The sequence below is a fragment of the Cryptomeria japonica genome, chromosome 3 (assembly GCF_030272615.1).
Source record: "Cryptomeria japonica chromosome 3, Sugi_1.0, whole genome shotgun sequence".
NCBI classification, from domain to species: domain Eukaryota; kingdom Viridiplantae; phylum Streptophyta; class Pinopsida; order Cupressales; family Cupressaceae; genus Cryptomeria; species Cryptomeria japonica.
Genome location: NC_081407.1, coordinates 332,215,311 through 332,287,399, shown reverse-complemented (window position 1 = coordinate 332,287,399; position 72,089 = coordinate 332,215,311).

The window sequence follows — 72,089 nt, the reverse complement described above, 5'->3', positions numbered from 1 at the left end:
CCCGTGTAATACAGAGAATCCAAATAGAGAGGTACATTATATTATATATCTCATCAAGATGAGTATTATTCATTCTTGTTTAGGTATGGAAATCTTTTGCGAGAGGAAATATTGTGGATGTGATTGACAAAGCTGTAGCATCCTAAAATTGCGACACTTGCAATTTCGACTGCATTTCGGTCTTCACGATGGCGACGCAACATGCAACCTGAATGGAGACCCTGAAACTTGCTCACGACACTGGAAACTGCATTTTTCAAGTACCTTGGCCTGAACCTCCTTGCACCCTGCTATCCCGGGAGGTGGGACCAGAGCGCCCAGCGCCCTGGTCCCTCAGGACCAGGGCGCCCAGCGCCCTGGTCCCCAGGACCATGGCGCCCAGCGCCCTGGTCCCCAGGACCATGGCGCCCAGCGCCTTGGTCCCTGGGTCCTATTTTGGGCCCGGTCTCCTAAGGGGTCTCAGGTCTTTTTGTTTGCAAATTGGAAATTAACTTTCCTGGTCAGCCTAAGGTTGGGAAAATCAGTCTATCAGCCCTAAATGACAAGTATATAAACTACATTTTTCTCTCTCATTTGGGATGAAGAGGATATGTGTACAAAGCGTGGAAATTATACTCAAGCATTCAAGCATTCAAGCATTCCTTCTAAGTCTCCATTCAAGACAAGGATTCAACCATTGAAGAGGAGATCACATACTACATGCTACAACATACAACATACAACATCTAAACCTTCGCACATAAGGATACAAACATCCTTAGAACAAGGTATTAGTACTTGTTTTACATACATTTACATTTACAGCTCTTGCTCATTTCTTGGTTAATTCCAAAACCGGGGTTTGACCTAAAGGCAAACCCCTAATCCCTAACCCCCCAATCGTCTTCGCTTTTCTGTGTGTAGGTTGCAGGTACGCGGCTGAAATTGAAGATCTGGAATCCTTGTGCAGAGACGAACAGATCCCCCTTCGTTTCGCGGATTTTTCGGAGGACCGTGGCACCGGGCGCCATCGTCCCGACAACTTTTGCTCAAATTTGCAGGACAGCGCCGTATCGACATTTTACTACTAATTCCAGGTCCGCAGCTTCATCCTATAACCCGAACTCAGTTTATAAGCGAATCTTTATGACTTTCTATGCATTCCTAGCTTAATTTCCTTAACAACATTCTTTACAAAAGAGGGTAGCCTTGCTTTCCTAACCCTTGAAATTCATTTAGCATCCAATCTTACATTGTGTGGGATTGGATCTTATGAGTTTCAACCCCTCTTTTGAATGTAAAGTCTCTCCCCTAAGTGAAAAACCATCGAATCCTAGCGAACCTCCCTTCTCTGTCCTCGGAGTCGGAAGAGGGGAGAGCAACTAGGGTTCGATCGTGATTTTTCCGCTTTACATTTTGGTGAACCTGACGTGAACATCCTTTCTGATTTTTCATGCTTAGATCTAAAAAAAAAAAATTGATTACATTTCCATGTTTGATCTTTTGCGAAATTTTAGAGGTGATTGCATAAAAACCCTAAATTTTCTTTTTAGTAATTAAACTTGTGAAATGTTCAATTGTTGATGCTTGTTTCAGATCTGCCCTTCTATTACAAATTATCAATTCATATCTATGCTTTAATTTTGAAAATTAAGTGGTTAAGTGTCAAAACCCTAATTTTTGAAACCCTCTTGATTCAACCTTTGTCCGACAATTTCACTGATCAAAACATCTCCAAATCAGCTATAACTTTGGATTCTGCAATAAAATCGCAATATCTTTCATCCCTGAAAATTTGGAAAAAAGTTGCGAGGACCGTAGCGCCGAGCGCCATCGTCCCCGACATTTTTTCCGAAATTTTGGGAGCGAGATCTTACTGTATTTTCCTGCTAAAATCCAGAATTTTGGCTGATTTTATCAATTTTAACACCTTCAAAATAACAGTCAAAGTTGGTCTTGTGATTGCTTGGATTAAGGCTTCTAAACATTTAAAAATCATTGAAATTGAAATTTTGTGTCAAAATTGTGTTCTTACTGTCCTAAATCTGAAAAGTGTGTTATTATTCATTAAAAATTTCAGTGCTTTATTCAAATTCTTGCATTTTGTGACTTTTAAAATTAAGTGCTTAATTACAACAACTTTGATTTCCGCTTTCAAAATTGAATTTTGCGTGAAATTGAGTCAATTTTCAAATTTCAAAATTTGCATTGCTCTTGACATTCCCTCTAAAATCATAAAATTCAAAATTTCAGTTTCCCTCTCTTTTTCAAAATTCAAAATTTTGCATTTTTCGACAATCTTGATAGGGTTCAATTTCGAGATTACAACTTTAATTTGGCCTATCTACAGATCGTAAAATCACTCAATTTTTTCAGATTAGCTCTAAAATCATCATACCTTTCATCCCTGCAAATTTCGAAAAAAGTTGCAAGGACCGTGTTGCACTCCGGGCGCCACGGTCCCGGGCATTTTTTCCGAAATTTCGAGAGACTGTTGTGATTGCATTTAACAGCTTAAATCCAGAAGATTGGCTGATTTTACTGAAAATTGCTACCTCTAAATTCAAAATCTTCTCTCTCTTTCTAGTGCATGAGTTTTACAACAATAAGCCCTACTTACACTATTCCCGTTAGACGAAGCCGTAGAATTAAGTCTTTCCAAGGTTTAACTACTGAGGAGATGGAACCTAATTTGAATAGCCTTTTTAACGAGGACATGGGTAATTCCTCTAATCCTCCTAATGATGAAGAAGCTCTCCATGAGGTTTCTGAAGAACAACTTTCGAAATTGGATAACCAATTTGACGATTTTTGACAATGGATGTCTCAAGAATACCCTGATAGTCAAGCTCTTCCTTTAATTGAGGGTCTAAAACGTATGCTTCAAAGTGATAAGAATGGAATTGATATTTTGCGTGGTATTTCACACATTGTGAATTCGAATGTGATGCCTATGAAGAGTTGTGCTGAAAATTTGGGTTATACACAACCTCCTACACAAGTCAATCATTCTATTCCTTTGACAACTCCTATTGCTAGTATACCTACCTTTACATCAAACATCATGGCTACTTCTATACAAGACATTCCTCCCGTGATTACTAGTCATGGGGGCAACCCTTCTTCTTCAATTAACCCTCTTCCTTCATTCAATCCGATTTCTTCATTCGTCCCTTCAATGAGTGTTCCTATTACATCTCCACAAATGAACATGACGCAAGGGGGCAATTCAATCATTCCATTCCTCCTTGTAGTATTCCTCCTGTCCAATCATCTCCTATGACTAATTATCATAGGGTCCCACCACCTTACTCTCTACCTTCTTTCAATAACATAACACCTCCATCTCAATCTAACACATCCAATATGAACTCTTCGACTGAAGCGACCATTAACAATCTTGCACAAACTGTCTCTTCTTTACAACAACAAATTGCCTCTATGAATCAATCTAAGTTTAGTGTGCCCACATTTGATGTTGCGAGCCCACTTTCTCTTGACATTGTTCGAGCTATCGCTCCTAAACATGTTGAAATCCCGCATTTGGAACTTTATAATGGTAAAGGAGATCCTCTAACACATGTTAAGACTTTTCAAACAATATGTACCGATTTTGCTTATGACCAAAGGTTGCTTGCAAAACTATTCACTAGAACATTAAGAGACAAAGCCCTACAATGGTATTTCTCGTTGCCTTCTTATTCTATTACTTCTTTTGAACAACTTGCAAATGCTTTCATTCAACAATTTCAAAACAATATAAGTCCTAAAGTTACTTTGATTGATTTAATGCATTGTAAACAAGGTGTTAAAGAAAAAGTGACTGATTTCATTGGTAGATATAAGCATTTGTATGCTCAAATTTCTTTTCCAGTGCCTGACAATGATATTCAAAGAATCTTTATTTCTAATTTACAAAAAGATATTCGAGACAAACTTCTGTTTTCTGAGTTTACTTCTTTCCAACAGTTGTGCGTCACTCTTCACAATTATCAACTGACTGTGAGTCAAATGGAACAATCACATCCTATGGCTCCGAGTGATAAGGGTGATAGCAGTCAACAACCATTTGGAAAGTTTAAACCAAACAGAGATTCCATCAAATTCAATGAAAACATCATCAACAACAATGTGAATGCAGCATCAGGTGTGCCTCCTATTTCTAAATTTTTCAAGAAAGAAAGAAAGTATACTCCTTTGAATGAATCATTGCATAGTATTATGAATAAGTTATTGGAACAAAATGTGCTTACTCTTCCTCCTATAAGAAAAATTGATCTTGCAAAGATTACTTCGCCTTATTTTGATAACAAAGCTTTTTGTCAATTTCACCGTCAGCCTAGGCATGATACTGAAAAATGTTTTTCTTTAAAGGGTAAAATTCAAGATTTGATTGATAACAATACTATCTCTGTTTCTGGAGTGAATGATAAAGGCAACACCTCTGTAGCTCCTCCTAACCAAAATCTTCAGATTTTCACTGATCCATTGCCTTCTCATACCTCTAATGCAATTGAGGCTAATGATTCCTCTCTCTCATCTGATGGTCTTGTGTCTATGACTCCGAATGTGATTAACTTTGTAGAGCAGCAAGAAATCCCTAAATAACCTTCCATCACATTTGATTCCAGTGAAACCATTAGGGCACCTGATGGTCCTTTATACATAGTTGCAAAAGTTAAGAATACACCTTGCCGTGGAGTGCTTATTGATCCTTCGTGCATGGTTAATGTTACTACTGAAGAATTTCTTTTTACTTTGCAATTGAATCAAGTGATTTATGACAAAACAGATTTGATTGTGAAATTATTTGATGCATTTTCTTCTCTTGCAATTGGTTCTATTACATTGCCTATTGAGGTCCATAACAAATCTCTTGATGTGAACTTTGCTATTATTCCATCTTCCGAACAATTTCGTGTGAAGCTTGGCTATCCTTGGCTATCTTCCATGAAAGCTATTGCTTCTCCTATTCATAAGTGTTTGAAATTTCCCCATAATGGTGAAGTTGTTACTGTCAATCATAGTCTCTTTAAACCAGCTGAAAGAACCTCTAGTGTTCCTATTGATTACTTTTGGCCTAAACAATTCCAATCTCTTCCTCCGCGAAGTGATCATCTTTTCAAATCTTATCAAAAGTGGAAAACAGATATGATCCTATCTCTAAGTGAACCTAGAACACCTAAACTTGATATTCCTATCATTCTTGAGAAGGAAGTTCTTCCTTTGAAAGATAAAACTAATGTCTTTCCTCAAGAAGATTCTCAACCCATCCCTATGGATGTGACTATGTCTATACCTAATAAACTTCCTAAGAGTAGACCTATACCTCCTCGTCATGATGGACTTGGTCTTCTTCCTAAACCAAAAATACCTCCTTTATATGGAGCAGTTCCTCCTCCTTCCTTTTATAGAGAGAAGAGACTTTCTTCTTCTCCTATTATTCAGCCTAAGAGACCACAACCTAAACACCCAAGTGCTAAGGATGAGAACATTCCTCCTCCTCAGTCTTCTCCACTTCCTACTAAGACTAGACGAAATCGTTCTGCGCGTGAACGCCGACGAAAGCATCGTCTTAGAGCTCAAACTTTACAATCTCCAAAAACACCTTCAACAAGCATTATTCCGTTTTCTCCTCAGCTGGACATTGAGCCTAAATCTCCTAAACATAAGATGCATGATGGTCTTGATCCAGTGCGAGTTAAAGATCCTATTTTTATAAATCTTGATGATGATATGGATGAAAATGTTATTCATGATGAAAATGTTACTCCTCTTGCTTCTGATAGTGAATATGAACTTGTTGATGTCGATAACCATTTATCTAATGAATTTTCTAAAGCACTTATCCTAGCTCCTAGACAAAAACAACGTGGCTCGGAACATGAACATAGCCCTTGTTTGGATCTTGTGATAGCTCCATCTGCTGTGTTGGATGTTCCTCCTCTGGAGTGTTCCCTGCCTTCCCGAAACATTGATCAGCAAGATCGGGGGGTAGATGACATGCTAGACTAGTTACATTAGCATAGCAGATTCTCTCCTCCTCTCTTTTGTTACTTCTTCTATATGTTATTTTCATTCTTCTATTTGTTGTCCTTGGTGTTGTCTACTTGAGGACGATGCAAAGCATTGAGATCTCTTGATCTCTCTCATGTTGACTCAAAAGACACATGTGTTCCCTTCTTCTGGGTGACCTTCCTTGATTGGGGAATGAAGAACAATTATGCATACATACATATGATACATATACATGAATTATCATACAGCATACTGACCCCGAGGAAAGCGAAGTCACCTTGTGCTTTGTGTTTTGTGTCTATTATCCTTGGGTTTATCTCACACTTGGGGGCTAAATCCTTGCGATAACGTGCTCCTTTCCTTTCTCATTTCTTATGTGTATCACTACGTTAAAACAATCACCCCCGGTGAGGCGTGTGCGATCGCTTTAACGTAGGGGGGCATACATCCCGTTCATATCTTTTCAAGATACTTGAAAATTTCTTGGCAAATTTAGCCTTTCCTTGAAAATTTTTGATATCTTTCTTGCATGACTCATAGTGAGGGAGCCTTACTACTGACAGTCATGGTTCTTCCTCGTGATCTTCCCTTTTACTTTTTCAATCGAAGTCATAAGATCCTTAGTCCACTGGGGGCTTGGTGTATCTTGCCTCCTTGACGTGGTGAAAGTCTTTCAATGTTGTTTCCTTGTACTTTACCGGAAGTATGAGCATACATACTCCCGCTAAAGTGGGGGCTAAATGTAGCGTCCTAAAATTGCGACACTTGCAATTTCGACTGCATTTCGGTCTTCACGATGGCGACGCAACATGCAACCTAAATGGAGACCCTGAAACTTGCTCACGACATTGGAAACTGCATTTTTCAAGTACCCTGGCCTGAACCTCCTTGCACCCTGCTGTCCTGGGAGGTGGGACCAGAGCGCCCAGCGCCCTGGTCCCTCAGGACCAGGGTGCCCTGGTCCCCAGGACCATGGCGCCTAGCGCCCTGGTCCCTGGGTCCTATTTTGGGCCCGGTCTCCTAAGGGGTCTTGGGTCTTTTTGTTTGCAAATTGGAAATTAACTTTCCTGGTCGGCCTAAGGTCGGGAAAATTAGTCTATCAGCCCTAAATGACAAGTATATAAACTACATTTTTCTCTCTCATTTGGGATGAAGAGGATATGTGTACAAAGCGTGGAAATTATACTCAAGCATTCAAGCATTCAAGCATTCCTTCTAAGTCTCCATTCAAGACAAGGATTCAACCATTGAAGAGGAGATCACATACTACATGCTACAACATACAACATACAACATCTAAACCTTCGCACATAAGGATACAAACATCCTTAGAACAAGGTATTAGTACTTGTTTTACATACATTTACATTTACAGCTCTTGCTCATTTCTTGGTTAATTCCAAAACCGGGGTTTGACCTAAAGGCAAACCCCTAATCCCTAACCCCCCAATCGTCTTCGCTTTTCTGTGTGTAGGTTGCAGGTACGTGGCTGAAATTGAAGATCTGGAATCCTTGTGCAGAGACGAACAGATCCCCCTTCGTTTCGCGGATTTTTCGGAGGACCGTGGCGCCGGGCGCCATCGTCCCGACAACTTTTGCTCAAATTTGCAGGACAACGCCGTATCGACATTTTACTGCTAATTCCAGGTCCGCAGCTTCATCCTATAACCCGAACTCAGTTTATAAGCGAATCTTTATGACTTTCTATGCATTCCTAGCTTAATTTCCTTAACAAAATTCTTTACAAAAGAGGGTAGCCTTGCTTTCCTAACCCTTGAAATTCATTTAGCATCCAATCTTACATTGTGTGGGATTGGATCTTATGAGTTTCAACCCCTCTTTTGAATGTAAAGTCTCTCCCCTAAGTGAAAAACCATCGAATCCTAGCGAACCTCCCTTCTCTCTCCTCGGAGTCGGAAGAGGGGAGAGCAACTAGGGTTCGATCGCGATTTTTCTGCTTTACAAAAGCAATAGTAGAAAGCATATCCAATGAGTAAGTTTTAAGATGCATTCATGTGGGCCTTTTATGTGCACAAGTAGATGCATTAATTTGGCCGTCAATGATCGATGTACATGCAATTCTTTTAAACTCTCCAACCTCTAGAATTATACGCACAAATTCAACTACTTCACCGATCACTCATTCAATCCATCCATCTATTAATGATGAAATCGTAACAGATTTAATTCCTAGATAATCTTGTTTATTCTTTGCACATTAGAATAATAATAAATTTAATATCAAGTAGGTAGTGTTTTTTACAATTTTAATTATGTAATACTTTATCATTATATATCAGTGAGTCATATGAACTCACACTTCATGATTAGTATGTAATATCTCCAGTTAGAATATTAAGTAATATTTCACTAAATTTCTCACCTCAAAAATTTCTCCACCTTAATGATAGTTAATGTTAAGGATTGAATGAAACAAACTCTTGTTCATGGATCACCTTCTTAGCCTCCTATGGAAGTCATTCTTTGTGTGGTCTACCATGACCATAATCAGGGTCTTAATAAATGTATTAGATACTCTCTATTACCAATAAGAGAGTTATCATAATATAGTCATGGTGAGTGGTTACAAATTAGATTAGTGGGTCTATAGTTCCCACTTGGTTTGTACTTAGAAACATTATCATTTCTTAGTTGTATGGAAACTACAAATTCATGCATCTAGCCAACAATACACACTAGTTATTATATGATTCCACTAATGAGAAAAGACTAGTCAATCTTATAGTTTGTGGAATTAGTCATGTCCCTCATATAGAATATCTATATATGGAGTATTCTTGCCTATAGATTACCTATTATTTTGCTTAATAATGTGATTATTTCACATACATCATAAAAGTGCCCTTCTAATATGTTTGTGCATCAATCTTGAAACCATATTTTTATTAACCAACCAATGATAAGAATTATCTTAAACATGCCTCTATATTTGAATCCCACCAGCTTTGATAATCAACCATAATAACAATAACAATGCATCGACAACAACAATGCCTAATAAATCATCAATTGTCTTAGGTGAATCTAGCCAAAGCCATCCCATCAAATCCACTAATCTCCCTTGCATCCCAATCATAAAATTTTATGGTTGTTGGAACAAGCTTGGGAGATATAGTTCTTCCTTTGCAAATCAACATACCCTATTTTGGTTTCCCAAATATTTACTAAATAACTTTGAAGATAAATTGGGAAGAGAATCCATCATATAGATATTTCTTTTCAACATCATTAGAGGACATTGTTTTGTCTATCATTTATTATAATAGCTAATACCCAATTTTTTAATAAGATAACAAGCAAAACCTCCTCTTCACAAACTATGTTTTCCTTAATAATCCAAGAATGAAAAAAGGAACCCACATAAAAATTACTTACTCCCTACCATGAAGGCAAAAGAACATCCAATTTAAAGATAGATGTACCAAAAGGAAAGAAATATCACCTCAAAATTTGTCTTGAACTTATACATTGAATCTATACACACGCGAATCCCCTTAATAACTCTCTCACAACTTTCAATGCTAGAAGAATGCGTGTTTTCACAAGACTTTCATACTATGATATTTATATCAAGATTCACTTGCATAGTTTTGGAGTCAAGCTGACCCATTCTCATGAGTAGTTCTTATGAACCCCTCATAAGAATGGATCACTTAGTACTCATTTCATCAAAGTGATGCTCATAGTATTATTGAAAAATTGTATTATTGTTACAAATTTTGTGGATATTTAGGAGACACAAATAAAATATAAATGTAATCATTCCATATTTTTGTAGGAGATATTGGAATGAGACTAATAAGAAGAGTAGTAAACATGAGTCACAATGAGCACTTTAGAATAAATCTAAACATTATAAGGAAGAGTAGCTTGGAAAAATAGAAGCGTAATTTATTTTCCAATATGAAAGATTATTACTTGGGAAAGAATCTTGAAAGAGGATTGAAAAGATTCCTTGAGCTAACATTGTCTCACTTATCCAAAATTATGAGGAAGGATTCATTAATGAAATGGTCATTAACAAGATGGAGAGAATAATAATTTAGCTTGGCCATGACACAAAGTCTTAGAATAGATGCCAACCTTGGTGAATGGAATGAAAATCCCAAACAATTAATGAGTGGTGAGACAAGTAGAGGCATACATAAATTTTGTTTTGAATATATATAAAATAAAGAAAAAATGGGACTAAAACCAAGGGAAATGCACATGGAAAGGATATGATGAAAATCAAAATAAATAGTTTGAAGATAATATTAGTTACCTAAAGGATATTCCACTTGATTATTTGGTATATCATAACTATTTTGACAAATTTTGAAACCATTAGAGGTACCTTTTACTTCTGTAGATGAGGCATTCATTCATGTTGAAGTTGTGATAGCTTATTTGCCTCTTTATTTTCAACAAATTATCCATACGAATTATCATATATACTTGTAACCTCCATCCCAAACCACCTATTTCACTCTTCTTCCTTTGTGTACCTCTTTTATTCTTCCATTACCTCTTCGCTTACCTAAATTCAATCCAAAACATACTGTATATAGCATCAAAAAAATTCCATATTTGATTAATATTATCCACAACATATTGAAAAGACAAATACCACACTTACTGTGTCATCAACCAAAAATAATTTACTTACATATTCAAAGAGTTCAATAATGGAGAAACATCCATGCAGTGCTCTACACATTTCCTTGAAGGTTCAAGAAATACTTATCCTCTATTGGTCCAAACTTTAAATCATTTTCCATGCATGAAAATAATTGCAACCATACACAATTTCCCACCCAATAGATTCTCTCAAACTAGTTTACTATCTTAACATAGGGTCAAGGAAAAGAGGGCCAAAATAGGAATCCAAGTGTCTTAAAAGCCTTCAAGACCATAGTGGTGAGGATTGAATTTCTTTCTTTAGTGGTATCTTTCTGTAGATTAATTAGTTGGGGATTGTATTAGGACCTTTTCCTAATTAAAAAAAAATATATAAAGATTACATCCCTAAATATTGCATTCATAATAGAATAAATTTCTACAATATTGAGACTATATTCATAATAGATTTATAGTGATGAATAAAGAAATATTTAAGATTATCAAAAAATTGATGTTTTCTTTCTCCCAACCGTCATTGGATATTGGGTGATATTTGAGGCATTATGTCAAATAGTTCATGTGCCTTATCTAAGCTTACATAATTTGCATGCATGTGTACCTGGGCAGTTGCACTACAACATCTATACTCACTAATCACATTTGGTTGGAAGTTTCTAAATCCATTTCAAACACATCTTGTGCATATCCTGCAATCTATGCTAACGATGATTGTCTTTAATGGCTTCATTGTGTGCATAATTGATTGCTCTTCACTCCTAAGACCTTCAAAAGTCTTTAATGGCTTCATTGAGTCCTTTTGTCTTCCAAATTCACTTGCACCAACTTGAATTCTCCTTCAATGCTTGATTGCCTGTTCACTTGGAATTGAATTGATTTTATAACTAAGAGATCACTTGATTTTATATGTCTTGAAAGCATTTTATCCCGATGGCTTTAAATTAAAGTACTTTCTCTTTTATCTCGTATTGGTGGAGCAGATCCTTTTATGATATGTAAGTTGAGAATATTTTATGAAAGGTCCCTAAATGAATACACTTTAAACTAATTTTAATATACCTTGAAGTGTGCAATATGGAAGGTTTGTATTCTTAATCTCCTGCCCATTTCTTAATTTAAAAGATGATATCTTTATTAACTTGATTTCTCCTTCAATTCTTGATGAATGCTTGATTGCACGTTCACTTGGAATTAAATTGATTTTATAATTAAGAGATCACTTGAATTGTAGGTAAACCCCTTCAAATGATAGGGTAGGCTTCCTTTTATACCTAATATATGTCTTGAAAGCATTTTATTGTGATGGCTTTAAATTAGAGTACTTTCTCTTCTATCTGGTATTGGTGGAGCAGAGGTTGCATTGCATCATCCTAGGATACATATTTCCATAGATACAACACAAGTTAAATGTATCCCAGGTCGATGCAAAGCAACCTCTGCTCTAGAGATCACCAAAAAATAGATAAAGAACTTTAATTTAATGCCATCAGGATAAAAGTCTTTAATCAAGATAGATAAAATTTGAGTTTGATTGTCATCATTTACTTTGCCAAATTCTTCACACGTAACTCCTGAATCAATATCCTATTCACAAGAATTTTATTATGTCTCAAATATAGGGAAACATAAGGCTTCAAATAGTAAACTTGAACATGCAACTAAATCCATTGACTAACTAGAAGAACAAAATTAAGAAACGGTTTGATCATCTGAGAGATGTTGTAGACTTGCAACTCACTAGCTAAGTTTTTGCGGGTAATATTTTTTTTGTTTTCGTTATGGTTGTGGTGTTTATAGGGAGACATTTACAAATTTATATCTATTTTCACTATTTAATGGTTTATGGGTTTGTAATGGTAATTTAATGTTCTTTCATATTTTTGTATATATTCTTTATAATATCCTATTATATTGATTTGTTCTATTATGCATAATGGTGTGGGTCAGATGGCTTTGCCATCAGTGCATGAAAGCATTGAATGAGTTCTACTTTTAAAAATTACATGAAACATTTTTAATTTATTTGATTCAGTGTTATTTGCAAAAAATGATTATCAATGATGTTTCCTTTCTCCAAGAATTGTCTAGGATCTTTCCATCAGATAATATGTAACATCGAATGACTAAATCTTTTCATTACAAATGCTTATTCTATTTAATTATTATCTGAGTGTGAATTAAAATTTATATCTGTACGGAAGTAGAACATACAAGTTCAAGAGTCATGTGCAAGCAAATTTCCTAAAAGAAAGAAAGCAGGCATTATCTTGAATGACATGGAAATAAGCTCATCAGCTGCCTAGAAGAGAGCAATTGGAGAATGGTAGAGGAAAGTGTTTAAGGGTGATAAATAGATAGATAGTATGCAATACAAACAAACAATGTCTAGAGTGTCTGATGTGACGTCTCTAATTTATGTCCGGAGGGTCTAACTGGTTTTGGAGTTCCTGCGAAACCTATTGGGCCACGCTTGGAGGAAATCAATGTGTTCATGCAAGGAGAACCTTTTTTCTATTATGAGAATGATACTTTTGCACCGAGGGATATTTGGAAGTCAATATCCAAAAATTTCTATAGTGTGGAACAAGAGTTGGCGGACTCCAAGTATAATTGTTAGCTTTCAGAAGACCAAGAGGTTATGTACACAATCTCCCAATAGAAGAGTGATTTCAAGAATTACCTCTCCCTCCCATGACTATTCAGGAAGCACTTCCTCAAACAAAGGACTATTGGCCTCCATGGGATCAAAGAAAAAAATTAAAGCATAGACTCTAGACGATGTAGTGGTGTCCTTCGTGAAGAACTCTACACTATAATTGAAAATTCACGACGGAAACTACAAGATAGTGAAGAGAAATACAATCTTGAAAAGTGGGAAGAATGGATCTTGGTTTGGGTGGGGCCAAGTCAGGTGGCTCCTCTAGAGGTTGACGAGATAGAAATCATATTAGGATTTGAAAAAGATCACACTTGTGGAACTTTGTGTGCAAGTGATCGATTGCGGTGTTTGGGTAATGCATTCCAAATAGATACAGTTGCATGCCATCAAGACATTACCCATTTGGAATGCAACTATATCTATTTGGAATGCAGTACCCAAACACCGCAATCGATCACTCACACATGAAGTTCCACGAGTGTGATCTTTTTCAAATCCTAATATGATTTCTATCTCATCAACCTCTAGAGGAATCACCTGACTTGGCCCCACCCAAACCAAGATCCATTCTTCCCACTTTTCAAGATTGTATTTCTCTTCACTATCTTGTAGTTTCCCTCGTGAATTTTCAATTATAGTGTAGAGTTCTCCACGAAGGACACCACCACATCGTCTAGAGTCTATGCTTTAATTTTTTTCTTTGATCCCATGGAGGCCAATAGTCCTTTGTTTGAGGAAGTGCTTCCTAAATAGTCATGGGGGGGAGAGGTAATTCTTGTGGTCACTCTTCTATTGGGAGATTGTGTACATAACCTCTTGGTCTTCTGAAAGCTGACAATTATACTTCGAGTCTGCCAACTCTTGTTCCACACTATAGAAATTTTTGGATATTGACTTCCAAATATCCCTAGGTGCAAAAGTATCATTCTCATAATAGAAAAAAGGTGCTCCTTGCATGAACACATTGATTTCCTCCAAGCGTGGCCCAATAGGTTTCGCAGGAACTCCAAAACCAGTTAGACCATCCGGACATAAATTAGAGACGTCACATCAGACACTCCAGACATTGTTTGTTTGTATTGCATACTATCTATCTATTTATCACCCTTAAACACTTTCCTCTACCATTCTCCAATTGCTCTCTTCTAGGCAGCTGATGAGCTTGTTTCCATGTCATTCAAGATAATGCCTGCTTGCTTTCTTTTAGGAAATTTGCATGCAAGAGACTCTTCAACTTGTATGTTCTGCTTCCGTACAGATATAAATTTTAATTCACGCCGAGATAATAATTAAATTAAATAAGCAATTGTAAAGAAAAAATTTAGTCATTCGATGTTACATATTTTCTGACAGAAAGGTCCTAGACAATTCTTGGAGAAAGGAAACATCATTGATAATCATTTTTTGCAAATAACACTAAATCAAATAAATTAAAAATGTTTCATGTAATTTTTAAAAGTAGAACTCGTTCAATGCTTTCATGCATCGATGACAAAGCCGTTCGACCCACATCATCTCTCATCATCGAAATTCCGACGACCACTAATGAAACGCCCAACAAGGATGCTGTGCATCCGATGACACTCCTCTGTTGAAATTTTATACTTTGGTGTCGAAATTCTGACGACAGCCTGAGATGGCGATGGTATTCATTTGCGGAATGAGCATGCATGGTGGCCATCAAAAAGGTTGGAGGTAATGTCGAAATTGCAACGACCACAAGGATAGTCAGAAATTTTGACACAAAGTTTTTGATGACCTTTTTTGTTGGTAGTGCGATGAAATATGGTCGGAATTTCGACAATTGGCCGTCAAAATCTTGACCCAAATGTACTAGTGTAATAATTACCAAAATATATAACACCGAGATACATAACTGATACCAGGATCAATTAGAACTCCTAACATCGGGATATCAGGATCAATGAGAACTTAATGAGACCTCTATAGTCATCATCCAGGGTTGTCCATGCTGCATAATAACTTCTAACCAAAACCACAATATCTGAACTACATATCCATATTGACTACATACAATCCTTGCATACAACAACAACTGTAACATCCATAACATCTAAACTAACATCCAAACCTCATACACTGTCTAGTCCAAACTGAATGACTAGTTTGACACCAATGACAATAATATTCACACATCTAACAATGCCCCCCTTTTTTATTGATGGAAAAACATATTCAAAACATGACTACACAACTCCCCCTTACTCATGCAATTCTTCAAATTGACATTCCTTGAAATCATATTCCTTTCTCCCTCTTTTGACATGAAGGAAAAAAGATGCTAGAAAGAAAGAAGGAAAGAACAAATATATAAAACCAAAAATGTTAAAACTTAAATATCACACCAAAACTTTCAGTTGCTCTTCTTCAAAAATATAAGCCTATATTTTTATTTCAGATTTGAAAGAAGAACTTCCCAAGAATGTATAGCCATTTTGATACTCATTGAAAGACTTCTGTACTCAACCAACAGATCAACTAAATTTTAAAAATTATCCAGAGCACTTGGATTTTGCTAATACTCGACAACATTCTCAAGAAATACTGAAAAATGCTCTAGCTTAGCTTCAAAGAATCTCCTTATCTTTCCAAAGCCTGCTCACAAAGTTTTATTTCTACCTTTGCAATAGAAGGAGCTCAACTTGAAGAGAATTAACTCTTTTCCTTTTCTCACCAAACTTATCACCCAGAAAATCAAAAGAATTGCCTAGATTTGTCAGTTGATCTTCAATAGCATCAATCTTACCTTTGTGCTTCGCTGTAACTGCCAACCAATAGATACAATATCTATAGACTCTACTAGCATTGTAGATACAGTCTCTAAACTCCTGAATACATGTTGATAAGTTCTTTTGTGCAATAATACATTCATTCAACAAATTTTGCATATCCAAGACTTTTTCTTCAATTGTCTACTCAAACATTCTTTCTTCAGAACCTCATTCAAATATTTTGGGAGAAATTTTTTAATATATTTAGGTCTCAAGTTTTTCTGGATTAAATGCTTTATCAAAATGCTCTCAATTCTATCTGACTTGACTAAAGTCAACCATTTCATACCAATATTCTTGATTCCATCTATACTATTGACCAATTTTATCAAATTAGACTCATCATTTGAGTCTCTTGCTTCTTGCTCTTCAACTTCCGAAACTCCTCTAGCTACAGGGCATTCTAGATCATCATTTTCCACCTTGCTTATTTTTGACTTTGAAATACTAATGGGAACAAACTATCTCCTTTTCTTCTTTCCGAAGGATGAATCTCCAAAACCAAAAGGAAAAGATATAGATGTTGGGCCAACACTCCACATATCTATAAATAACTTGAAATAGCCATTGCAAACTTCCTCTTTGTTAGCCAAACTATTCAAATGTCTAAATATTTGTCTTGTAGTATAGGAACACCAGACTCCCATATGACATTATCTTTTGTCGGAAGGGATTCCAAACATTACATAACCAAACTTACAAGCAATGACCCAAACTGGAAAGAATAATTCTTCTCTTTGATCATCTTAATATTCTCTAACAACAATTCTTTCTATAATTCACATAAGTCAAATGATTTGTTCTCCATCACAAGCATATGTGCCATATATACTGCATTTGTCGAGGTGGCACCTTCCCTATTTTTGAAATAGATTTTATTAGAGATTCCATACACAACATACCTCACCATAGGGTTGATGATTGCGTTAATGATTAGAGCTCATTGATAACCCTTCATGTCACTTAAGGCTTCCACTTCTTTGTTCAAAATACTTATTTTCCAAAACTTCTCCATTGTCACACAAGCCGATAACCATAGAAATGATTTCCTTCATGATCGAATAGGGTTTATCCAACACAATGTAGTTATCTTGCACATAGATAAGAATTACCTTGATAAACTCTTCATTTTTGAACCAAGGGAATTTGATCCAAAGATTTAGACCTTTTCCTTCTAAACCTTTGACCCTCTGCAATTCATCATTATTCAAACTAGCTTCAATAATTATGATCTTCTCCAGGCTAAAGTCATCCAGGAGCATCTTGTCAACAATCTAAAATTTCTCGCTACTAGATTCTTTGACAATCAATTTTCATTCCATGATTTCTTTCACTACTCACTTTGCTACTGTTCTACTATTCACGATATTATCGAACACAAATGAGCAATATGAAAGAAATGAACTCAAAAAAAACTGATACTTATCTTTCTTAAGATACTTCATTAAGGTTTTGTCACCAAAAACTATCTTATCAATGATGTCAGGAAGCTTTCTTCGATTACCAGATACCACTCAAGAACTGTTATGCCAGATTAGCAACATGATCCACTCAGACAAGGAGGATAGAAGATTTTTCTTTTAGATCAAAACTCCCCATGACCCAAAACTCTAGACTTAATTACTGGAGAATGAGGTGCCTACATCGGATTTAGGTACATTAGGCTCACTTCCTTTTCTCTCACTCTTCTTTCTCCAGACCAAATTTGATTTCTTCCTTGACTGACCATTTCTTCTTTGACTGACCATTCTTCATCACATTCTTCTTCATAGATTTCTCCATATTTTTATTCCTGCGATGATTAGCATAATGTCTAGTCTTCTTGCATTTGAAACAACTAAAAATCTTCATCTCAGATCTTACCAGATGTGATTTGTATCTGCATTAACTAGCCTTATGTCCATAGATATTGAAAATGTAAAAATATCCATGAAAGTTGTAACTCTTATTGTTTGCAACAATCGGATTACAATTATGATTCACAACATTATTTCTACATAGACTTGCTTTATGTCCAAACATCTTGCAACCATAACACTAAATGTATCTATAGTTTATTACCTTGTGTCCGAATTTATTACATTTGAAACAATATCCATTAAAAGGTGGGTACCTTTGTGTATTAGGCTTTCAGACTGGTGGACTTTTTGCATTTGATTTCTGATTCTGGGATTTCTTCTCATGTTTTGACTTCTTCTCTACTTCAGCTTTGACTTCTTTATTTTCTTCTTTATCATTCTGATTTGGGTACATACTAGGTTTGAAACTAAGTTTGGATTTGTCTAAGTTAAATTGGTGCATGGTGATCAAACCTTCCAGGAGCTTACTACTATCAAGGATCTTATTCTTAGTCTTCAGATTCTTCACCTCTTATTTAATCTTTTTACATTCTCTAGACTTTTGCTTAATTGTCTCTTTCAGGAGCTATCCTATCTTGTCTTTTTCTTCAATATTCTGCATAAGATCTTTGATAGTCTCATTCACCTATTTCAATTGATTGTTAACTTCATTATGTCTCAATTTGAACTTCCAAATTTTCTCTCACAACTTATGCGCACATTCATTTGCTATCTTCACATTCTCCTTCAGTTATTCATTCTCTAATTCAACGCTTTCCAAATCTTCAAGAGTCATTCCTCAAATATTCATCCATCTAAAAATCTTCTGTTGAGCATAGAGGTGCCATGAGTTCAACCAACATGGATCTCCCTTAAGCAGTTAAGATTTCCTAGCAAGAGACCAAAGCTCATATACCAATTGTTGAACAGGTTGAAAGAACCATAATACTAAGAGAGGGAGGGGTGGGGGGGAGGGGGGTGAATCAGTATTCCCATAGATTAAAGAATTTTTTTCATGAATTATGATTATACACAAAAATATCAAACAAAATTGACTGATATAATGCAGTTAATGAAGAATAAACATGAAGACAGTAACCACAAGATTAACACCGGATTTCATACGTGTAAAACCCAAATGGGAAAAACCATAGAGAGTGTTAACTCTCAGGAGAATATAACTAGATATAATTGTGTTTACAAAGGGGTGGCTCATTGCCAGATTACAAAAATGGCTCATTACCGGATAACTCACTATAAATATACAAAGAGATGACTAACTGTCGAAATGCTCACTGCAACTAAAAAGGTTGAACTAAGAAGGTTTGAATCTCCAAATGCATGGGATCAGTTCCAAGTTTAAGCTCAAATCACAAAATAAACTCTACAACAGATCCAGTTAGAGATCTCTGTACAACTATCCTATAACAGGTCTAGTAAAGGACTACTGTACTACTGCAACACTGTCTACCTTTGTTGTTTGCAACTCACACTTCACACACACTACTATCCTCATTATCAACTTTATTTCTCATATCACACACACCTTCACTCACTCAATATTTTGCTATTTTTTTTCTTATTTTTCTTCTACTACTACTTTTGCTTTATGTTACTACATATGTATATGTATATATACCAGAGGGAATAAATACAAAATAGTGTATTGACCAAGCCCAAAATGTTATCAATATGCTTATGTCGGCCTCCACAAGAATTCTACATGCTTCCTTTATATACTTTGATTACCAATGCATATACCAAGATTACTGGAAAGGGATAGAGTCATCCGGACCCAAGAATACCTACCCATAATCACAAGATCAAGCCCAATATCTCCAAAATGTAAGTTCCACATACACCAAGAAAAATGCAACACAAAAAATGAAGAGATACTTGTGATAATTACCAAAACTACTAACACTGAGACACATAACTGATACAGGGATCGATTATAACTCCTAACACCGGGATACCGAGATCAATGAGAACTCAATGAAAACTCTAAAATCATCATCTGGGGTTATCCATGTTGCATAATAACTTTTGACTAAAACCATAACAGTTGAACTGCACATCCATGCTGACTGCATACAATCCTTGCATACACCACAAGTATAACATCCATAACATCCAGACTAATGTCCGGACCTCATACACTACCTAGTCCAAACTGGACAAATGGTTTGACATCAATGATAATATTATTCACACAAGTCTAACAATAATGACACAGTGGAAGGTTTGTTAGATAAAGGTATGACATTAGTTGTTGGAAAGGTTGAGTGGAAGGGTATTGTCACAAAGGTAAGTGAAAATGCCACCGTATGAAGGAGAATTGGGACCAATAATGCATATTAGTTCAAATGGAGGGATCTAGGTTGTATTTTGTGGCATATTAATCAAAGAGGTGTTGAACCCAAGGCAAGACTGAAAGGGGGTGAATTAGTCTAAACAAATAATTACTACAACATATAAACAATTACACAACAATAAAAATCCAACAATGAACACCAAGATTTATACGTGGAAAACCCAAACGTAGAAAACCCAAACAGAGAAAAACCACAGTGAGAACTTGCCCAGAAATATATACCCATTATGAATTTTAGATTACAAAGAAAAGAGCTAACTGCTTTGGTCTTGCTATCCAAGGCTAACTTCTCATGGAGAAAGATACAAAAAAGGACTTGTAGAACTTAAGCTAACTAGACTCAGGGCAAGATACAAAAAGTAATATGAAATGAAGGATCTCCTGATCATGAAGTTGTCCTTGACCTGTACATCAAGCGACCAACATCCACACACACACAACTCTGATCTCAACTACCAACACTCTGTCTCAACTCTCTGCTATAGTCTCAATACAACTTGCATATCATTCGAACATAACTCTTCTTCATTTCTCAAACTAGCTTTGATCTTCGATCTTCACCACATCATCTACACTCTCTCACATCCCAGTTTGCATATAACTCAAACACACTCATCCATATATATAAGATAGATCAACAAAGCTTGAAAAAGTCATCTTGAATTAAAATATATCTTTTTGGACAAAAAGCACACACCCTAATCCACTCTAAGAGAAAGAGAGGACCAAAACACATCTTCCAAAGATCAATTCACTGATCCGCTATCACTAGAACATACCAATAGCACATCCACAAGCCACACATTTATATAAGCAATCAATGATCAAAACATACTCTCCAATGAAAATAACTCTAATCCATATCTCCATACACTATGATGAGACACATAACATATCAAACACGCTTCCACAAATCATATCCAGACCTAGGTATAGGTCTAACATAGAATCCCACAATGAGAAACAATCAATGCCACAACACTTGAATAACACAAAGATGTTTTTAGACTACATAACCATCATATCCATGATACCAGAACTATATCCAATGAAGATAACAACAACATCTAACATCAATAACAAAATATGGACCCAAGCACTTCTACAACCACTAAAACAATAACTACATCATAGACATTCCAGACCAAACCAAAAAAAGAAGTTTGACATCAACAAATACCATAGCTACATATCAACACATATTTCCAAAAATCTGCCCTTTTTTCATTGATGACAACACTTGATTTCACTTGATAAGCACTTGATAATACCTCCACTTGACAAAAAATCAACTTGCAACCAAAACTCAAGAAGAATATTACTGATCAATATCTCTCCAAAAATATACATCACATTTCTGCACTATCTCACCCAATATCAAAACTCAAATTGATCAATCTCAACAACTCAATCTCTCCCCATTTGCCATCAAGGACAGAGGTCACAACAATGCACATACCACAACACACCACTACTCCCTCTGTGAGAAGCCACAACATCAATCTAGGAAAAAGAAATAGGAATGAAAAATCCCCTGGAAAGATGCATCTTCCATAATACACCTAGCTAGAAGGAGGTACAATGACCCCAAGCTTCTCCTAAAGAAAATCAAATGTATCCTTTTCTAATGCCTTAGTGAAAATATTTGGCACCTACACCTTTGTAGAAATGTATTCCAACCTAACTTCTTTCTTAGTAACTTTCTCCCTTAAATAATGATATTTGATTGAAATATGCTTTGTTCTTGAATGCATAACATGATTTTTTGAAATGTTTATTGCACTTGTATTGTTAGACAAAATAGGAATCACTTCATCATTTTTTACATTTATATCCTTAAGAGTCTATCTCATCCACATTACCTGAGTACAACAAGATGCCACTAAAATATACCCTGCTTCAGTAGTAGATAAGGAAACTGAGTCTTGTTTCTTACTAATTTTAAGAGGAGACCAATTTGTCCCCTAAAAGAATGCACCACCACTAGTACTTTTTCAGTCATCAACAATGAGAAGCCCAATCTACATCAGTATAAGATTTTAACATGAAATATTCACCTTTCTTGTACCAAAGTCTACAACAGCCTTCAAATATCTGAAAATTATTTTCACATCTTGCTCATGTGTCACCTTTGGATTAGCCTGAAATCTAGCTACTAAACATACAACTTGCATGATATTTGGTCTGGACACTTTCAAATATAACAATCCACCAAATCATCAACCTATACTTCTTTTGTTCAACTTCTGGAGACTCACCATCTTTGCTCAACTTTTATCCAATGGTTAAAGGAGTAGTAACCAATTTGCAATCATTAAAACCAAACTTCATCAACATTTCCTTCACATACATGCTTTGAGGAATAAAAATTCCATCTTCTGATTGATTAACTTGCAACCCAAGAAAGAAAGACAACTCACCAATCATTGGCATCGCCTTAGCAAATTATTTACACAGGTAATCATTTCCTCCAAATATAATATCATCAACATAAATTATAATAATCAATAACTTATTTCCATCAATCTTGAAATAAATAATACTATCTGTTGTAGCTTTCCTGAAATTCTGTTGAAGTAAATACATGTCCAGTCTTGCATACCAGGCTCTAGTTGCCTGTTTAATTCCATAAAAAACTTTCTTTAGTTTGCTCACCATACCCGAGTCTTCTATCAATCTAAATCCATCTGGTTGCTCAATTCAAACTTCTTCTTCAATATTTCCATTCAAGAATATTAATTTAACATCCATCTGATAAACTTTAAAGTTCATATAGGCAAAAAATGCAAGAAAAATTCATATAGCTTCCATCCTTGCTATAAGAGAAATAGTTTCTTCAAAGTATATACCTTCTAATTGAGAATATCCTTTACATACTAGTCTAACTTTATTTCTTGTTACTTGTCCTTTCTCATTCAACTTATTTATAAATACCCACTTAGTTCCTATTACATTCTTGTCCACTGGTCTAGGTACCAACTTGCATGTCTTGTTCTTTTGAATCTAATTTAGTTCTTCTTCCATTGGTTTTACCCAACTTTCATGTTTTCTTGCTTCGTCATAAGTCTTCATCTTAGTCATTGATAGAAAACATAAATTATCTTGATCTTGAGCTTCTGTAGTCTTCCTTCTTGTCTAAACACCTTTTGCTCTATCTCAAATAATATGATTTTTTGAATGATGCTTCTAAACATAATTAGCAGGAAATTTTGCTGAATCTTCCTCCTCCTCTTCTTCTTCATTTGATTCCTTCTCTTTGTTTTCTTTTAGATCACTTGTCTTCTTTGGAATTGCAAGGACAATCTCAATATCGGTCTTAGTATTAGGTTCAATTTGATTCCATTCTTTGCACACCTTCACATTTGTACTTTCTGTTATTTTGTTCAACCTCTTGTTGAAACACCGATAAGCCTTGATATTTTTAGCATATCCCAAAAAGGTTCCTTCATTTTCTCTAGTCAAATTTTCCAAGATTATTTTCATCTTTTTTGATGTAAAATTTTCTTCCAAATATTTTAAAGTACTTCACTATAGGAGGGCTTCCATTCCATAGTTCATAAGCTTTTTTGGTATGGTTTACTCTAATTTGAACTCTATTAAGAAGATACATAGTAGTATGTATTGCTTCTTTCAAATACACATTAGCCATATTAGCATCTTTTAGAAAAGTTCTAGCCATTCAAATAACAATCCTATTTTTGATTTCCACAACACCATTTTGCCGATGATTCCAACAAGAGGAAATGATAACCATGACATCTACAACTTGACTACTTTCTCTTAGTATCTACTTAAAGACTATCTTTGTGAAGTACTTCTTAAAGTCATCCATCATTTTCTTGTAAGGCATTAGTTTCTCATGTTTGGTTTTATAGTCATCATTTCTTTGATGGATCACAACTTGAGAGTCACCAAAAACATGAAGTTCTTGGATCTTCCACTATACTATAATTTATAGATTTGTAGTTAATGCATCATACTCCACAATGTTGTTTGTGCAAGGAAAAGATAACTGATAGGACTTAGGGATAGGATCTACTTTATGTGTGATGAAAAGTATGCCTACTCCTACCCCATGTTGTGTGAAGGATCTATTAAAATACAGTTGCCATAGTTTTGACCATGTCACTGTGGAGATGGATTCATTCAAAAATTATGATACGAGAGGAGAATTATTGATCATTGGCGCATCCACAAGTTGATTTGCAATGAATTGTACTTTGATGACTATCCTGTCAACATGCTCACTATTTAATTCTCTTAGAATTATCACCCACTTAGATAACTGACTTGTAAGAGTTTCCTTGTTGAGTAGGTATTTAAGTGGATCAATTATTGCTATGAACTTTATTTTATGAGTTATCATGTAATATCACAATTTATGTGAAGCAAAAACTATGACATGATATGCATGCTCAATTGGAGTGTAATTAAGCTCATATCCTACCAAAGTGTGACTAATGAAGTAAATGAGTCGTTCTTTTCCTTCATGGTCCTACCATGCCAAAAGTACCACTAGTATTGTCATTATTGTTTATGTAGAGTAACAATGGTTTACCTTGAATTGGTGGCATGAGCACTGGTGGATTCATGAGATAGTGTTTGAGAAATTGGAAAGCTTGATGACACTTTTCATCACACTTATACTTGATATTGTTGTGAATAAAATATTGGAACAAATGACACTTATCTATGAGATGATCTATGAATTTGCGGATTGATTGGAGCTTTCCTTGTAATGACCTCAGTTGATTGATGTTCTTAGGAAGAGGCATTTCTAAAATTTCTTTGATTTTGGATGGATCTACTTAAATCCCTCATTATGATACTATGTATCCTAGGAGTTTCCCAGCGGTTACTTCGAAGATAGATTTCTTTGGATACAATCTGACTTTATATTTTCCCAAGAGATCAAAAAATTTAGCTAAGACATACAAGTAATCTTCTCTGGTGATTAACTTACTCAAGTGGTCATCCACATAATCCTCCATTAATTATGTATGATGTCATGAAAGATTGTTGTCCTGGCTCTCTGATACGTGGCACCTACATTCTTCAATCCAAAGGGCATGTCGTTCCAATAGAAAGTACAACAAGGACATGGGAAAAAATCTTGTGTTGACCTTTAGGTGCTATTTTGATTTGATTGTGTGAGGTAGGAAAATGGAAAACATCAAAGCAATATGATATTAGGCAGCCACAAACCTATATTGCAATGAAAATAGATCCTATCACATTCAGTAAAGGAATAAATGCATAACATCAAAAGATAATACAAACCAAAGTGTAGATGTTGCCTCCATTGACCTCAATTGTTGCTCTTTTTCCTCCAAATATGTTGTGGATCTCACCTACAAGTGCAAAAGTGAGCAAAAAACAAGATAATTGATAGTGAAATTGATAACGTGAGGATATTCGAGATGTGGTTGTTAAAAATAAGCAATGAGAGCTCAATTTATAGAAAAATCGTGGATTGATTGGATGGCTAAGATTGATTCGAGACTGAAAATAATCAATGGACAAGATTGAGTGCACAACATAGCTTCCATTCGGGGAAGGATGAAGATAGAAGAAAGCAAAGGAGAAGATATTATGAGAATAAATAATTAAATCTTTAATTATCTTCTCATAAATACCAAATTACCAAGTTGAAAATATCAGGAAGATTTTAATAATTAAAAATTATTAAATATCTTCATTCAAAAAGATAAATAGAAGAATTAAAAATAAATTAAATATCCTCTCACATAAAACAAATTTTTGAAGATGCATACCTCATTTTTTAATTTAAAAATTAAGATTAATGAGTTATTGCGAGAAAGATTGATTTTTGAAAATCAAGGAAAGATATTACTTTCCAAATTTGAAAATTAGGAGGATTTTATGAAAATATTTAAATAATTAAAAATTATTAAATAGTTCCATATAAGAGGATAAAATAGAAGAATAAAAAAATAAGAAAAGAAGGAAATAGAGATGAATTAATAAATAAAATTAATTAATTATCCTTATTTTGGAGGAAGATAAATATGATAGATAAATAAAAATGATTCATTAATTTATTGCTCATATTTATGAATTAGCTAATTAAATAAAATGAATTTATTTAATTAATGGACAAAGGGGACCAATAAATAAATTATGAAATTTATTTATTTAGGACTTAGAAGAATTGTTAGTAAAAGGGGGGTTTAATTAATTAAAACTAAGAGGCACTATGCGCATGATATGTTAAAAAAATAGGAGACACAGGGGTTGACCATTTTTTAGTGTCTACATGTTCCCCCTATTTGAGACAATGTGATTTTGAGTGTTGTTTCAAAGAATAATTAAAAAGATCACGCCCCAATAGATTGAGAGATGGAGGTGGGATGCCCCCTTGAGAGATTGTTTATGCATGAAAGAAATGAATGATCTCTCAAAAGAAGAGAAGAAATTTTAGGAAAGAAAATATGATGAAAGAGATAAATGTTATAAGAAGGGAAGAATGTTAATGGATTGTAGAAAAAGGGTTGATTGATACCAAATGAATAAATTCTCAATTGATCAGATAGGATAGAGAGCATGATAATGATTGATGGGATAGAAGAAATGTTAGCCAAAAGAAATGCAAGTGAGAAGTGAAGAATGATTAATATGATGAAATGTTTCTTTCACAAATGCAAATAGTAGGTGAGAACCTTTATTTGATATGGAAAAACAGATGCGGTGCACCATGGCAATGAAGGCCAGGGCAATAATTCAATCCCTTTGCATAAAATATACATGTTACAGACAATGAATGGTTCAACCATCCTAAGACATTATGTGTGTTTTCCCCATAATGTTATGAGACAGTTTACAAACAAAAAATGAAAAACAAGAAAGACCATGAGCCATCCTAGCCACTCTAGATCACTTAGTGACATCATCGAGTAGCATAGGAACATGATCAAAGATAAATCAGTGAAAAATAGGATTCATAAATTCAAACAAGTCAAACAACCATTTTGATCTTGTTGTCAAAAGTGATAATGTTTATTTGATGAAAGGACGATCATGCTGTCTGGTTTTAGGGAATGCAGATCCTCGTCTAAGACAAGACATAATCTAGTTTCAAGTATACCACACCCTATATAAAACCCATGATAATGTTGAAAAAGGACCAATGATATTGATGTTGATTGATTGATAAGACAAGTTCGATCTGTATACACCTAAAAATGGTCTGAAGATAGTTAATTAAATACGTAGTTATTTGATTAATTCCCCTTCCCAATTAATTGAATTCACAAAGCAATTTAATTAATTTCTCTATTCATCTACTAGTAAATAAATCTAAATGATTTATTTATATAGTTCATTTCATATCCCCCTTTGATTAATTAATTCCAAATTAATTTATTCTCCCCATCAAAATCATTCTTCCAATCCCTAAATTAATTAAAACAAATCAAATCAATGAGTTGTTGAAATTAATTAGCCATTTTCTTATTAATTGAATTTCTAAATTCAATTCTCCTAACTTTAACCACCTAGCCTAACCATTCCTAAACCTAACCAATTCTACCTACCCCCATGTCCCCTTTCATCTAACATCTTCTAAGAACCTTTGTGACACTTGTCACTAAGTGTTCTCTTTAAACCAACCCCCTTTGCCAACTTCCTCCCATTTAACCATTGATATCTTCAGATCAATCTTGACCGTTGATTCCTACCACCTCACCTAAAACCTTGGAAATCCTATAAATAGACCCTACATTGGAGAAATAAGGATCCCATCTGATATCAATTTAGGCATTGTTACTATAGGCAATTGGCATTTCAATCATCTAGTAATTAGCTTTTGGATTAATCATAGCATATTCATCTAGTTTCATAAATCATGCATTTCATATCATCTTCATAGTCAATCATGATCAAGTAGATATTCAACTCTTGAGTTGCCACTTTGGAGGTCATTGCTCCACTGAGAGCCCATCAATCCAACACCTTCAAGGTCCTCAAGAATAGAGGAAAATGGGACATTTCAAGGAAGGCTTATGGTTTGCATCTTTGATTTAGTTTTCAATTAAGCTTTTCATTACATTTTATTGTCTCATTATATGTGTATGCCTCTTATATACCACATTTTTAGGATCACATTAATTGGCGCCCACCATTGGGCCTAGCCACTTTGATCTTTAACAAGTTTACTTGCAGGAAAGTTTAGTGATAGGTTGGTTAGCTCTTTTGGAGTGCAGATTAGCTCTTTCGGAGTATAGATTAGCTCTTTCGTAGTGCATATTAGCGCTTTTCGGCTCCTGAGTCACATTCTTGGTCCCTATTATGGCATTCCGACACCTCAAATGTTATTTTTAGGAGATTCATCAACTTTGGTTTTATGTTTTTCTATACTTTAGCACTTTCAGTCTATACTTTAGCAATTTTGGTATATATTGTGGCATTTTTAGCACATTTGTCAGCGTTTTCAGTCTATTTGACAGCATTTTTGGTGTGCAGAACAACATTTCTGGTGTGCGGAGTAGCGTTTTTGGTGTGCAAAGCAATGTTCTTAACACATTTGATGGCGTTTTTAGTTTTTTATTGATTTTGCAAATATTGTATGTTGCATTCCTCATTTCTGCTTCTGGACTGTCACTTTCCCGAACCTAATTTGAAGATTGTTGGTTTTGTAGGTAATTATTTTTCTATGAAAGACCGGAGTCATTTAATATTTCACCATCAAAGAATGCAATATAAACTACTAACTTTGCTTGCAGCTGTGGAATTTTGCACTTAGTTTTGATAAATTAGGCACATAGACTAATTACAATGGAAATGAACAAACATGTCTTATGTGTTTTTGATGATAGGCGAGTATGCTCTCACCTTTCTTAGGTGATCAGAAAGATAGACTCATCTTTTTGCTTTCATTAGTGCTTTTCTTTAGCAGGCCTGCCCTCCCGAGGAGTAATAACTCTTAGCCATTAAGGCCGGTGAGAGGGGAATGACCTAAGTGGGAATTGCTAATGCCAAATACTCGAACCCACTATAAAATAAATGTGATTTGATGAAAATCAAGTCAACGACAGTGCTTGGGAATAGCTCTCCTCCATACCTTCGGGTATATCAAACCTTGGTTTTCAAGGATGGGAGACCTCTTAATTGAGTTTATACCCCGATGCGCCGAACGGATCCCTTAATAGTTCCAATTAAATTAGAATCTACTCGGTTTACCTCCGAGCATTATTAAATTCTTAGTGCATGGAGGGGGAAGAATCTCTCCTTAAGATACTCACCATATGTCCCTCTTGAGCATATGTGTGAACTCCCCTTTTGAGACCTTATTGCTAGGCTCATAACGGGACTCCACTAGCTCTCGCAAAGGCAAAAACATGGGCACCCTTTAGGGGGTGACAAGGTTGTGTGAGCTGACAAGGTACCAAGTTGTGGGCTAAGAACTAATAATGAAGCCAATATCCTTAGGATAGACTGATTGATGTGTTTTCAATTGTTCAAAACCTGTAAAAACTTGGGCTTTCTTTAAAGCTTCTTGAACATACACTTTATGTGTCCTTTGGGACAAAATTACAATATGATATCTGTGTTTATAAGTCAAGTCAAGATCTCATCCATTGAAATACAACAAACATTGAAAACTCAAAATTCAAACTGTCAGAGTCACTAATTTCACAGCAAATTAGCTCTTTTAGTCCAAATAGTCGCATCTACAGCCCAAACAGTCATACCTACGGTCCAAACAGTCGCATTCACAATAAAAAAATTATCTCTTTTGGTCCAAACATTATCTTTATCAGTCCAAACAGTCGCATTCACAGTCCAAACATCAATTGTTTTGGTCCAAACATTAGCACTATCAGTTCAAACAATTGCATCAACAGTTCAAATAGTCGTACCTAAGGTCCAAACAATCACATTTCCAGTCCATGTGTTAGCTCTCTCGGTGTGAATGTCAAATTTATCATAGTTCAACATTGAGCACATTAGAGTTTCTGGTCTAAACATTAGAGTTTCTGGTCTAAACAACAGAGTTTCTGGTATAAACAATAGAGTTCTTGGTCTAAACAGTAGCTCTCTTGGTCTAAATGTTAGCTCCCTTGGTCTAATCAACAACTCTTGTGAGTTGCATGTCAAATTGTTCATGTTGCAGCATCAAATCTCCTAGTTTGTACTTGCTAGGTCTACATATCTGTTTCCTGAGTCTGAAAATCACAAAGTGGGTCAAAAATGAAATCTCCTAAGTCCAAGCACTTAATTTGCTAAGTCTACACACCATTATTTAAACTTTAGAGTCACTGTATTGCAGAGCAGAGTTCCTAGTCAGTCTATTAGTGTTTCTAGTCCGTCTGTCAACATTTCTAGTCTATCTGTCAGTGTTCCTAGTCAATCTGTTAGCATTTCTGGTCTATCTATCAGCGTTCCTAGTCTGTTTCCCAACGTTAAAAGTCAGTTTAGTAGCATTTCTGGTAAGTTTGTCAACGTTTCTGGTCAGTATAGTAGAGTTCCTGGTCATTTTGTTAGCGTTTCTGGTAAAATACATCAAAATCAGAAAACAAAAGCAACCATTTCTCAAATAGCCAAACATAGTGAGTAGGTCATCTTCTTGGGTCATTTAATCAGGTTATCTTTTGTCAAAATAGATTCAAGAGATAGACATGCTAAAGGTCTCAAGTATTCACCTCAAACAAGTTTCAAGATCTAACACCTTAAAGTGCAACATCATATTTTCTTGGATAAATTGATCGTTCAAACATAGTTTCTCATCAGGATCTATCATCCTTTAATCACAAAAAATACAATGCTTGATCAAAATAACCTCATTCTCTATCATAGGATATATCGTTCCTATTGAACTTGGTCATATCAAAAATCACAAAATCTGCACTCCAAAACTAAGATCGAAAACTTGTAAACAAGAAAATACTTGAAAAGATCATTTCGTGTCTATCCATCTACAACTTTTACCTCAACAAGTGATCACTTATTGTGACACATTAAACAAGATTTAAACCTTGAAAAACATTCAAAAAATGTGTATGCCCATTCTAACCAGGGCTCAGAGATGAAAGATTGCAGAAACAGAAATAGAAACATTTGAAATAACTGAAGACTATAGAAACATGGAACACGAAGATGAAATACAAGTTGAAGGAGAAATAACATAATAAAACATTAGAGACATCAAAAAGGATCCTCAATTCGATAAATTTATGCAGAGATTGTTAGAGGAAGAAAAAGAAAAATATTTCCTAATGTTAGCCAAATTTGGTGCTACACTCCCCCACTATTTTGATGTAAACAAATTGACACAAAAGAAAAGTGATCCCCCTCCTAATAATGAACAATATGAGGATATATTTGGTCTCAAAATGAATAACACATCAATTCCTAATAGCACTAGAACCAATGAAGAGACTTACATTCCCAAAAGAGATGAAGTAGAAATTCTGAATAACATTCAATCTAATGAGGATACACAAAGGACCAAGGATGAACCATGAAGAGATCGAGATCCTCCTAGAATACAAAATCAAGGTTATGCTAGAAAAAATCATGTTGATAATCCTATCATGAATCTCACACAACAACTTCAAACAATTCAAACACAAATTCAAGATATGCGAAGAGGAAATGCTAGATGGTACTCGCTTCAAGAAATTTGTCCTTATCCATTTGACAAAAACCTAAACATGATACCATTTCCTATAGGTTTTGAAACTCCTAGGTACGAAAAGTATGATGGAAGCACTGACCCTCAAGATCATATAAGAGAATTTTGCACAATGAGTATGGAGTTTGCACATGAAGATACATACTTAATGAGAGTATTTCTGAAAAGCTTAACTAGACTAGCTATGGAATGGTTCTCCAAACTTCCACCTGGAATCAAATCATTTTTAGGGTTAGTGGATAAGTTTGTTTCACAATGCTCTTACAACATACAACATGAAGTAACCATCCTAGACCTGTGTAATGCAAAACAAAAGAGTGGAGAACCCTTCATGACATTCTTACAACGATGGAGGTGGTTAGCTTCGAGATATCCTCGTACAGTGCTAGTTGACGGAAAAATGGATATATTCATTGACAACTTAAATGATCAAATGAGTTATTACTTAAAAATGCAAGGAAATCAAAGTTTTGGAAAAATAGTTGAGAATGGAATCAGAATGGAGGAAGCCATGATAAAGAAAGATGAATTGAAAATATTCAAAGAAGGAGTTCACCCTCCTAACAACACTAACAACAACAATCACAATGATAAGCCAAAATTTTGGAATAGAAATCGTAATGTCATCAATGATGGGATAGTGGATAACAACAATGTGAAACCAAAACAACCAGTTTTTAATTTATCCACCCACTCAGCAGCAACTCAACAAAATAACAATCACCAAAAAACAACTATAAAAAATTTCTTTCGAAGACAATTTACAAACATTGGTGAACCTCTTGGATCTACATTAAAAACACTTATCGCAAACAAATTGATTACTTTACTAGAAGAAAGAAAATTTGAACCCAAGGTAAAACCTGCTTGGTGGAATGACAACCATTATTGTGATTTCCATCGAAACAAACGACACCAAATAGATGCTTGTCAATGATTAAAACATGTCATCCAAGATCTAATTGATAATGGGATAATAACTGTGGATGGATATACAACAAACGAATCTCACACAACTTTCAAAACTCCACATCCTAACCATGAGAAGGGTGAATTATCAATAAACAATGGTAAGGGTAAAGCAAAGGTAAACTATGCTCATACATATGACAATGTGGTAAATGTGATTGTGGTTAAAGAGCAAAAACATCAAGAACCCACACATGTCATCACACGAAGCAAAGCTAAAGTGGTTTTGTTGGGTCTTACAACAAACACATCATCCACTATAACAAAACCATACAATCTAGTGGAGAAACTACAAAAAGCACCTGCACAAATCTCTATCTTGGAACTCTTTAAACTTTCACCGGCACACAAGCAAATTATTGAACGAGCATTAGTAGATACAACCGTACCTAGGGACCTTGATATCGACCAATTCCAGACCATGGTGGGACACCTCACAACCCCACATTGCTTGTCATTTACTGAAGAAGATGACATGTCCCTACAACATCCCCACAATGCTCCCTTGCACATCAAAGTCCTCATCCACAAAACATGAGTCAAGCATGTTCTAATAGATGGGGGAGCTGGTCTAAATATTTGTTCATTAAGTCTTGTTCATTGCTTAGGATATTCAGAAGATGTAGTTGATGTCCAGAAAAGAATCACTATACAAGCCTATGATGAAGAAGAATGTTCCTCCAAGGGAATTGTGATACTACCTATCAAAGTGGGACCTTTACAGAAAAACATAGCATGCCAAGTTCTAGACTTGGACTTATCATATAATGTACTCCTGGGAAGACCATGGATACATGACCTGCAAGCTATACCATCAACATATCATCAGTGTGTCAAATTTCCATATGAGGGACAAGAAATAACAATCTCTACAAATTCAAATCCTTTTCAATACTGCAACAATTTAAAAATAGCTCAAGAAGTCATTGTTCCTCATAACAGGGAGGCATCATCTTCGAACGCACAATCCAAAGAACAATCATTTGCTTCTATTTTATCAAGTATGGAAAAACAAATGCAGCTAAGAGATCGAGGGAATGGAGGATATTCAATACCACAATTACCACTCTCTCCTAAATCCTTTGGGAAACCATCAAATTCTAAACAACAACCAATGGTGAAACATCTTTCGATATTTGACGAAGCATTCATTAGTGCTGGAACCTTATCAGAGGAGACATAAGACAAAGATGTGCTACAGTGGCTATACAAAGATGAAGAAGTTCAACAAAAGGTCAATAATGTCAGAATACCTACAAAAAAATATGGAAAAGGATTCAACATTCTTCAAAAGATGGGATACGTTGGAACAGGTCCTATAGGAAAAAGAAAAGAAGGTATCTCAGAACCTATCCAACCTCATACTCAACAGGCTACAGACAAAGCAGGCTTAGGGTATGGGCAAGTTACTCTGCAAGGAACATTTTCTAACCAACAAAAAGAAGGATATGAAAATAGACAAGAACAACTTGCAATTGAAAGGGAAGAAGCATCTGCTAAGCAACAAGCACAAACAAACATGAAATGGCAAAAGAAACAATCTTCAAATCAATAAGAGAAACAAACCAATGACACCTCCTAGGCAGCATTAACTCTCAATCAAAGTAAGCATGAACCTAGTACTAATCAAGGAGAGCTGATAGTAAAGTTGACAGAACTCAAACTCAGTCCAGAAGAAGTTGAATATGAATGAAGAAAAGATATAGCCAAAAAAGCAGAAGAAATACTATATGAACAAATTTGTAGATTGCAGGCTGCAAGTGATATAGATTCTAACGAATGGGAATGGGATTCCTATCACTCTGAAGAATCAACTGAAGAAAATTCCTTTGAAGAAGCTGTAGGAGTCGATGTAGTTCACATGTATGCAGGGCAAACGTTAAGGACTAGTTCACTTGAATTAGAATCAAATTTGGCTAACTTGAACTCACTTGAGGACAATCAAGAACTTCTTGTACAAGGTCATTCTGATGAGGGTACCATTCTAGACATTGACATACATATCAAAAACTTTGATACATCAATCATGACCCTAAATACTCTTGAAACATATCAACCTGATAACCCCCTATTTCTAATCTACCCTGAACTTATTGATTGGGAAAATGAAGGACATACTACCACTGATACCTTTCTGAATGACCATTCCATATCCATATATCTTAATGCAATTGAACCTACAACAACTTTCACCAGGAATTTCAGCAACGCATCTTCCAGTCAAGTGGGTGTCAAATCTCCTAGTTGCAAAAAGGAAAATAAAGAAAATAATATTAGGTGTAATGCTGAAAACCATTTAATGGCAACATTAGATCAGGAAAAAGTAAAAAGAAATGATGCATCTAACGGTGAAAACCTCCTCGAGGCACTGGAAGATGGGAGATTTGACACTTTACCTGAGTACTATCAAGAAAGGTCATCAATTTTGATCGAACCAACAGAGGCAGTTAACATTGGGACAATAGAACAACCAAAGATCCTACATCCAACAACTTCTCTGTCAGAAGAAGAAAAGAAATAATATATGAAATTCTTCAAATGATGGCAAATAAATTTTACCTGGTCATATACAGACATGTTAGGTTTGGATCCAGAGCTTATTATGCATCACTTAAATGTCAATCCAGGAGCCAAACCAGTCAAACAAAAATTAAGAAAGATGCATCCACATATCGCCCTCTTGGTCAAGGCAGAACTAAAGAAATTACTGGATGTATGATTCATTAGACTTATAGCATATCCTCAATGGGTATCAAACATAATTCCTATTTCAAAACTAGACAAAAGTATCAGAGTATGCACAGATTTCAGAGATCTTAATAATGCATGTCCAAAGGATGACTTTCCTTTGCCTAACATTGACATCATTATAGATTTAATGGCTGGACACTCAATGTTTTCTCTAATGGATGTTTCTCCAGATATAATCAGATTAAAATAGCACCTGAAGATCAAGAAAAGACAACTTTCACATGTCCATGGGGTACTTTTTGCTGGAACGTCATGCCTTTTGGACTAAAGAACGTAGGTGCCACATATTAGAGAGCTATGACAATGATATTCCATGACATGATGCACACATTCATGGAAGACTATGTGGATGACATCTTGGCCAAATCATACAACAAAAAAGAACATATAGAGATACTGGAAAAGATCTTTGACCAATTAGAATAGTACAAGCTACGGCTAAATCCTAAGAAATGTGCCTTTGGTGTCACTTCAAGCAAGCTATTGGGATACATTGTTTCAGCTAGAGGTATCGAAGTAGATCCAGCTAAGGTTAAAGCAATCATGGAAATGGCATCTCCCAAGAATATAAGTCAACTCAGATCACTCCAAGGAAGACTCTAGTCAATCAGAAGATTTGTGGCTCAACTAGTAGATAAATGTCAACCATTTACTCATCTATTGCATAGAAATGTTCATTTCAAATGGGACCATCAATGTGATGACACATTCAACAAGATCAAGGCATATCTCATGCAACCACCCATTCTAATGTCACCAATTCTAGGAAAGCCGTTATTACTCTGTATATCGACCACTGAAGTATCATTAGTTCTGCTCGCACAATAGGATAATGAAGGAAACGAGTGGGCCATCTACTACATTAGTAGAACACTAGTAGGATACAAGCTTAACTATTTCCCAACAAAAAAAAGCATGCTCGGCGGTAGTTTTTGCTTCTCAAAAATTAAGACACTATCTACTATCTCACTCCATCAAGTTGATAGCTAAAATTGACCCATTGAAGTATTTTCTCAGCAAAGAAACATTGATAGGATGATTAGCAAAATGGATCATGATTCTAAGTGAGTTTGATATTATGTAGACAAAAAAGCTATCAAGGGACAAGTCATTGCAGACCAACTAGCTGAGGCACCACTTCAAGATGATCATCCTTTACAAATTGAATTTCCTGATGCTAATATCCTAACAGTCACCACAAAAACATGGCAATTATACTTTGATGGTTCATATACACAACATGGATCAGGAGCAGGTATTCTATTCATCACACCACAAGGTCATATAATTCCAAAAACATACAAATTAAGCTTCCCATGTACCAATAATACTGCAGAGTATGAAGCTTTGGTTACAGGTATCAAAATGGCTGCAGAATGGAATATAACACAACTTCAAGTCTTTGGAGACTCTTAGCTCATCATCAACCAAATCAATGATGACTATCAAACAAAAGATGAAAAACTCATGCCTTACAAAAAGATGGTGGATGATTTCAAGAAGTACTTTGTTGAAATCACTTTTGAGCAGATTCGAAGAAATGATAATAAAGCAGTAGATGCCATGGCTACACTTGCTTCTCTTCTGCAGACATAGGAAATCAATAGCGTTATGAATTCCTGGTTGAAGAGTTGTTTCATCTCGCCTTTAATTGTCCTGATTCCCAAACCATCTGTCAACTTATTGGACATGATTCCTCTTGCTATGGACAAACTTACACATACTTGAAAGACAATACCCTCCCTCTTGATTTATCAAAGAACCAAAAGAGAAACTTTATTTTCCAATCCTCCCATTTACTCTTGTCATAGATACCCTATTTAAACGAGGCCTGGACAATACTCTCTTAAGATGTCTCAGACAAGAAGAATCTGAGAAGGCCTTAAATGAAGTACACAATGACATTTGTGGCACTCATTCAAGTGGTCTTACCTTTTCGAAAAACTCATATGTTTGGGCTATTATTGGCTGACTATGGAACGAGATACTTTTCAAATAGAAAGAACATGCAAACAATGTCAGATCCATGGGAATTTGATTCATGCACCAGCACAAGAACTTCATACTTTAGCAACATCTTGGCCTTTTTGTCAATGGGGTCTAGATCTAGTAGGAAAGATAAATCCTTCCTCATCTAATGGACCTGGTAGCTACAAAATACTTTACAAAATGGATTGAGGCTGTACCTCTCACAAACATCATAGGAAAAAAAATTGCTACCTATATCTTGAATTACATCATCTGTCACTATGGAATACCAATGACCATTATCACTGATAATGGGTGACCATTCAAAAATCAGGATGTACAAGAGCTATGTGAGAAGTTCAAAATCCAGCGTAGATTCTCCAAACCCTATTATCCACAGGGGAATGGGCAGGCAGAAGCATCTAACAAAACTATTCTAAAAATCCTCAAAAAGAAAGTGAATGATGCTGGAAGAGATTGTCATATTCAACTAAACCCTGCTCTATGGGCCTACCATTCCAGTATCCGTACACCAATAGGTGCCACAACTTTCTCTCTTATATATGGATCAGAAGCCATACTGCTAATTGAAGTAGAGATACCTTCTCTACATGTATCACTAAAAGGTCTCATCACAGATGAAGAACAACGAGTATCTAGACCACAAGAGTTAGAATTGATCCATGAATGAAGACAAAATGCCTTTGATCATCTAAAGGTATATCAGCAAAGAATATGTCGGAGCTATAATCACAAGGTCAAACCAAGAATCTTTCAAGTTGGAGAACTAGTACTAGGTCCATTTATGGTCACAACAGTATTTGGGTAAGGAGCATATCAGTTATCAACACAAGATGGAGATCAGCTCAAGGAACCCATCAATAGCATGCATCTAAAGAAGTTTTATGTCTGAAAAAGCAAAAAAAATAAATCAAAATATGACAAAAAGTGCAATAAAAATAGATGGTGAAAACTTGGCAAACATGCACTATCTGTCAGCTAGCTCTTTCATCTATTAGTTCATGCATCCTTCTGCTTGCATTTCGCTTCCATCAGCATTGTTCATATCCATCATAAATCCTTTGTACATACGCAAGCATCCCAGGTGATTTCTCGCCATGGTTTCGATCATTGTATATATCATAATAAAGGTTGTTTCTAGGTTGGGGGTAAAATCCTGAACCTAGCTGGGGGCAAAAAGGTTTTCTCATTTTGAGCTTAATCAAATAGGTAGAACAACAATTAGATAACAATGGCCAAGCAAAAAACTAAGACACATCCAACGTTGAACATAATATCACATTGTCAACCATTAACTACCACATATCAATCTAAACATGACAAAATACATATCAATGGATGATATATCTTGACTCATGATTTTAACACTTTGGCAATAATGGTTCAACTATTTTATTTTGATTTTCGCTATCATGATTTCTATGTAATTCCAGGATGTCTTTGACTAGAGGAACAAGGAAGGAACATGATATTTTTCTTGTCTACTGTCTGTAAATTAATCATTAATATGTGCAACATTGTCTTAGGACATGATCATCAGAGTATCATAGAAGACATTTCAGACTTGCATATAGGAATGGTTAATACTGTCTGTTTTACGCAAGCAACACTCAGGTCTTGGTTCAATTATACCTCGATGCTTGTGCTAACTTGCAATATAAAAACCCAAGAAAGTAGTGCTCAGGTCATCATGGTTCAATTATACCATTGATGTTTGCACTCACTTCCCACATTTTCAAGGCTCAATGATGAAACAAAGAAATGACTCCATGATCGGTCTGATCATTGCATTGCATTTCATTCTTGCATTTACATTTTAAAGTAGATCTGCATTTCATTTTGCATGGGATCATGATGCTCATCTTTTCCAAGGCCAAAGACTAACATGATGTTATTTCTCTTATTACATGATTGAGTACATTGGACAATAGCAAAAATAATCAATTCATTCATCCTGCATGATAAGTGAGTTCATCTCATGTAACCATTGAATACTAAAGCATCATTCATATAAAACATCAAATCATTCATTTAGTTAGATCATTGCATGACATTCATCTAATCTCAAAAGATATAAAGTAGCACCATTGCATTGCATTGCATCCATCTCATATTAACATGAATGACAAAATCATAAAAATATCATAAGCATAGAAAGCATTGCATTGCACATAAGCACTTATAAGCATCACCATACATATTGGCATTTGCATACATCATGTAAATACTGCATCATCATATACCCATCATCTAGAATTCATAAGCATATAGAAGTTAAAGCATACATTAAGCATACATCATAAAAGTAACTGCACAACATATATCATCTCATAGGTCATGTAGAGCACATAGAATCAACTACATATCATATCATCAAAACAAGATCAATGTCCAAGGTACAATGATATCACAAAATATATGAGATACATCACAAATATACATAGTAGGAATAATCAATATCTCATCACAAAAAGGTTTGTACATAAATAGATCAATGTCCTATATTAGTGTGACCACTAGGATGTAGAGCAAAACTCTGTCCCGATGTGGTAGGTAGAGTAGCACTAGCTAGTACCCCTATACCTGAGTCCCCACCTGGGGGAGCTCTCTGAAGTGGCCTTGTCACTTCTTGACTCTCAGTCTATCTCTGTCCTGATCTCCTGCTCAACTGTGAAAACCCTAGAGCCCTCCGATCAGCAGGAACAACAGTAAAGTATAAGGTCCTGTAATACTCAGCCTCTTGGATCCCCTGATGCATCATCTTCAGGGCAGTCTTCCCTGAAGTAGACTCCTCTGACAACTGTACCTATGTCTTGGCCTATCGACACCTATCCATAGCTTCTTCTCTCTCGACTATGAGAGAAGCCATCTGAGCCTCTAGGTGGGCCGTCTGAGAGTCCCTCTCTACTAATCGAGTCTCTAGCTGCCGAACTTGATCTTGTAAGTCTGTAATCTGAGCCTGCTATTGATGAGATGACATCCTAATGAGGATCCATCAAGGTGCCTCTTCCTATGGCTGCTCAACCGGGGGAACCTCTTGCTCTGGTACCTGATGCCCTTGATCCCTTGGACCTGATCTCTCGCGTTTGACCACTCAGGCCATCCAATTTATATATACATCTCTAGAAGATCTAGAACTGCTAGCTCCTGATGTGCATACCACTATCACTGCCACTACTCGACCATCTCCCCCATCATCATCTCCCCCATCATCATCTCCTCCATCACCATGATCTCCTGCATCTTCTCCATATCCATCCCCATATCCACTATCATCTCTACCACCACCATCCCTTCGTCATCTAGGAGCTCTGTGTCATAGGCTCTCATCATCCTCATCAAAAACTGGCTCTGGCTCATCTAGACGTGTCAACCTCAGAAACCTGTGTACAATATAGTGCATGGCATACTCAGGTGTCATCCCGCTATCCATCACACCTAGAAGATAATCCCAATCAACTAGCTCCAATGATAGATACTCTGCATAGGCCTGGTCATAAGAAATAGAAGGCCCCCAAGTAGCCACATCCAATCTCCGATGAGCGTAATGAGCTGTACCCTGTGGCATCCCCTGTATCCTACCATACTGTCTCAACACCCTCATACAAAGGAATTGCTCGATAACATAGGGTGTCGATCCAATCAGATATCGCGTCATGAATACATACGACATCTCCATTGCATCCTCAGGCCAAATCTCATAATTCCTATATGGTCTCCATATCACAGTATCCAGATCATCCAAGGTCCGTTGCCAGTACTCTAATTTGCCCAGCTTTTGCTGGACAATAATACTTGGATACCCCTTAGCATTAGGCCTACCTACAGGTCTATCTTGGTCAGCTAATGGTCATGTGATGGGTAGATGCTCCTAGGCCCATATCTGAAGCATGGTCACCCTTGTTGATAACACAACTGATCCCTGATACACAACTCAGTGCAGGTCATGATACAAGTGCGCCAACATGCATGACCCCCAGGAAAATCAGGTCCCTATGTCACCATCTGCTCAAGCAGATGACCCCATCTGACAGATAATCCCTTTGACCAGTGATCAGGACAAAAGAAGCCTCCAATAAATCCGGCAAGCATAGTCGGTAATGTGGCATATCCTTGCTCTAGCATCTCATACCATGCAATATCGTATCCACCTATCTCATCATCCTCAAACACTCAGCAAAGTGCCTCTATCCCACCCCACTCACTGAGATCATAATATACTAGATCGCCCATCACAAGGATGCATAGAATCTGATAGACATTCTCGGGTGTCACCGTAATCTCTCTCGTCAGCAAATGAAAAGTATTATGCTCACTATGCCAGCGCTTTGCTAAAGCTGTCAGTAATCCCCAATTTATCAAAGGCCGGGGCATGTTAAGAAGGGAAGATAAACCACACCTGCCAATTTGGTCTTGCTCCACCTGGCTAAGGCGGGGTATCAACATCCATGTCTTTGGAAAATGCTCCCGAGACTGAAGAATGGTAAAGTGCTCCTCCAATCAAATCATCTCATCATATCAGTTTCTTGATTTATCTATCTATCAAATCAATCTATTAGTCTATTTTGCTCAATTGAGATGTTTATCAAATCTCATTGGGGCCCTATCAATGACGCTCATCTATCATGAAGTCATTATCAAACTTATCTCATCTCACACGTGCATCGAGATAATCAGAACTAATCATCAAATTTATCAATCAGGAGCGTCTAATTTTATCAATTAGATAGCTAATCAAATCTTTCCCTATCAAAAATAAAAAATAAAAAATCAAAAATCAAATCAAATTGACAGCAAATTCAACAATCGACAAATCAAATCAAATAAAAAAAAACCTCATCGACAAAAAATTAAAAAATCTCACAAATCAAATCAAATCATTTTCTCAAAATCACCCAAATCGAAATAATCGAAAAATCTAATCAAATCATCAAACCTCACCACCAAAATCAAATAATCAAAAGATTTCAAAACTTGCAAAAATTTCCAAAAATCGCCAAAATCTCAAAAATAAAAAATTTCCAAAAATCAAGTCAAAATCTCCAAAATGACCAAAAATCAAAAACTTGCCGGAAAAAAAAAAACAAAAAAAAACCACCCCTTCCCCCCCACGGTGGCCCCCCAAGCGTCGCCCGCAGCGCCGACGGTGGCACCCACTACACCGAAGGCACCTGTGGTGGCGCTCGCGACACCTCTCGCGATGCCGATGGCGCCCGCAGTGCCTCTTGTGGCAGCGCCAGTGGAGGCCGCCTTCCTTTGCCACCACTGCCCCTCATCCCGCCCAAAATGCAATTTGAAAAAAAGAAAAATTTTAATGTAGTTTTTTTAAAAAAATGCATGTAAAAAATTATTTTTTTTTAAAAAATCTAGAAAAACCCATCTTAAAAATATAATTTTTTTCCCAACCCATTTGATAAAAAATGCTAAAAAGATGACTTTTTGTACAAAAAGCTAAATTTTTTAAAAATCAACAAAGCTACATTTTCTCGAAGTACGTATCGATGGACCGTATGTCGGAGGACACTCATATTGCCGAACTCGCTCGAACCTATGCTAGTGGTATGGGATCACCATTTCCTTCTTCCAGAGCAATTTTTCTCCAACAACTGCAGTGTACAAATGAGGAATGGTAAAAAGAATTCACCTTTTTAAACTCATAATGGAGCATTTAAGTGGGATTTTTATTCCACTTCTTTTTAATCATCTAATCAACTAATCAACCTAGTAGGACAGCGTTTTCAAATTTCTTATCGGGAAATGAATCAGATTGACTCTAAAACTCTTTGAAAATCGGAAAATCCTTAAAAATCAAAAAAATTTCAGAAATTTCAAAATTTCAAAAAAATTAAAAAATCATGAAAAAATTCAAAAACATTCAAAAATTATCCGATTCATCTCCCGAGGGGACATCCTCACATCAATATCTATCAATCAACATCTAGGGCATCATATCAAGATTTATCATCTCCAAATCAAATCAGTATCATATCAAAACCAAATCCGCATGAAATCAAGATCGAATCTACATTCTATCAAAATCAATATCAACAACACCATCAATCGAGTTTTCTTTGAACCAATGCATCATCACACATCGCTTCAAAGAGGGGCAAAATATATACACCTAAAAATGGTCTGAAGATAGTTAATTAAATACACAGCTATTTGATTAATTCCCCTTTCCAATTAATTGAATTCACAAAGCAATTTAATTAATTTCTCTATTCATCTACTAGTAAATAAATCTAAATGATTTATTTATATAGTTCATTTCATATCCCCCTTTGATTAATTAATTCTAAATTAATTAATTCTCCCCATCAAAATCATTCTTCCAATCCCTAAATTAATTAAAACAAATCAAATCAATGAGTTGTTGAAATTAATTAGCCATTTTCTTATTAATTGAGTTTCTAAATTCAATTCTCCTAACTTTAACCACGTAACCTAACAATTCCTAAACCTAACCCATTCTACCTACCCCCATGTCCCCTTTCATCTAACATCTTCTAAGAACCTTTGTGACACTTGTCACTGAGTGTTCCCTTTAAACCAACCCCCTTTGCCAACTTCCTCCAATTTAACCATTGATTTCTTCAGATCAATCTTGACCGTTGATTCCTACCACCTCACCCCAAGCCTTGGAAGTCCTATAAATAGACCCTACATTGGAGCAATAAGGATCCCATCTGATATCAATTTAGACATTGTTACTATAGGTAATTGACATTTCAATCATCTAGTACTTAGCTTTTGGATTAATCATAGCATATTCATCTAGTTTTGTAAATCATGCATTTCATATCATCTTCATAGTCAATCATGATCTAGTAGCTACTCAACTCTTGAGTTGCCACTTTGGAGGTCATTGCTCCGCTGAGAGCCCATCAATCCAACACCTTCAAGGTCCTCAAGAATAGAGGAAAATGGGACATTTCAAGGAAGGCTTATGGTTTTCATCTTTGATTTAGTTTTCAATTAATCTTTTCATTACATTTTATTGTCTCATTATATGTGTATGCCTCTTATATACCACATTTTTAGCATCACACAATCAGTTTGAATTCTTGGTTGATTGAATAGTTCACCTGTTAATGCGTGATTTGTTAAGCACAATGTTTTATCATGTTTTATGTCTAAGGTTTGCTCAAATGTCTCTCTATGTACAAAAGAGCCAATTTATTGATGTAATGAAAGTGATTGTTTTTGGATTTTGATGTTTTCCAATTTTTAGGGGTTTTTTGAACTTTTTGATTTTTTTGTGTGTTTTGTTTAGGACATTTTATAAATGTTTTTGGATTTTTTTTCAGGACATTTTTTGATTTTTTTTGTAATTATTTTAGGATATTTTGCAATTTTTTTGTCATTATTTCAAGACATTTTTTTTTTTTTTCAAGACTTTATTTGATTTTTAGGGATTTTTTATGAAATTTCCCCCAATTTCTAGCAAGGCAAGTAATATGACAATTGGATAAATAAGACTGCTGAAATGTTGGTGGATAGCGGGAGGACAAAGGCTATTTATTATGATGACAAAGCGAATTCAATGTCTAAGGGCTACCACACAATGGGATAAGGGACTAGATATGACAATGTAAAGCAATGACATGTCATGAGGGACATGTCAAGAGGTTTTTGAAACCATGTTTTGTATTTTACGCCCTTACATCAAATCATGATCAAGGGATGGAAAAAAGTGTATGGACAACGATAAGATATGGATAGGGTAAGCAAGATAAAAAATGGATAAGGGATATGGATTGAAGGTTGTGATAGGCTAAGGGATAGTGACAAAATGTTTCAATAAGCCAAGGAATATAGATGAAAGGCTGTAATAAGCCAATGGATAAAGACCAAAAGCTATGATAGACTAAAAGCTATGAATAGGATGCAAGAAGTTCATGAAGATCTTTAGGCTTGTCAATATCAAAGGTAGAAAAGGGGATATGGACACGAGGGATGATATGATAATGAAACTTGCCTCCAAGTGTGGAATGCAAGAAGTTCATAGATTATGCATGATGCTTGTTTTCTGAGTTTTCATCATGGTACTTACCCAAGGCTCCTGTTTGTCAGGTTTTTCACCAAAGGATGAATTATTTCTTTTCTTTTTTCATTTTTTTTTCTTTTTCATTTTCCTTTTGTTTTCAATTTTTTTTTCTTTTTTTTTTTCGATTTTTTTGACATTTTGACTTTTTAGCAAAAAAATGGACACATGATAGGGGATGGAAGGAGGAATCAAGCATCTTGTTGTTTGGATAGTAGCCTTAAAAAATGGACCATGACGTTTAAAAGTATGCTCAAAGACATTGGTAGGATCATGAAATGGAAATGAGATGGGACTAAGGATTTAGGCCAAGGATTTATGCAAATGATGAGATTAGAGGAACAAAAAAGATGGAAAAGAGGTGCTGGATAATAGATAGGATATTGAAAGAATTGGGATTGAGGGGATGGAAATGATGGCAAGATCAACATTGGCACACACCTTGAGGGGTGACGGACTAATGGAGGAAAAGTGGATCTCATATTTTGAGATTTGGATGGAGGAATAGCTAGGGATTTTAGGACATAAGGGCCCAAAATGGATGAAGGAGGTGATGGAGGAATAGACTTGGAAAGTTTAGATGGAGGAATAACAATTTTAGATGCAAATTTGGATTTTTTTTTGTTCTTCAAGGAGCCACTTGGGAATCCACATGGTTTTTGATGTTTCATTATTTTGTAGTTGGGTAAAAGTACAAAGCTATGTCACACTCTTATAAAGGAAATGGTCAATGTTGATTCAAAATTTTAAAGTAAATCAATAGAAACAAGAATATATGTTTTGAATTTTGAGATAATGTAAACTAATAAAATTTATATTCTTTTGTCTATTTTATGTTTTTAATTTTAACAAATTTTAAAAAAATTATTTTAATATAGTTTTTAAAAGAGTAAAAACTATAATTTAGTTCTTTATAAAATGTTTAAATTGAAGTTACACAAGCCACCACACTTAAATTAGTAAATTTTACTTTTTTTTCATCATTTTTTGTGTGTATACTGTGTCATGCCCAAACTTTTGGGCACAAACGGAATAATTTTTTTTTTTTTAAATACTTAACCTAGTACAACTAACTTATTAAAATAATGCAATACTAGTTTAGTCTTAACTATGTTTTGAGTGAATCAAACAACTAAATTAATTTGGCGATAAATAATCTAAGTTATAAGCGAGATAATAATTCTCCAAAAGTATTTTTATTATCTCTTTATTAAATTAATAAATTCACTTAAACCCAAAAATCTCTAAATAAAACTGCAGGGATACTTCCAAATCTCAATTAGTCTTTTAATTGCCTAGGGACTAACTAATTAATCCCTAGCTTATTTTAACAATAAGAATAATTTGTCTAACACTTGACTAGAGGGTCAATTAAACCCATAATAGCATTTGTGCTATAAGATTATTTTAATGAAGGCCAAACTAATTTAACTTCTAAGGCTTCCTAATGCAAGGGTAATTATTAATATTTCCCCCCTTAAACTCAACTCAAAAATGATTCTAAATCTAGTTCTTAAATAAAACCCTTTAAAAAACAAACTCTACTAAATAACAATCAATTTCACTAATAGGAGCTTAAATCAATAAAAATCTCAATCTTATAAACCTAAATCTATATATGTAGTTAATACACCATAAATGGGTATATATATATATATATATATATATATATATATATATATATATATATATATATATATATATATATATATATATATATATATATATATATATATATATATATATATATATATATATATATATATATGGGGAAAAGTATGGTTAAAAATAATATCTCTCTTTAATTGCAAGGTCTTATGGGGATACCCTATTTAAATTTCAAATAGGGTTTCCCCCCCATTTTATTACCCCCTTTTCTTTTTTTTATTTAAACAAAACCCCACACACAACCTTATTTTATAAATTTGTTATGAGTTTTGCCCTAACCCGAAAATTGGGTTAGGGCTTTGTGTGTGTGTGCTTCATCTTATTTTATTTTTGTGTGTGCTGTGTGTGTGTGTGCGCAGGTCATGTTGGGAGCAGCAACCAAGGAAGGGAGCGGCGGGAGTGATGTTCACAGAGGTTGCAATAGGGGGGAATGGCGGTGGCGGTTCCCACGGGGGCTGCACCCGTAGGCTGGGGACAACTCCACCCACGGTTACGGTGCTCTGCAGTCTGTGGACGTCTCCGCCCATAGCTGCGGTGATCCGTAGACTGTGGACGACGTCACCCATAGCTGCGGCTCACTCACAGACTGTGGACGTCGCCGCCCACAACTGTGGCCCTCTCCCTTTCTTCTTTGCAAATTTTTTTTTTATTTAAAATTTCTATTTCTTTAAAATATATATATATGTTAATATATATATTTTTGAAATATGTAGACTTCAAAATAAGACATTTAAATGAAAAAAATAGGTATATATATATATATATATATATATATATCCCTTTCCTTTTATAACTCATTTAGGCATTCTTATGAGTTTTCTTTTTAACTTTAAAAATACATACAGAGATTTTTTTCCTAATAGTACTTGTAGTATATTAAAGGGGAAATATCCTTTTTTTTTAATAAGGCTGCAAAATATATATGTTTTATATTCTATTTTTTTTTGTTTTAAGTATTCTGAAACTAATATCTACAATGCATTCTAACAACAAACTTAAATATAATCTTTTCTGGTAAACAAAATAAAACTAGGACTATATGCTAATCTTTTTTTTTGATAAAATAAGCTACTACTATAAGATTTATTTTCTGCATTAAATGAAAGAATAAATGACAGAATTAATTTAATTGCAGCAGCATAAATAAAACCAAAATTCTAATGTATGAGCTTTCATATACCATTTCTATCTTGCATAAGGAATAAAATGAACCTTTATTTGCAAAATAAATATAAATGCAACAACTTTATTTCTTTTTTTTTTTTAATGAGGATTTTAATACAACTCATATATTTCATCTTCCCTTTGCAAAACTTAACCAAATAGAAGAAATACATTTCTTTAAGCAAATTAAAATACAAAGTAATATTATTACAAATGGGTTTGAAACCCCAACTAGAATTTCCCTTCCATAGGACTATGAATAAATACATACACTTCTTTTCTTTTGGAAAATAAATACAATAATGCCTCTTCTTTTTTTTTTCTACAAAATAAATACACTTTTCCTTTAAACTTTTCTGCAACATAAAACAACAATAAATCTCTTCATCTTTTTCTTTCCCATCCCAAGCAACCTGCAATAAAAATACAATCTTGACCATGGAGAGCTCACCTCCCAGCCTAGGCTTACTAGAAGCCACCCCCAAGCTTGGAGAACCAAGCACTAGACGGGTCACAAACAAACAAATAACACAACAAACAAAGGGCAAACACTCAACATGCATTTTCCCATCCCAAGCTACACTCTCACCACAACTTGTGATGAACTTTCCACGGGTGGAAGTGGACCAAATACCATTGGGGAGATTGCAAGCATAATACAACTCAAGCCACCTAATGGCAAAACAAAATACAACAAATTCATCTCCACACCCTTATGCCCCCCAAAGGCATAAAAGCCATATTTTCTCCCCTTATGACCCCCAAATGCATACACAAGGCTATGCAGCAAGGGTCACATAGGACACCCTTGAGATCACTCTCCATAAGGAAAGCCTCTCACCCAAGGCTATCATACTTCTTCCACCCCAAGACCATCCTACTCTCCCAAGAGTAGGAGGCCTTGGACACTCCCAAAACAAGAACACATAAACAAAGGACAAGGAAAGGAAACATTTACACTTTTCTCCTACAAAACAAATTACATATACACATCTCCTCATACAAGCATTTCTTTCTTTCAAAACAACATAAAAAAAATAAACAAAAGGAAGTAAAACCAACCTTAATTTGCCAATAGATATGATAGACTTATTTGGGGATGAGCAGCCCAAATCCACACAAACTCTTCACCAACACTTCCACAAGAATTCTGTTCTACAACTATTTTCAAAAATTGCATTATCTCCAACAATGGAGAGTGGGTGATTACTCACTAAGTCCCTAATCCTTGCCTAAGAAGGCCTCTCTCACACTTCCCAACCCCTTGGGTAAGGTGAGAGTTTCCATCGGTTGCTCTTCCCAACCTCTTACATGTTGCTAAAATTAGAAAGGGAAAAGGTGAGAGAGGATGGGGAAGAGAGTTTGACATCAAAAGGGAAGGTTGTCTATCCTAGGAGGAACCTTCTAAGTTGAATTTTCGCTCACTTTGGGAAAACCACTTTTTGAGGTCACTAAATAGTCACATGGGAGTAGTCACATGTTTAAAAATACCCCTAACCCATAGGTATACCTTTTGGACCTTTGGAAAAGCCATAAAACTGACCCTAGGAGTCCATTTGACCCCTTAGAAACCCAACTGAAGTTAACCTACGGGTCAAACCTGAGTTGACCACTCCCAAGACTCCCTACCCAAGGAAAATTTGGGACCACACTAATGTGTTTGAATGGCTTTGGTAGAAACAAAACTCCCTCCAAGAGACAAGTCAAAATCAATGACACTAATCAGGACATGTGTCAAGTGACACAATAAAATACAATATATAAATCACACATGAAATTTGTCTCTTGTAGGATTACACATATACATAAAATCAATTTAACACTCATGCATCATTTACTTTCACAAATAAAATACAATACAAACGGGGTGTTGTCTCTCCAAATAGACAACCCCTGGCTTAACAAACATACATAGGTCTAGGTTTGGTTCTCCATATTATTTCCATGGTCACATGGATAATTTTCCTACGCATCTCAATTAACACATTAGTAATTCCAAATAATCACAATTATATATATAATTAAACACATGGATCTCATTGCACATCAAACACTCATACATTTGATAATAATAATTCAATATCCCGTTCATTTAAATTCGATTTGCCATAAGCAATTATCATACTCCTCAAAATTGAACCATTCATATAATAAGCATCCTATTTCTATCATCAAAATGAAGTCCTGCAAATCTAATAATGACATACATCATTTCAAAATAATTCTATTCTAGCAACATATAAAGTTTCATAATCATAATGCATAAAATGAAGCATCAATATACGTCAATGTGATCCAAATCATGGAATCATATAGGTTCTAAATCCATAATGCATAAAATAAAGCATCCCTAATAGTCTCAATATGAAAATAACAGAAAATGTCAGGATGAGTCAGGGTAGGGCCTCACATACTGATAACTTGAAACTTTAGTGCATAGATATCTTTTTTACTATTTTTTATAAATATATATTTTTTAATAAATTTGAAAACTTGTGTGTGCTGAAATATAACTCTTTCCAATTCCCACCAACTTTTTTCTTAGACTATGGGTTGATAACAAGGAAGTAGTGGAGGTAGAAGATATTAAAGAGGCCTTTTCCCTATTCTACAAGGAGCTCTTCTACTCTAAAGATTCTCCCAATTCACAAAGATCTAGAGAAAGATGCTAAGCACTTATTCCCAGAAGAATAACTGATGAAGACTCCCATTCCTTAAAACAAGCTATATCTCTAGAGGAAGTGAAAAATGCCATTAGAGCCCTTAATAATGACAAAGCACTGGGCCCAGATGGATTTCCTATTGAGTTTTATAAATCTAATGAGGAATGGATTAGCAAAGATCTCCATGATTTGTATGTTGAGGCTCTTGAGAAAGGATCCCTAGGAGACATCATCAACAAAGGGATTATCAAGATGTTACCCAAAGAGGGGGATAAGACACTTATAAATAACTAGATACCTATTATGCTTCTCAACGTGTCATATAAGATCTTGGTCAAATTTCTTGCTCTTAGACTAGAAAATATGTTACCCAAGTTTATCTGTCCTACTCAAACAAGTTTCATTAATGGAAGATTCATTCTAGAAAACCTAATAACTAGTTGGGAAGCGATGGATTGGGCTAATGCTTCCGGGAAAAATGTTGCCATGTTCCTCTTAGATTTAGAGAAAGCTTGAGATAGGGTTGAATGGGATTTTATATTGATGATGTTAGAAGCCTTCAGATTCTCTACATAATTCTGTCAATTTGTGAAGGTTCTTCTCAAACATCCTTCCGCACAAGTTGAGGTTAATGTCTCACTCACTTAGGTTATTAAACTTGGAAGGTCCATTAGGCAGGGATGCTCCCTTGCCCCAGCCTTGTTTGTCATTTCCTCTGATGCATTTTACTACATATTGAGAGACTGCACCATTTCCCCTAAACGCGGAGGTGTTGTGCTTCCCGATGGGCCAGATTTGGTTAATATTGAGTTTGCAAATGATACTGCATTATTTGTAGAACTCACCAAGGAGAGCATCGAAGCCCTTGAAAGTGAAATCAAGTTCCTCAGTGAGATCTTAAGTGCCAAAATCTCTCAAACTAAATCCACCTTTCTTGGGTGGAGAGAGGAGCCTCCGGATTGGTTACAACAATTGGGGTTCCAGTGGGGGGGTCCTAACAAGATTGTTAGATATCTAGGGATACCCTTCTCTATCTCCCCTTCTCTAAAGGAAATGTGGATATAGGTTAAAGGTAAAATATAAAAGAAATTAAACAAGTTGATCAATAGATATCTGTCACCTGTTGGCTTAGTGTAAGTTTGTCAAAAGATTCTATCTTTCATACAACATTTACTATTCATCCGTTTGGATGTTTTGTAGCTATTAGAGCCTTGAAATCTAGAAAGTTATAAGGAAATTATTATGGCTTGATGAAAAAGGAAACAATATGATACATTTGGTTAAATGGGGTTGGTGTCATATTGAGAAGATATGAGTAGGGCTTAGGCTAAAGGATCTGAGACTCCATGGGATTGCACTTGTTACAAAATAGATCTTTCAAGCGTTTGAAGGCAGTGAACCATGGAAAGTCTTGGTTAGAAGAAACATTATGAGGGTTGTACCTAAGGGGGATAAATCTTGGAAGTCTTTACCCTTTTGTGACCTAGTGGCAAGAGGTTTCCCAGTCTCAGTACAAAGTTCATGTGTCTTCAAATCTATCTGGAGGGTCTGGGAAATAGTTAGACCATTCATCACCAATAGTAGGGCCAACAAAAATGACCACATTCATAGAGAGAGATCTATCTGGAGGAACCTTTTCCACTCCTCCAAACCTCTTGCACTTACACAAGGCTATTTTTCCAAAGCATGGGCTAACAAAGGTATTTGTTGCTTTAAAGACAATATTAATAGTGATATTCTTATGAGTTAGGAAGCACTTAGTGTTAAGTATGATCTTCCGGCTTCCCAAAAAAGAACTTGAAATATGGTTAAAAATGCTTGTGCTGTTCTTCAGTTGCCTAAAAATTGTAATGTGGATAATAACAGATTTACTACTTATAAATAGAATAATGATATCTTTATTTCTAATGTTAAGTCTATCATTGTTTTTAATACTCTCTCTTATAATAAGTCTATTATCAATCATGCTAATACTTTGTGGTATGTAGATTTATCTTTAAAATAGTGGCAGAAAGTATTCATGAGATTATGGAACAATCCTATTGTTCCTAAGAAAAAATATTTTAAATGGCTGATGTTAATTAACAGGCTTCCTTTTAGGAAAGATCAATTCAATATTGATATGTGCAATATATGTAGAGTGCCTGAATCTATTAGCCACATCTTCTTTGAGTGCATTATTGCTAAATAAATCTGGTTGATGTTTGGTATTTCTATTTCTAACCAGGTTAATATTATGGAAGTTCTTACTGGTTGCATCCATGGTTTGAAAAAAGATACTAATCTATTTTGGCATATTCTTTCTACTCATATCTTATGGTACATTTGGAAAATTAGAAATGAAGATAAATTCCAAGGTAAAACTAGGGCCCTTACTGAGTCATTTTGTGCACTCACTCTTCATTACATTATTTTGCAGGTCTCTGTAAGTATGACGATAGAGAAGAATAAATTTCTATGGTTTTTCAAAGATGGTCATGCTACTATTTTCATATATGAGCTAGAGAATGGATTTGAATGGAGGTGGGTTGCATGAGACCCCACCTTTTTTGCCATTGCAATGGATAATCTTGGTGCTGAGATTCAAAAATCTGGAAACCCAACAATGGAACAGATCTAGATTTTGACTCACCTGCATGAGGGAAGGAAGACAATCTGGATGGAAGGCCCTTTGGGGTGGACAACTTGAATGGAGCCCTGTCAGGATCATCTTCATGAGTGTTGAGATGCTATTTGGTTCCTTTTGTTTGAACATGAACATTATATATGTATACTATTTTTACTTGGACACATCATAGAATAGGCTATGTATAGAATTATGTTTTTTATAGTGTGCATGCAGAACTATTAGTAGTCATTGATCAGATCTATGTAGGTTAGGATTGTTGGTTTTGAGGCATGACCTCACGTTACTATTGAAGCTATACTTTTTGTAAGTTTACTCTCTATATTTAATATTAAAAAAATTATTTATCCAAATTAGAAAATAAATATATCATCTTGACATAGATTCCTTTCTCTAGTACATCATATTTTTTTCAATTTGTTTTCAAAATTTAAGTATTTTTTCTTGGCAAGATAATCAACCTTATATTTTAGTGTTGATGACCTACTTTCAATAAAAATAAAATATAAAATATAAAAACTAACTAAAATATAAAAACATATATATTTTGGAAAATCCACTTATAGATCTATAAAAGGGTATTTTTTTATTTAAAAAAAAAAAAAATTAAGAGTGGGAGTTGTTGAAACATAGTTTATTTATTTATTTATTTATTTTTGGAACTTAGACCATATGTTTGACTAAAATTAATTTTTAGTTCGAATTAGTTAAATTCACTCTGCTGATAAGTTAGCTTGAAATGTGACACAATTTTGTGCTTTTACCCAGTTCCTTGTAGTGCAATTCTTGCACAAGGGATTTCAGAACCCATATAGCTTTTGACTTTCTTTTATTTTTCCCAGTGGGCCTTTGTGGCCTTTTGGACATTTCTTTTTCTTTTTGGATGATGTTTTGCTTTTCTTTGACATGTTGATTAGATTGGACATGTTGATCCTTGAATATAGGTGGATTTTTGGACATATGACTTTTATTCCTGGCATCCAAATTGCTTGGAGGGAGAAAGGAATGTATGGATTGATAGGAATGATATGGAGGTCTTTTGGATGGATGGAAGGTTCTCAAGGATGTGTTCCTTTGTTGACCTTGAATAGGGGATGCAATGATATAAGGACCTAAAATGGATGAAAGGGATGAAGGAGAAGGGATATGTTTGGAATTTGATGGAGGAATACCAATGTCTTGAGAGTAGGCTATGTAGGCATGACTAGTAAGATTTTATTTGATATTGAGGGGTTATTTCTCATGGAGGTCTACCCCTTTGCCTTTATGAATATCTTGACTTGTAGGATACTCTTTGCTTTGGGAAGAAGACGCAAGTCCATTATGAGGTGGGTATGATATGAAAGAAATAATGAGATCATGAAGTGAATTGGAATGGACCAAAGTGGAGGAGCCTATACTACATATAGGGGGTTCATGAAAATCTTGCACCAACATTTTAGAATCATGAGAGGGATCTGAATCATGAGGGGGACTAGAATCAATGACAAGATCTTCATGAGATGGAATAGAAGGAATAATGGGATCATCAAAAGAAATGAGATCTTGGAGTGTATATAGAGGATCGGGACATGAAGATGGAGGAACAAGGGGATCTTGTGGAGGACATGAAGCTAAAATGATACTTTGATCTTGACAAGGAGGAGGATCATTGAATTCCTCTTTAAAATTTCTCTACTCTTGACTTTCAATGGGATCATCAGAAAGTATGGAAGGGATATCTTGATCTTTCTTAGGAAGTGAAATGTCAATGAGATTTAAAAGGACATTGTGTTCATGACTTTGAAGGGGATCATTTGGGATAGGATGGACTAGGAAATCTTGATCTTGCTTAGGGAATGGAGTGTGAATAGGATTTTGGATAGGATGGACAAGAATAGGGGAATCGTCATGAGTGTTTGGGAAGATGGGATCCTATTCAACAAGTGGATGGAATGGTAAGGTTTTAGGATCTTGATCTTCATTCTTTGAATCATCCTCTTGACATAGGGTTGGACACTGAATATGCATGTGGGATTCTGGCAAGGAATCAATACTTTGACATGAGGGAGATGGACTTTAAATGGGACTCTCTAAAAGAGAAGCATCTAGTGGCATTAAATATTGCATTTCCAAGTGGTACAAGGGATTTGTATAAAGACATAGATTAGCATGTATTTCTAGTGCAGACAACCCTTGGGAGGATGCATTATTTGACGTATCATTTGATGAGGATAATATGGAAGGTTCTTGCAAATTTTTAAAAGGTGTAGGAATAGATGCCTCTCAAGAGTCAATTTTCTTATGGGGGGATGAGCCATTTCTAGACATAGGTGCATGATTTTGATCTTTCTCAGAAAAATCACTTAGGACTCTATTTAAGATCTTTGTAATAGAGCCACCTTTCTTTGGAGACACATTTAAATCCTTGTGAGGTTTTGACATGATTGGGTTTGTATTTTGAACTTGTTTGAAGGTGATTTGGTTTTGTTTTGGTTTTATGTTTTGATTTTGAATTGGGTTTTGGTTGAATTGATTTGACATATTTGAAATTTGGTTTGGTGTGAGTTGCAACTTTTGGTTTTGAATTTGTGATTGTAGTTGTTGATACTGATTTTATTGTTGATACTTGACAATTCATTGGACAAATTGTTGTCTTTGTGTATTTGGTTGAACATGTTGTTTAATTCCGCCATTTTTTGTGTTGGTTGGATATGTTGAACCATTGTCTATGTTGGTTGGAAATGTTGGACCATTGGTTGTGTATGTTGGATCATTGATTGTTGTTGGATCATTGGTTGTGTATGTTGGATGATTGGTCATTGCTAGATAATTGGTTGTGTTGGTTTGAAATGTTGGACCATTGGTTATTGATTCATCATTTGATTGAATGGAGTTTGATCAAAGAAAGTTTGACCTGGGATTTGGTTGAACAAGGTTTGATTTGGGGCTTGGTTCAAGTTTGTGCTCGTTGCTTGAAATTATTTCATCATCTCTATTTGTGCAAGGAGAGATGGTATATCTGATTATTTGATGAGAGATTTTAGATCAATGGGCTCAATATTTGGATTTGGACCTTGAATTTTTTGAAATAGTTTAGATGTTTGGGACCTAATCTTTTCATGGTTTTTCACTTTTTGTTCCAAGACCTCTTTTTCTTGAGCTAGTTTTTCCTGTAATTGTTGTATTTAGACACTTATTTCGTCATAAAAAATTTAATCAATGTTTCCTTTTTTTTGGGTTGGATAGAATTGTGATCTCCTTGGATCAAAACTTGATTTCATTGTGTTATTCATTGGACCAATCATTGGTTGATATGTCAAAATTTGTTGCATCATAAGATCTTGGAATCTTGTTTCAATGGACATGTCACTATGCAATGTTTTTGGGATTTTTGATTTTTTTAAATGATAATGATATGCAAAATTGAAATGATAATGAAACTTATGTTTTTGTTGTTTTGGATTTTTTGGAATGACAAGGGTATGCAACAAGGTGCAACCTAGATGATTGACAATGCAACTTATGTTTTTGGTCTTTTGAACTTTTTTTGGAATGACAAGGGTATGCAACTAAATGCAACCTAGATGATTGACAATGAAACTTAAGTTTTTGGTCTTTTGAACTTTGAAATGACAATGATATACAACTAAATGCAACCTTAACAAATGATAATGTAAACTAGGGTGAAAGTGCAACCTATATTTTTTGTTGTTTTAAAGATTTGGACAAACTTTAAAATGCAACCTTAAAGATGTGACCCTTAGGAAATTGAAATGAAGTCAGGACCTTAAAAGACCAAAAGGAAAAAAGGACCAAATGATAATAAGACAAATGACAATGTCTCACCTATACGCTTGGATACTAAGATAGGTTTGACAAAATGATGTTGACGAGAAGATAAATTTTGGAAAAGGTCAAAACTCCCTAAAAACAACTTAGGGTTTAACCTAAAGATTTGAATTTTGAAGTTTGACAAAATTAAATTTTGAGACTATCACGTAAAAGGACAATGATTGTGATAAGGATCCGAGGATATGATATGAATATGATATGGTCTCAAGATATGATATGATATAACAAAACTATATGAAGCAAGTATATGAATGCAAATGTTTGATAATGTCAACCTAAACAAAGACCTACGGTTTGAAGTATACAATGATAAAACCCAACAGTATATGTGAGGACCAATGACTTTGGAAACACAAAGTGCAACCTAAGCCAAGACCTAATTTTGGGATGATGATAATTCAATGAAGACTTAGGAAAATAATTTTAAATCTAAGTGCAAAATGAGGACACTACAAATGAAATGGATGAAAATTAAGAGTAATGATTATGTCCTAAGACCTAAGTTTGGACTATGCAAAGTCTAACCCTAAGTGACATGTATTTTGAGACAAGGATTTCCAATGTTTTGACAAGCCATGTTTGAATGTTGGATGAATACTTGGACAAGATTTTGGACCTTTGTTTGAAACTTTTTTTGAATTTGGTTTGGAGAATGTTTGGACTTGTTTGAAAATGACTTTTTGTGACACTTGTGTTTTTTATTCAACTTTTGGAAAATATAGAAGACAAAATGTTTGTTGCACTTTGACCCAAAACAATAATTCACCTCACAACATTTCCTAAGGCTCACAAGGACAATAACTATTGATTCCTCTTGCCATAAAATACCACATTCAATCAGATAGTTAGAAGCTTGGTAGCACTGGCTTCCCTCCATGACACTCACTTCTACGGGCATACCAAGCTTCAAATTCAAGGGGCATCACTTCCCAAGAATTTACTATCTCTAATTGAGGGGTACATGAGATATTTCTTCAGCATGCGCGTATCATGTAACACTTGAGTCAACAAATAGAGGCATTTTGGTCTCTAAACACAAGAGGTTTTAGTCAGGGCATCCATTCAGGTGGGTATAGATCCGACAAATTTAATCATCGCTATGTCATTACAACACCCATTTCTTATAAATTTCATTACAAACATAGTTATTTAGAGTGGTTTGGAAGAGCTTGGCCTTAGCCTGTCACCACTTTGGGTCATTCACTCTCACCAATACCTAGACGAAGTGCTAGACAAATCGAGAGGCAGACCCACTTCTGAGGGTAAAAGCACACAAGGAAAATGAAAGAAAACATAACATACCTGGTATTCATTAACCCTGAGAAAAATTGAAGTGTGCAACTCTTCTAAAAATCACAAGCACTAAGTTTCGATAAGATTCTTTGACTGTGTCTTGCACCAAATGCATTAGTAATTTGCACTTTATACTTTGACTTGTGTTTTGCACAAAGCTATCAACAATGTTAGAGATTCAAGAACTATAAATCACCAGCAAAATTAATCCACCAACATTGTGATTATTTGATCTCTTAGATTAATCTATGTGAAACTTGTGCAATTTACCACCCTAGATTAATCTATATGATTTTTTTTTGATTGCAAGATTAATTTACCAACCTAAATTATTCTAGATGAAGGTTGCATGAATGCATGATTAATTTACCATCCTAGATTAGTCTAAATTAAAGTTGCATGTATGCAAGATTAATTCACTATCCTAAATTAGTCTATGTGAAAGTTGCATGAATGCAAGATTAATTCACCAACTTAAAATTAATCTATGTGAAATTTGCATGTATGCAAGATTAATTCACCATCTGAAATTAGTCTATGTGAAATTTGCATGAATATAAGATTAATTCACCAACCTAAATTAGTCTATGTGAAATTTTCATGAATGCAAGATTAATTCACCAACCTAAATTAATCTATGTGAAATTTGCATGAATGCATGATTAATTCACCATCCTAAATTAGTCTATGTGAAAGTTGCATGAATGTTCTTCAAATTTTTGTCTTTTTAGAACAATAGAATTAAAAACACCACAACTTTCTTAATTCTTATCCAAATTACAAACCATAAAATGATCTAGAAAGGTAAGAACGAGATCTAATAAACCCATAAATCATTTGATTTAATTCTACAAGGAAATTATTACATGATCAAATTATTATGATGGTTTTAGAAGAAAAATTTGCAATTTCTCCATGAAAAATATGCAGCTTCAAAAAACTTTCAATTTTTTTTTTTAGTTCCAAGCATGTTCACGTCGGGTTCACTAGAAAATGTGAGGTAGGAAAATAGAAGACATCAAAGCAATATGATATTAGGCAACCACAAACCTAAATTGCAATGAAAATAGATCCTATCAACATTCAATAAAGGAATAAAAGCATAACATCAAATGTTAATGCAAACCAAAGTGCAGATGTTGCCTCCATTGACCTCCAATGTTTCTCTTTTTCCTCCAAAGATGTTGTGGATCTCACCTATAAGTACAAAAGTGAGCAAAAAACAAGATAATTAATATTGAAATCGACAACGTGAGGATATTCGAGATGTGGTTGTTAAAAATGAGCAATGAGAGCTCAATTTATAGAAAAATTGTGGATCTATTGGATGGCTAAGATTGATTCGAGACTGAAAATAATCAACGGACAAGATTGAGTGTACAAAAGAGTTGCCATTAGGGGAAGGATGAAGATAGAAGAAAGAAAATGAGAAGATATTATGAGAATGAATAATTAAATCTTTAATTATCTTCTCATAAATATAAAATTAGCAAGTTGAAAATATCAGGAAGATTTTAATAATTAAAAATTATTAAATATCTTTATTCAAAAAGACAAATACAAGAATTAAAAAATAAATAAAATATCCTCTCACAAAAAACAGATTTTTGAAGATGCATACCTCATTTTTGAATTTAAAAATTAAGATTAATGAGATATTTCCAAAAAGATTGATTTTTGAAAATCAAGGAAAGATATTAGTTTCCAAAATTGAAAATTAGGAGGATTTTATGAAAATACTTAATAATTAAAAATTATTAAATATTTTGATATAAGAGGATAAAATAGAAGAATAAAAAATTAAGAAAAGAAGGAAATAAAGATGAATTAATAAATAAAATTTATTAATTATCCTTATTTTGGAGGAAGTTAAATATGATAAATTATAAAAATGATTTATTAATTTATTGCTCATATTTATGAATTAGTTAATTAAATAAAATGAATTTATTTAATTAATGGACAAAGGGGACAAATAAATAAATTATGAAATTTATTTATTTAGGACTTAGAAGAATTGTTAGTAAAAGGGGGGTTTAATTAATTAATTAAACCTAAGAGGTACTATGCGCATGATATGTTAAAAAATAGGAGACACAGATGTTGACCATTTTTTAGTGTGTATAGATTGTATTCAGAGAATCCATCTTTAAGTGACAACATTGCATGGCTGGCTGTGAGATCATTAATTAGATCAATGTTTGGCAATGAGAAGTCATCTTTATGAAAAGATTTGTTAATATATCAAAATATTATTGTAATGTGAAAAATTTGATTTAGTGATTTGCAACATAGAAGGGAGAAATCACTAAATCAATTTTCACTTGGGAAATATTACATTCAAAAGAGGGTTAGAATTAACTAGATTCAGTCACAAATCATATAAGGACTGGATACTAAACATATTGAATTGATTTTGATTTCTTCTTTTGTAAGTTGAAATACTGAAAATAGGTAAAGTCTAAAAAAATAAAGGTAAAAATAAGAAAATAGTGAGCTACAGATGCATGATTTTCGCGTGCACCTGGATCTGAGTAGTATAAGACGAGTCAGATTTGACCCTCAAAAAAAGCTCCTAAGAAGCTGGGACCATGACGCTGTTCCACACTCCAAATGTTTTGCACACCAAAAAGGGTTGATTCATCTCTGTGAATAAAGCTTATTATGTAGAGTACAACTATGTACTTGTTTCCTCCACACATAAAGAAGGGGAAAAAGGTTGGGAATAGGGTTTTTCCTAACACAAACCTTGGTTTGGAATCAACCTTGAATGAAATATTGAAAATACTTGAAATAAATGATGGAAAGGTATACCTCAGATCTACAATGAGTGATGATGATGACAAAACCCTAACACACACATGCTTGCAAATGAATGATGTAATGTTTCTCCACAATTGATAGATGAAGAATATACAGCCTTGAAGACCCTTAGAAATGCTTGATGATGAATACTCCTAAGATTGAATTATTGATTACTTGAATGTATTTTTCCTTATGTTCACCTATCTCCTTGTCTTCTTGTGTATATCCAAATGAGAGTGGAAGACCTCCTTATATATTTTCCCATCGTCAAACATATTGATTTTTTGACATAGGCCGACATGGAGAGGGGGTTACCACCCAAAATTTGGATCTAGGGAAAAGGGTTTAAATTATGGCCCACTCAAGGAGGACCATGGCATGGTGCCATGGTCCCAGTGAGGACCAGAGTGCCATGACCTTGTCCTACCCCATATTTGGGCCAGGGTTAAGGTGCTATGCAAGGTGAAATGATATAATATAAACATTGTTGCATGGAAAAGGTATAAATAGGGCCAGATCAAGTGTAAGGATGAGAACACTAAAGCGAGGGCCCCAAATGCGATCAAAATTGTAAAGGGTGTAATTTTTTGATGCTACATTTATCCCCCACTTTAGCGAGAGTATGAGATTACACAAATACTCATGGTAAAGTAGAAGAAATAGGAAGAAGATGAGGAATGTGGAGCAACATCATAAGGAGTATAACATATCACTAATTTTGAGGAACCAAGCCCCCAATATTAGGATCTTAACTCACTCAAGCATATGAAAGGGAACACAAAAATATGACAAAAAGAAAAGGCAAACAAAGACAAAAAGGCACAAAAAGGTACAACGAAAAGTTAAAGACCAAAACAAGACTTCAAGTAAGCTAGGTGAAGGGACCTCGATATCAATTTGTCTCAACAACTAATATCCTTCTTGAAAAATGCCATCTCATGAACACTAGCAATCACATAAAAGAGTAAAGAACACATCATTCATGAACTATCAATAGAAAAGCTATGAGTTCATGAGAGGAAGAAGAGAAAGGGCATAAATACATGCTAGATGTGTTTATCTAGGTGATCCATGAGAAGAATGATGAGAGAGAAGAACATAGATGCCTCACCCCTAGATGTTTGAATCTAGGTGATCTATGTTGGGGAGGAGAGTAGCAATAGTCTTAGACCTATTCTACTAGTTCCACTCATCCTCATGCGTGTGTGCAAGTGATGCCTAGTTTCAAGTGTATATCATCCCGTATAAGCATTTGTTTCCTCTAGTTTCAAGAGTGCTTCAACCTATTTAAGACATTTAATGCAAATGCAAATTTCAAGTGGCAACTGTGTATGAAAATGTGTGTACTTATGCCAAGGAGTGGATGTATAAAATGACAAGGGGTAAATGATAGATACATGCCTGGTATTGAGGACATCCCAAGTAAGTGTTTTTCTCTAGTTTCAGTGATATGTTACCTCATCTAAGACATATGGTTTTGAGAATGAACACCCCATTTAAGACTTGCAAAAATGATATGCAAAAATATAGTACAATATGGTACAAAGGGAGCAATATGGGTGCCCCCCCTTAAGATGTCAACGTAGCCCTATGTTTATGTCTTAAGGAAGCTAGAAAAAAGGATACCTAACCTTCAACACCAAGGAGATATCCTTTAGGCAACAATGTCATAAATCCAAGATAAAGAGGAGATACTCTTCAAGAAAGGATAAGATAGTTGAAAAGGAGATATCTTGAAAAAAGTGTAAAGGAGATCCTTGGAGGAGAAGAGATCTTTGCTCAAAAGACATCTACCTCCAAGAGGAGTTTCTTGAACAAATATAACATCTTCTACTGAATGAAAGGAACGAGAACAAGAATGCATACCTTCCCCCTATTGCCAGGTGAAAGAGATTCTTGATGAAGGATGACACACTTTTGACCCAATGTGAGGGGTGATTTTATGGTAGGTGTAAATCACCAAGTGAAGAAGAGGTTGTAACCAAGGACTTACACCTGTTGCATAAGAGAGAATCCTTGAGTAGTAAGCAACAATATTCACACAAGGAATGACATCAAATCATGAACAAACACCACTCAACAAAAGAAAGGTGTTGGCAATTAACACTCATTCGGTTTCTTATGTTGTATGGATGGAAACATTCGAAACATATTTTGGTTCACCAGCAATGGTAGACACTTTACTAGCATCAGGATTTCAAAGGTAACCGACAAACTAGGTACCGGTATGGGAAGCCGACATCACTTGGAGATCCGGCAAAGGATAGTATATCAGAAAAGAATTTTATAATTTATATGTATTTGTAATGAGATGACATGTGTTATCATTTTGTGTGCAAGCCAACATATGGCACAAATGTTTGTAAGGGCATATAAGTCAATCTATTAGGTCATTTAAGATATAACATTGGAGATAAGATCTGACATGCGAAGTTTATGTATGCGAGATCATTTGTATGTGAAAGCAATATTATATAATGATCTATAGATGATTTCTAAGGTACTCATAAGGTGTATGTTATCCCAACAAAGGTTTAGGGTTTAAGAATCAGAATAGTCAGAGCCTTAACTTGAACTAAATCAAGCATAACAGATGCATTATATGGGTTTAGTTTTATTATTTTGTATCATAAAGTGATTGTAGTCAGTGAGACTATTTTTGATGAGCATTGTGCTCTAGGTAGTGTACCTTCCTACATGTGCAAGCTCCTATTATATGTAATATCTCTTCATATAGCTAGTGAATTGATATTGTGGGTCACAAATCCCACTGTGGTTTTTCCTCATTGAGGTTTTCCACATATAAATTCTCTGTGTTATGGTGTTCATTTATGTGCTTGCATTATTTGTTTCAGTTACTTGTATTCATGTTTACCGATGGATGAATGAATGTTTTGATAAGGCTAAAATCTTATATTTCAGTAGAACACTGATTCACCCCCTCCCTCTCAGTGTTCTTGGATTCCCCCAAAAAGTAGATCCTTAGAAGGGAGAGAGGGAGAGAAAGAAATCATTGCCCCCCAAGTGTAAGGACAATGAGAAGAATTACACAACTTCCAAAGATAGATTATTCATAAGAGACTATACCATTTCAAACAAAGAATAGGTCCTAAAAAGGGACACACATGTACTCACATGAAGGATAATTCTATGCGAAAAATGACACCATGTTATGAAAAATGCAACTCAAAAAAAGAGGCAATCTTCAAATAGAAAGAGAGAGAAGGATCACAAACTCCCCTAAGGAGATATTATTAATAAGAAACATACCGTTTCATATAAAGAATAGGTCCTAACCAAGGAACAAACATGTACTCGCATGAAGGATAATTCCATGCAAGAAAGGACATCAAATTATGAACAATGCAATCCATAAAGGAAATAGTGAAATCTTAAAAAGAAGAAAGATAATATTCTTGCCCCCCAAGCATAGAGAGAAGAATAAATAGACTATTATGTTTCTCACTAAGTATGGATGCACTTGAAATTATACCACCATGAATTAAAATGAGCCCCCAATGGGTAGGATAACACTGTCACATAGTGAGAAGCAACATAATAGGGACTTGAATGTTCTTTGAAATGATTATGAGAAATATGCCATTCATTGTAAGATGTTATTTTTATGATACTCGCAAAAAGAAGAATTTTCAAGATGTTGTCTACGTTTCTTTCTTCTTTTAGGCCAAAGAAGAGAGATCAAATTGGAATGAAGAAGATAGGACAAAAAAATTTCTTGCTGTAACACCATATTGGAATGAGAAGGTGTGGATTCACTATAAAATTGAGGAAGGGATGTTGATAAAGGAAGAGGTTGGAAACCTAGCTTTTCATTAGAAAAGTGTGATTCCTCATTACTTTCAAGATTTTGTTGCACACATCCTAGAATTTGTCCATTGTATACACGTGTAGGATCAAGAGAGGGTTTACTCTTAGGTGGGGTTGAATTGAATTTTAAAGAGGCCCAATCAATTTCTAGACATGCATTAAGATAAGAATTTTGATTATCAAATTCAGGCATCTTAGATTTTGTAGAAAAAGAAGGTGTGAAATCTAAGGACCCCCAATCATCCTCTAAGAGTTCTTCTTTAGGAACATATTTAGTAGGAGATGGTGTACTTGTATGAATTTGAGAGAGGATTGTAGGAACTAACAAAGCTTATTGTGCTTCAATTCATATATTTTTGTTAGTTTCCAAAGCAAACACTTCATTATTATATGTGTAAGGCACTGCATGATAATTAGGAACAATTTTTGGTTTCTCAACAATATGAATGGCATTGATTTTATATTTGTTAGGCTCTTCATTTTTGGGAGAGAGAGAATTGGGAACATTATAATGATGGGAAATGGGATCATCCTCTTTCTCTAAGGTATCTTTGTGATTAAGACAAACATTAGGAAAGGGACTATTATATGTAATTACTGCTTTTTATCTAGGGGGAAGGTTATTGAAAGAAGGTATAATGTGACTAAGAAATGTAGCTATAATATCTTCCTCTATCAATAAAGTATCCACATGAGAGAGGTACACTCTAGGAGAAGGATCAACATTACTCTTCAAAGATTCATCCTTGAAAGAAATGTTAACAATGTCTTTTTGAACTAGGGTGTCCTCATGAGTAGAGTCAATTTGGAGAGGGGAAGTGTTATTAAGGAATTGGTCAATCATATAACCCTCTCTTATCATAATATCATTTTGTTTCACTATGTTACTCTCATCGGGGAGAAAAAAATTAATAGAATAATCAATATCATCATCCAATGGTTCATCCCAAATAGGGAGATCATTAGGAGGAGTGTTAAAAATATCTTCTTGCATAAATATGTCCTCTTTAGGGAGAGAAACTTTGGGAGAAGAATCATTGAAAGGCTCATAAAGGGGGTTTTCATATATATCTTAAATCCTTTCAACTTAATAACCTCCTCTTGTAAAAAGAAATTTACCATTTTTCAAAATTAAGAAAATGAAACTTGCAATGAAAGAAGTGAATGCAATGAACTAGATTTGAAAAACACAATTGACGAATTATGCAATCCACAAGTTATCTTTAGAACTATAAATTAGGGTTTTTGTAACTTCAATCGATAAATTTATGTAATTCAAATGAGATCTAGGAGGAAAATTTTGAATTTTGAATTGCAAACAATTAAACAATGCAAAATTTTGTAAAAATGATTGTTCAATTATTTAAGCAAAGTGGTTTGAAAAGATAAAGAATAATTGTGAAAATTTATGGAACCACCTAGGAAATTTAAATTTAAAATTAGGGCTTTGTGAAAATAACCTCTTAATTTAAATTTAAAATTACCCACTAGGAGATAAAAAATTAAAATTAAAATTAGGGCTGAAAATAACCTCTCAATTTTAAAATTTAAAATTTAAAATGTTCTAAAGGAAATTAAAATTTAAAATTAGGGCCTTGTAAAAAGAACCTCTTAAAATTTAAATTTAAAATGTGATGATGAAATTTGAGAATCGAATAATCAATTTAAATAAAAATTAGGGCTCTTTTAGTTAACCATTTAATTTTAAAATTTAAATTTGAAATTGTCCACAATAAATTTAAATTTGAAATTGTCCACAATAAATTTAAATTTAAAATAAGGGCCTTGTGCTTGCATGCTTTATGTCTTTGGTGGGCCGTTGTGCTCACAGGTTTGAACAAGTGAAGTGTGGGGATGAGGCCCCTCGATAGTGGCCTCACCAGTTCATAGCTTCGGGTCAAAAGCGTTTCACATGGAGCCGGAGGCTCTGTCATGCCAGCGTTGCTGGTCACATTAAAAAGTTTACCAGGCTTTTAAAAAAAAAAGTAACCACTTAATTTTAAAATTTGAAATTTGATCCAAGATTGCAATTTTTAATTTGAAACAAATTCGAAATGGGAAATTCAAAATTTAAACAACCCACAAACTCAATTTTTAAATTTAAGAATTAAGGTTTTTGAAATTAACCAGTTGATTTTAAAATTTAAATGTGAAATTTGACTTACAAGTGAAAATTTAAATTTTGAAATTGAAAAACATCAGATCTAAAACAATTAATCCAAATTATATAATTCACAAGCTCAATTTTGAAATTAAAAATTAGGGTTTTAGTGAAATTAACCTCTAAATTTTTAAAATTTGCAAGGAAATCAAACTTGTAAATGAAAACTTGAATTTTAAATTGCATAAACAATCAGATCTAAAAACATAAATAAGAAAAAAGGGTGTAAGGAGTCGGGTTCACCAAAATGTAATGTGGAAAATTTGATTTAGCGATTTGCAACATAGAAGGGAGAAACCACTAAATAAATTTTCACTTGGGAGATATTACATTCAAAAGAGGGTTAGAATCTAGTAGATTTAGTCACAAACCAAATAAGGACTGAATGCTAAATAGATTGAATTGATTTTTATTTCCTCTTTTGTAAGTTGAAATGTTGAAATTAGGTAAAGTGCTGAAAAATGAAGGTAAAATAGAGAAAACAGTGAGGTACAGATGTAGAATTTTTGTGTGCACCTAGGTCTGAGCAACATAAGTCAAGTTCGATCTAACCCTAAAAAAAAGATCCTAAAAAACTGGGACCATGACGTGGTACCACGGTCCTCCGAACTTTTCGCACGCTAAAAAGGGTCAATTTGTCTCTGTGAATAAAGCTTATTTTGAAGAGTACAACTCTGTACTTATTTCCTGCACACAAAAAGAAGGGGAAAAAGGTTGGGAATAGGGGTTTTCCTAAGTCAAACCCTTGTTTGGAATCAACCTTTAATGAAATATTGCAAATACTTGAAATAAATGATGGAAAGGTATACCTCAGATCTACAATGAGTGATGATGATGCTTTGCTTCTTTAATGTAATCACATATGTTGTATAAAATGGCATGAACATGGAAAAAAACTTAACACACACACATGCTTGCAAATGAATGATGTAATGTTTCTCCACAATTGATAGATAAAGAATATGCAGCCTTGAAGACCTTTAGAAATGCTTGATGAAAAATACTTTAATTCTTGAATGATTGATTGCTTGAATGTAGTTTGCTTTATGTTCACCTATCTCATTTCCTTCTTGTATATATCAAAATGAGAGGGGAAGACCTCCTTATATACTTTCCTATCATCAAACATATTAATTTTTTGACATAGGTCAACATGGAGAGGGGATTCATACCCAGAATTTAAATAGGACAAAGGGTTTATATTAGGGCCCACCTAAGGAGGACCATGGCATGGTGCCATGGTCCTAGTGAGGACTTGGGTACCATGCCTTGGTCCTACCCCATATTTAGGCTAGGGTTAAGGTGCTATGCAAGGTGAAAAGATATAATATGAACATTTTTGCATAGTACAAGCATAAATAGGTCCAAATCAAGCATGAGAATGAGAAAAATAAAGCGAGGGCCCTAAAATATGGTCAAAATTGCAAAGAATACAATTTTAGGACGCTACAACTGTGCATATCCTGATATGACAATATTGTTTTCCCATTAGTAAAAGGTTGGGAATCCATCTAGAAAAGTCAATGGACTTGATTATTTACCAACCTCCAACAATTTCTCAAGTTCAAATTTCACTAATAATGCCACTTGCGGGTACAAGTTTCTTAAATTTTGCTTGCTGGTTTTCTCTCTCGGTGTTATTGATAAATGATGCATGGCAAGGTTAGGATCCAATCCTGACATATCTGTGTAGGACTATGCAAAATTTATTTTTTTATTTGTGAATAATTTAATGAAATTGGGTCATTCTTATTCTATCAATGACTTCACAAGATGTTACTACTTATCAAGTTGCCATTAGTTTTATATCCAAAGTCATACTCTAGTCAGTTACTACTACCAAGATATTTAGTCGGTATGCACAGTTTAGTCAGTTATAGAAGAAAGTAGTCATAGAGCCCAGTATGCATTGAGCTATCTACTGAGTATCATTCTATGTCTATTGAGCAAAAAAGATAATACACCAAGATAATATACACCGAGTGAAACATGTTACTAGATTCATTGAACCTGGACACACATATGAAAACCTGTTACAAGATCGAGGAACATAGAACCGTTATCACATTGGAAATTGCACTTAAAGATTTTGTATGATTTTGAGGTCATCTAACCAATGAAATATTTTGCATGGTTATTCATTCAAGAAATCATGTTTGTAAGATCGAAGCAATGAATTAGGTCATCGACATAAGAGATCTATTTATACAACATGGTTTGAAGATAAAAAGATAAGATGTGGATATGCACAAGTGTATGAAGACTGTTACAGAGACACAAAGGTCACTAAGAAGGTTTTCAGAGAATAGTCAAAGAACAAAGTAAATAGAAGGGTTTACCGAGTTACTATATGGGTTACCGAGGTATGCTATAAGCAAGGTAACTTATTCTGAGCACATAGAATTTGCTATAACATTCTAGATGTAAAGTTGCAGATATTTGTAATGATTTTATTGTAATATTTTGAAGTTGTAAGAGAAACCTTTAACAGGGTAAAAGACTCTAATCAAGTCTATAAATTGTAAAGCCTCTAACCAGGTGCAACATTTAGTTTAAGTGTTGTAAAATCCTTTAGCAAGGTAGATCTAACAAATCTTGATACTCCTAACAGGGTAAGCTATCAGAAATAGCTAAATATGTAGCTCTAACCGAGCAACCTTTATTATTGTAGTAGTGAAGTTGTGGGTGCCATCCCCACTGCAGTTTTTCTCTCTAACCAAGAGTTTCTATGTAATCAAAATATATGTGTTATGGAGTGAATCATGCATGATTGTTATTTTTTTGCTTTAGCTTTATGTTATGTTACAACAACTTTTGGTTTATGCATAACAATTAAGATATTGTTGATAAAAGGATTTGAAGTACTGATTCATCCCTCCCCTCTCAGTACATTAGCTTTCCATATTGGGCCTAACAATTGGTATCAGAGCTTGGATCTTGGAAAAAGGTTTAACTACCTAAAAAGAAAGATCTTATCAATGGAAGGCTACAAACAATCTCGAAAGATTGTGTATCTACAAGAAGAATTGGATCATGCTAATCAAGTGATTGCAGACATGCAAAGGCAAATGCAAAAATCTCTGAAAGTGAGAAGAAGATTATCTGATGATTTTGTAGGACTTTCAAGAGTTAGTGGAACAAATTGAGACATCATCTGAGAACAATATATCTGAAGAGACTAAAGAAATGACTGGAGTATTGAAAGAAAAGAACAAAGCACTAGTTGATCAACTAAAAGTAATGAAAAGAGAACATGAACATTTCAGCACACAGATGACTGAAAATCTTGATGCATTAAGGACAACTGAGGATAAAGTAAGAAATCTAGAAAGAGAGAAACAACAACTTGAAGCTTTAGTATCTGATAAGAATGATGAAATCATAAGGTTGACTGGGATTCAACAAAATATGTCAGATCAACTGGGTTATGCACATCATGAAGCAATTCTGAAAGATGATGAGAATCAAGCATTGAAACTTGAAGTATCAAGGTTGACCAATGAACTTGAAATAGAAAGGAATTCCAAAGAAACACTGAAGAAGAGTTATGAAGCATCAAAGATGTTGGATGAACAGCTGAATACAAGATGACCCTAGAAAGATGCAGGACTCGGTTACAAAGGAAAAGACTCCACCGAGAAGGGAATCTGTGCTACCAAGAGAGGAGAATCATCAAAGAAAGCTGGAATTAAAAAGAACATCAAAGGAAAGAAGCCTATTTACAACTACTATGGAAATCAAGGTCACATTGCCAACATGTGCCAAATCAAAAAAGGTAAGCAACCGAATGTCACTAAGTCCAATGGTTATTGTTACAATTGTAATAAATATGGTCACACATCTAATCAATATAGGAAAAAGTCTGTTAACAATTATCAGAAGGCAAAATTCAAAGAGTTTTGTAAAAACTACAATAGATATGGACATAGTACCAAGAAGTGTTGGTTTAAGCAAAAGAACTACATGTGGTTTCCACACCGAGTAGATACTAGAGGTTACCGAACTCACACAGATCCCTACCAACAATATTTTGTAGTACCATGGGATTACAATACAAGGATATGGTGTGAATGTTGTGGAAGATATGGACATATAAGTGCCAACAACTTTATAAGGTTTGGAATGAACAATCGAAGATCATGGAGAAATCATGGTATGGCATGTTTTCATTGTCACAAAGTTGGACACTTGGCTGGAGATTGCAGAGATCAACCTAGAAAAGACACTGAGGAAATAAAAGAGAAATAAAAGATGATTTGGAAAAAGAAGGAAATTATGTCAAATGAAGAATGCACCTTACCTACCAAGTTAGGTGCTCCTATTCCAAATTAATCGGT